The 71780-nt window shown below is 43.2% G+C and overlaps 3 protein-coding genes across 10 annotated transcripts; all 3 read right to left on the bottom strand.

Moving 5' to 3' along the window:
* Nucleotides 1-21329: 21329 nt before the first annotated feature.
* LOC105053696 (lysine-specific demethylase JMJ32) lies at nucleotides 21330-24472 on the bottom strand. 4 transcript variants are annotated; one of them, XR_833496.4, is made up of 4 exons: nucleotides 23296-24472; nucleotides 23134-23204; nucleotides 22787-23062; nucleotides 21330-22635 (listed from the first exon to the last, which is right to left on the bottom strand). XR_833496.4 is itself a non-coding variant. In XM_010934948.4 (3 exons), exons 1-3 carry the CDS (start codon nucleotides 24171-24173, stop codon nucleotides 22887-22889), a joined length of 1125 nt encoding a protein of 374 aa, XP_010933250.2. In that variant the 5' UTR covers nucleotides 24174-24472; the 3' UTR covers nucleotides 22637-22886. The 4 variants fall into 4 exon arrangements, 2 of the variants coding, with proteins under 2 accessions (XP_010933250.2, XP_010933251.2); XR_833498.4 differs by having other exon boundaries at nucleotides 21330-22632; XM_010934948.4 differs by lacking the exon at nucleotides 21330-22635 and having other exon boundaries at nucleotides 22637-23062.
* Nucleotides 24473-24607: 135 nt separating this feature from the next.
* Nucleotides 24608-50211, bottom strand: LOC105053697 (DNA polymerase alpha-associated DNA helicase A). 2 transcript variants are annotated; one of them, XM_010934950.3, is made up of 7 exons: nucleotides 49301-50210; nucleotides 48623-48931; nucleotides 47424-47707; nucleotides 45762-46793; nucleotides 44853-45021; nucleotides 27036-27193; nucleotides 24608-25037 (listed from the first exon to the last, which is right to left on the bottom strand). In XM_010934950.3, exons 1-7 carry the CDS (start codon nucleotides 50088-50090, stop codon nucleotides 24795-24797), a joined length of 2985 nt encoding a protein of 994 aa, XP_010933252.1. In that variant the 5' UTR covers nucleotides 50091-50210; the 3' UTR covers nucleotides 24608-24794. The 2 variants fall into 2 exon arrangements, with proteins under 2 accessions (XP_010933252.1, XP_073101363.1); XM_073245262.1 differs by lacking the exons at nucleotides 24608-25037; nucleotides 27036-27193 and adding an exon at nucleotides 28290-35773 and having other exon boundaries at nucleotides 49301-50211.
* Nucleotides 35780-44845, bottom strand: LOC140852351 (uncharacterized). Of its 4 annotated transcripts, none has more exons than XM_073245265.1 (4): nucleotides 41254-44845; nucleotides 40741-41198; nucleotides 40005-40670; nucleotides 35780-39836 (listed from the first exon to the last, which is right to left on the bottom strand). In XM_073245265.1, the coding sequence occupies exons 3-4, from the start codon at nucleotides 40632-40634 to the stop codon at nucleotides 39498-39500; spliced, it is 969 nt and encodes a 322-aa protein (XP_073101366.1). In that variant the 5' UTR covers nucleotides 40635-40670; nucleotides 40741-41198; nucleotides 41254-44845; the 3' UTR covers nucleotides 35780-39497. The 4 variants fall into 4 exon arrangements, with proteins under 4 accessions (XP_073101366.1, XP_073101367.1, XP_073101364.1 ...); XM_073245266.1 differs by having other exon boundaries at nucleotides 40005-40616; XM_073245263.1 differs by having other exon boundaries at nucleotides 40005-41198.
* Nucleotides 50212-71780: the final 21569 nt, after the last annotated feature.

Raw genomic sequence — 71780 nt, 5'->3', positions numbered from 1 at the left:
AGGATTTGCTAAGGGCACCTCAGCAGACGGAATCGCCTCAGTAGGAAGAGTTGATAGAAAATAGACCTGTAGCCGACATAATCAATGCTATCATGAGGAGGCATAGCAGATTAGAGCTCGGAGAGTCCATCAAAAGATAAAAGTCCAAGGAAGTTATCACCTTCTCTAAAGAAGATGCAAAGGGGGTTTAGTTCCATACAATGATGTAGTGGTTGTATCTTTAAACATTGACAATTATGATGTACGCCGCATTTTAGTGGACAATGGAAGTTTGGTAGATATCTTGTTTTATAATGCATTCTCCAAACTAGACATTTTCTCAGATCAGTTGAATAGACTAGATTCCCCTCTTAGAGGCTTCATCAAGGATGCTATACCAATTGAAGGGATCATTATCCTACCGTCACTGCTAGTCGGGAGCTGCGCCAGTCAACTATCCAAATCAATTTCTTGGTGGTTAAGGTGCCCTCGGCATACAATGCCATCCTTGGGTGATCGGGCTGAACACCTTCGGACATAGTATCAATCTAACATATGGTTTGAGGATGGAAATAATTCCCTTAGAGGATGGAAGTAATGAGCATATGGTTTGGATCGGATCAAATTTAAACAAAGTAACTAGAAATTCATTTTCCTTTTATAGAAAAATGTAAATATTTTTGTTTGGTCACCTATCGACATGTCAGAAATCAAACCTAAGTCATGATGCATTAGCTAAATGTGGACCCAACGTACCAACCCATCAAGCAAAAAAAAATGAAACTTCACCCAGAGCGACAGAAAGTGATCGCGAAGAAGTAGATAAATTAATCGGTACTGGCTTCATCAGGAAGGTAATTTATCCAGACTGGCTCACAAATATAATCTTCATAAAGAAGGCAAATGGTAAGTGGTGAATTGGCATAGACTTCACCGACCTAAATAAAGTTTGTCCAAAATATAACTATCTCCTACCTCGGATCGATCAGTTGGTGGATGCCACTTCTGGCCACGAGCTCCTCACCTTCATGGATACCATCTTCAGCTACAATCAGATCTGGATGGCATCTGAGGATGAGGAGAAAACTACTTTTGTTATTGATCGGGTCTTTTCTGTTACAAGATTATGCCTTCAGTTCAAAAAATGCAAGTGCCACTTACCAATGGCTAGTAAATAAAATCATCAAGAAACAGATTGGCTGGAATATGAAGTATACATGGATGACATACTGTGATTTTCATCACAGTATCATCGAAACTTTTTTCAATAGGTTGGAACGATTCTAACTCACCCCAATAAGGATTGTTGATCCAAAAATAATTTTGGTGAGTCCTCATAATCCATCAGTGACGCCAAGCAGTATGTAGTGGCAACCTAATAGAACAGAAGAATGAAACCTAGATGTAGTTACCGTATGATACAGTCTCTCTATCATGAGTCCTGAAAGATGGAGGTCATAAAGAACTTGTCAAACCCCATCATCAATCATATGCTAGATTGACTCGACCGAGTTCATTGTAAATCTCATAAAAACTCTTTTCGAATTCACACTTGTTCTGGCCAGAGATTTTCTGAACTTAGTCTTGTAAATCACATAGGACTACTTTTCTACCAAGATTGATAGATTTTATCTAGGTATATTCTACTCAAACAACGAACTTGAATTTATAATAATCAACATACACAGTAAGGATCGAATGGCTAGAGATCAAAAAAATATCAGTCAAACTAAATAACCTCACTATGAATAGCCAACACACTGCAAGTCAAAGGATCAGTCACACCATTACAGCATCAAAAAAATTATTGACGAGTGAGTAGACATTCAAGTAATTTTTTATATTGATCATGCTCAGTGTAAGTTATTCTCTAACAACCACCTGCATTCTCATCCCAGTATTCTCACACCACAGATTCGAGACTCATCTGTCTGAAAAAAAGATGATCCATGCATCGATCTTAAATAGATTGATCACTGTCTTCCGTGACGATCCTATGATTGGGAGTATTTAGAAATTAATTACTAATGATGTATGTCTCAAATTCTCAACACCTTGAGAATATAAAATAATTTTTATTAATTTTTAGGATAAATCATGGACATATACTACATGATTGGTAATAAAAAATTATCTGACAAGTATAAAAATATGTCTTAGAGAAAGATATGTGTCAGTCAAGATTGGCTTCTAGAGCATATATCTAACAAACTTTACTTGCACTAAAGTCAATCTACCATATACCTGAACCCCATCTTCTGAAGACAGGCTTCGATCTTTAGCTGGCTAAGTGGCTTGGGCCTACCACATCCTATGTGGAGTTTACTCTGTGCATCTCTATGTATTTCTACTTGAGATAATCGCATATATCTCTGCTCTATGTGCTTAGACTTCTGATGAGACCTTGGCTTCTTAGCGAGGACTATGGGCCATTATTTTTACAGTACAGTGTCATGGCATCCGATGGCATGACATCCAGTTTCGCAACTATCATAAGAATCAGAATACATCCTACACATCTACAGCATACTCAGCTTCTATTGATTGGTTGCTTGAAATCCTTCTAACATACCGAACTAACATAATTCAAAAATACATACTGATGTAGATGTTCTACCACAGCATCAATGTATCCTCCCACTCTTAGCTCTAACCCTTCTTCAAAGATCAAGAATAATCCCTTGAGCTTCTCAAGTACTTAAGAATATTTTCATAACAATTCAATGCTCCCAGCTTGGATTCGATAAATATCTGCTCGTGACTCTCACAGCAAGATATACCAAGTTTAGTACATAGTATGGCATGCACCTATATTCAAGAGGATAGTAAATCTTTCTCGAAGGTTTCTATGTTGAACCCTTTCAGTACCTCTTCTATGTACTTGTTGGTGCAGAATTTCGTCGGAGCCAGAGAAGCTGGAGTCGGGATGATCGCGGTCACCGTCGGGACCTGCAAGGGAAGTCTAAACCGAAGTTGGGGGTACTCCGAGAAGACCTCCGACGCTCAAGTCAGTACTCTGCTTCAACAGAAATGGAGTGCTCAAGAGAAGATTTTAGCAAAATTTTGAGATAGAGATTAGAGCTTAAAGAAAAATGTATCTGAGGGTCCTTATTTATAGACGGAGAGGACAATCGATTGACAGCGACGTCTGTAATCGCCTAGCAGTGGGCTGTTCAGAGCCGTCTGGAGTTTGTTACGGAGAGTAGTGGCGTCAGGGATCGTTCAGGGCCACGTGGAGTTGGTTACGGAGAGTGGAGTAGTGGTTGTTGTTGTGACTTGCCAAAGAGTAATGGAGCCGCGTGGAATCCGTTGCAGGGAGTGGAGCAGGGTAGCGGCCATTGTCGTGGCTTGCCAGAGAGTGGTGGAGCCACGTGAAATCCGTTGCAGGGAGTGGAACAGGGTAGCGGCCATTGTTGTGGCTTGCCAGAGAGTTCGGATCTGTCAGCTGAAGCTCGACTGGAATGTCTGATGGAGTGGAATGGCTCTCCATCTCGTCGAACCAGGAGAAGCTCGAATATTTTTGAGGTCGCTGACGAGTCTACTATGATCGGAGGCCTTGGGCGCTGAGGCCACAGGTGAGAACCATCTGCTGTAGAGACTCGGATGAAGACTTTTAGCTGGCAAAATCTGATAGGAGCCCAATTGCTCGAGAAGTCTGTCTGGGATTTGCTTGGCGTGGAAGCTCGTCTGAAGATTATCCACCGAAGAAATCCAGTTTCATAAGAAACTTGGCGGAAGGTCGGCCGGTGGTGGACTTTGGATGGCGTTGGGGAGGCTCGTCTGTAGGAGGAGTATGAGGGATTCAAAGGCGATCAGCCATTGTAAAAATCCAGCTGTCGGAGCTCGTTCGTTGCGAAAGCTCATCCAAAATTCATCCGCTGTGGAAGCTCGGACGGAGTTCGGTTCTTGTGGGAGGCCGCTTATTGTTGGAGCTCGATCGAAGATCGGTTGTTGCGGAAGCTCAGAGTAACGACCTGGTCGGTGGATCCTGCCCCATGGTAGAAGCTCGTCTGAGATCCGGCTACGAAGAGGCACGGCTGAAGGCTACCTGTAATGAAAGTTCGGAAGAAATCTATTTATAGTAGAGATCCGGGGTAGATCGTCCGCTGTAGAAATTCGGAGTAGACCGCTCGTAGCAGGAGCTCGGAGAAGATCGCTCGTAGTAGAAGATCGGTTGGAGTCCTGAAGGCGGTCGACCACCGTAGAAACTTGGATGGAATCTGATTACTGTAGAAATCTCGTTGTCGAAGAAGTTCGGATATTGATGAAGTCTGGGAGGAGTTCAGGGAATAGTTGAACGTTGTAGAAGGTCGGCTGATAATGAGGCCTAGAGAGCCTTTGGAGCGGTCCGGTAGATAGATGGAGAAGCTCATTGTCGGAGAAGCCCAGAAGCTCGGACGGTCGAGGGGGTTCAGAGAGACGCCACACAAGGTCGGAAGCCAGAAAAGCCCTGGAAGGGTCGATCTTTCACGAACTTCGGTCGGGGGTATTTTATACCCAACACCAGTCCCCCTACTCTCGAGTTCTGATTTTGAATGAAGGGAGTACAGAGAAATTCTCACGATAGAAATTCTCATGCTGGTACTAGAGCCTTTTCGAAAAAGATTTTTTCTTTTTAGAATTCTCGCTGGGGCGTGGCTCTAGGTACGGCACAATAATGATTTTGCCAGCTGTCAACCATTTTTAGTAGCCTGTCATAGTGAGTGGGACATACAGCAAGTGTGGGTCGGCCAGAGGAGATCCGCGATCATAACCGCTCCGGGCCCTGTTGCCTATTTAAACACATCCTCCTCCTTAGGGGTTTCACCCCGCCTGATAGAGTCCTCCGGTCCCCTCTTCTTCTCCGAGAGCAGCAGCCTTCTTTAGCATCCTTCTCAGCCTTAGGCATCCTCTGGATCTTCCATCATCCTTGCCGCCTTCCCGCACTCTCTAGGCCAACCTAGGTTAGTCCTGGAACTTCTCACTGTCTTTCTGTTCTTTCTTCTTCGTATTCCCTTCGTTTAGTTTCCTCGAGAGCTCGTTTGCTATCTTTCTCGATTTTTTTTTTCGAGATTTCTTATGGCTTCCGTTTGGTTTACAATGTCCTCCGATATCTCCTCCTCTAGCGGTTCTAGGAGTTCGTCAACCCCAGTTTCTCAGAGTGCTTGTAGCATAGATGAACCCATGGTTAGGGCCGAACCTCGTCCGGTCTTTGCGCCGGACACCATCCCCAGCTCCTTGACTCCGGATAACTCTCACTGATAAGGATTCAGTATGGAGTTCCTCCGGAGTACGAGCTGGAGCCTCCCGGCCAACTGATCGGGCTAGCGCCCCTCCTCCCGGCTACTTCTGCTTATACCAGGAGGCCTTCCGTGCCGGACTTTGGCTTCCACTTTCGCCTTTTATCGTCGCTCTCTTTCATTTTCTGAATATTTCTCTGGTCTCAGTAGCGCCGAACTCCTTTAGGTTTTTGATAGGATTTCTTTCTCTTTGTAGTTTAGCTGAAGTTCGGTCGACTCTTTCTTTGTTTAGGAACTTCTACACCTTCAAGCATCATCCCTTGGTAAAGGACTAGTAGTACTTCTCCCTCCAGTTCGGTAGAAAGGGGTTGCTAAAGGCACCCCTCTTCTATCCACAACTGGAAGGAAAGGTTCTTCTATGTCCGATGCCCGACCTTGGAGCTAGGATTACCCCCTTGGGACTCTCTGAGGGACTTCGTCCATCGGGCCCCCAGCCTGGAGAGGGACGACCTTGAGTCCCTCAACAAGCTCGAAGCCTATCAAGCTCCCCACCTTTCCAAACTTCTGAAGGAACAACTCTTGTTCAACGTCGGCCTGAGCCCTCTTAACCCTACCGGTACCATTATCTCTCTCCTTTTTTCCTCTCTCTTTTCTTCTCTTTTTTTTTTTGCTTCTCCTTCTCTTTTTTTTTTTTTTTTTTTTGAGCTGTGTTGATCTTCTTGCATTGCAGACATGGACCAGGCGTGGCTCGGAGGTTAGCCCAGGGCCTCAAGACCATAAGAGAAGAGGCACCTCGGCCCCGGGGCCGGCGAAGAAAGCCAAGACAGAAGGGACGAGCTCGGTCGTGTCTGCTCAGGTGGCCGTTACCGTCGACGTCCCTTCCGACACTGAGCCCGAAGCCCTCCGAGCCCTTTCGATGAGTCCCCCGACTGTGGATCCCGCTCCAGAGGTCGTCCCGAGGGGGCACCCGAGGGTGCGAGGAGGAGGAGAAAGAAGACTTTGGCCCGCAAGAGCCGCAGCCGCAAGGCTACCATCGAGGAGGAGGACGGATCAGAGGAGGATCTAGGAAAAAATCCCTTCCATAATAGGGATCTAATAAAGGAATTGGTCGACGGGTGCATCCTGCCCGAGGTCGTCCGCAGGATCGTCCACGCCGACCCTGAGCAGCGGGTCTGGGACTCTCTGGGGTCCTTCTTCGAGGTAGATCAATTTATTCCTTCTTCCTGTTTCTTTACTCCGCTTATCTTTCGGCTTTTATATTGACTCCCTGGTCGCTCTTGCAGGTGGGACACCAGCTCATCGCCAACATCGAGGCGATGAACGATGCCATAAAGGAGGCCGCCCAGGTGAAGGAAGGCCATCTGGCTGGGGCCACCTGCCTCGAGGAGAAGATCGTCGAGGTCCTAAGCCTCCAGGAGGTGCTAGCAAAGGAGGACAAACCTCGTCCGATCTGAGGACCGCCTTGGAGGAGGAGAGAAAGAAGGCTGAGGCCGAAATCTCCGAACTGAAGGCGTAGACTTCCGAGTTGAAGGCACAAGCTTCCGAGTTGAAGGGCAGGTTTTCGAGCTGAAAGCGCGGATTCCATCCCTGATCTCGGAAGCAAAGGCCCGAGCAGTGGAGGAGTTCAAGGCCTCCTCCGAGATGGAGGATCTAAAGGTCCAGTTCGGTCAGGACACCTTCATCAAGGGTTTCGAGCTCTGCCAAGAGAAGGTGGCTGGGAGGTTTCCCGAACTGGATCTCAACTTTCTGAACGAGGCATCGATGATGAAGTCGGACCATCTGAGGTCGCTGCCGATCCTCCTCCAGTCGGAACCTCATCGATCGCTGCAGCCACCGCTGTCGATCTTCCGAGGATGCTGAGCCCCTTCACTTCTGCCCCAGAGGTCCGGAACATCTAGCTTTGTATTTTTTCTTTGTGGTGACTCTTTTCTTTTTCTTCTCTTGTACTTGAAAATCATTTAATCAATGAAATTGGATTCTTTTTTACAGAGGCCCCCTTCTTCCTTTTTTTTTCTCTAAATTCTTTTCTTCTCTTTTGTCTTCTTGTACTAATTTGAGTTGTGATACCTTTGCCTCCCGACGACAGTGCCTGCCGAAGCTCTTCCCCTGCCACAGGAGATTCCTATGAAGTCGATGATCCGAGACCTCAAAAGAAAAGTTCGTCAGTTAACGAAGAAGTCGAGAAGCTGGAAGGCGAACTTCACCGCTGAGGAAGAGCCATTCGAAAGTCACTACAGAGGCTACCCACTTTCAAGACCTCCATACGAAGGGTCTCATGGAATATACCCGGAGGAAGGCCGACTTCGTGACGGAGCTTGAGAAACTCCGAAAACGTGCCAGCGATCGATCTTGGACTCAGGCTTCCAAGATCAGCTCCCTTGAAGTCGAACTGGAGGCCGCACGGGAGAAGATCGGTCAGTTGGAAGGGAGCTCGTCCTAGCTCACAGTCCAAGCCGACCGTGATCGAGACTGGTCGTAGAAGTTCTCTAACTTTCAAAAGCAGCTGCAGGATGCTGAGGCGAACTACAATGCCTATCGAGCTGGCTGGAGCGGACAAGTAGAGGACTATCGAAGGAAGCTCCGGACGGCGACCGACGAAGTTGCCCCCTTTGGAGGCAGTTATCTGAGAGAGTCCAGCCCGCCTTTGCACAAGGCTCCGATGAGCTCCGCTCCTTGAGGGGGACCATGGCAGAATTATCTGGGCCCTTGGGCGGAAGGAAGCCGAACTGCAATGGCTGAAGATTCAGCTGGTCCACGAGCAGCAGGCGGTCAAAGATGCCGAGGCGGAGTCCGAGATCCTGAGGAAGAGGCTTCGAGAGTCAGAGGGCGAGAGCTGGTGGTTCCACCAGATGTACCAGGATATACTGCTGAGAAAGATGGAGCTAGAGGAAGAAGTTGAAAACTTAAGGCAATCCCTAATAAGGACTGAAATCGAGAGCTCGAAGTCGGAAGAAGCTGGGCTTCCTTAGAGCTCCTTTCTTCTCTTTCTTTTTGTTTTTGGCCTTCAGGCTTTGTAATATGTACTTCACCAATAAAATAAAAATAAAATTGTCTATTATCTTATCTATTTTGGTATAGAGTTATCGTTTACCGAACTTCTTTTGTCTTTCATCCTGTTTGACGTCGACGTTGTTTGAAGATTCCTGGTCGTCGCTGTGCTGATTTGCCCTTTGGGATCGAGATTTTCGATGAGGGTCTTCTTCCTCATTGAGGTGAGGTCCCTTGTGCCTTTAATGTAGTTCATTTTTCACTTATCGCTGACGCAGTTCGTCGCTTTCTCTTTTCGTCTCTCTTTTCTTCTGTGTTCGAGTGAGGGTCTTTTCTCTGCTCTTGATGGGGTCGTGAGAGTGCAGAGGGATCGTTGAAGAGGCTTTCCTCTTTGTCCGATCTCGATGATCGAGCCTTGATTTGTGTCAGGATGAGGTTCCCCTCTCATTCCCGACGGTCAGATTCAGCTCATGTTAGGACGAGGTTCTCCTTCTGTTCCTAACAAGGCTGTGAGGGCATGCAAGGGTTGCTGCAAGGGCCTCTTCCCCCATCCGATCTTTAAGTAACCGGACCTTCGACTTTGCTCATGTTAGGATGAGGTTCTCCTCCTGTTCCTAACAAGGCCATGGGGGCATATAAGGGCCATTACGAGGGTCTCTCCCTCCATCCGGTCTTTAAGAAATCGGGCTTTCGACTTTGCTCATGTTAGGACGAGGTTCTCCTCCTGTTTCTAACAAGACTGTTGGGCACATAAGGACCGTTGCAAGAGCCTCTCCCTCCATCCGATCTTTAAGTAATCGGCCTTCGACTTTGCTCATGTTAGGATGAGGTTCTCCTCTGTTCCTAACAAGGCTGTGGAGGCACATAAGGGCCGTTGCGAGGGCCTCTCCCCCCATCCGGTCTTTAAGAAATCGGGCCTTCGACTTTGCTCATGTTAGGATGAGGTTCTCCTCCTGTTCCTAACAAGGCTGTGGGGGCACATAAGGACCGTTGCGAGGGCCTCTCCCCCATCCGGTCTTTAAGAAATCGGGCCTTCGACTTTGCTCATATTAGGACGAGGTTCTCCTCCTATTCCTAACACGCTTAATTTTATTTGTATAGGGAGAGTTATTTTCTGTTGTTATAAGCTTATGCCAAAAGAAAAAATACGCGAACATGGAAGAAATTTTTATTTAGGGCAAAGCTGTTGGTGATACATTCATAGACTTTTCGAATCCTATAGTCGTGGAAGGTCTGCTCCCCATCGGGGTCCTCCTAAGATGAAGTTGATAATTCCAATCGGAGGTCGATCTTCAAGTTGCTCCCCCCTCCTTGGCGGCTCTAGCTGCGGTAGGGCCCTAGGCCGATCTTTCCTACCTTCAGTTCAGCATCGAATGAATCTGTCGAGCCGACCTCACCTGATGAGCTCCTCGATTTCATCTCGGAGCTGAATGCATTCTTCCATGTCGTAGTCGTGGTCACGGTGATAGAGGCAAAATTTGTTCGGGTTGCGCTTTCCAGGGTGCAAGCGCATCCTTTCCGACCTTGGCAGCTGCTCCCTAACCTCCATCAGCACTTGAGTTTTCGACACGTTGAGAGGAGCATAACTGTGGAATCTTCTGGGGGGAGAGCTCCATCAAACTTTATGATCCGACTTCTCTGCTTACGAGCTCGAGGAGGAGTCCGAACACGCCTGTGTCCGAGAGGAGTTCGAGAACACGATCGAGCTTCACTTGGCCCTTTTTCAACTACGGGCTTGCTTGAGTCTCCCGCTTGCCGCTCCTTCGCGGTCTCCTCGTCCTTCATCTTGAAGACTTCTTCTGCTCGGGCATATCCTTCAGTCCGAGCCAACAAATCAGCAAAGTCCCTGGGATACTTCTTCTCCAGAGAAAATAAAAGATCATTCTTCTGAAGGCCGCCCTTCAGGGCGGCCATCGCGACCGATTGGTCCAAGTTCCGAACCTCCAACGTGGCGACGTTGAAACGATTGACGTAAGCCCGAATGGATTCTCCCTCCCTTTGCTTGATATTGATGAGGGACTCCGAGCCTCTCCGAGGATGCCGGCTGCTAACAAAATGAGCCGCAAACTGATGGCTCCTCTGGTCAAAGGAGAAGATGGTACCTGACTTCAACGTCGAGTACCAGTTCCTTGCTGCTCTCTTCAGAGTGGATGAGAAAGCTCGGCACAGGATGGTGTCTGGCGTGCCATGGAGTAGCATCATTGTCCGAAAGGTCTTTAGGTGGTCGATCGGATCCGAGGTCCCATCGTAGCTTTCGAATTGAGGGAGCTTGAAGTTTGGCAGGATCAGTTCCTGCATGATCATTTGAGAGAAGGAAGGATCAGTACAGATGTCCTCACCATAAGTAGGGGGAGCGTGGTGGAGCTCTTCGATCCATCGGTTCATCTCCTGGAGCCTTCGATCTAGGAGGTCCTCTCGACTGCGAGTCTCGAGGGTCTTCTGGTAGTGTAGAGGTAGGGATCCTCTGGGAGTAGAATCGTGATCGGACTGAGGGCTCTCCACCCTCGGATTCTCCTTTCCGGGGAAGACAGGACGACTGGCCCAAGTGGCCCGTCCTACCGTCGAGTCTTGGAACTCCGGCGATGCCCCTTCCAACCGCACTGACGCCTGCGGCTATTGCTGCTGCTGCTGCATGACCTGCACCACTTCGGTGAGGCCTCTGACCTGCTGAACCAGCAGGTCGAACTACTCCATACCGACTGCCATTTTCGGGGGAGGAGGAGCCTAAAAAATTGGAGGTGAGGTCGGAGCCTGAGATCTGGCCGCGGAGGTCGTGGATCGCCTGGTGGATGCCTTTCGGGGAGGCATCAAGTGAAGATCTAGCAGGGGAGGGAGAGAGGACGTCGGAGAAGATGACTGGAGGCAATCCCGTTGAGCACTCCTTCAAGAATAAGGGTACTGCGAAGATACAGCCATCCTTCCTCTAGCGTCAATTCTGTTGGTACAGAATTCCACCAGAGCCGAAGAAGCTAGAGTCGGGATGACCGCAGTTACCGTGGGACCTGCAAGAGAAGTCTAAACTGGAGTTGGGGTGCTCCGGCAAGACCCTCTGACGCTCAAGTCATACTCTGTTTCAAAGAAATAGAGTGCTCGAGAGAAGATTTTAGCAGAGTTTTGAGATAGATATTAGAGCTTAGAAAAAAACGTATCTGAAGATCCTTATTTATAGACAGAGAGGACAACCGATTGACAACGACGTCTGTAACCGCCTGGCAGTGGGCTGTTTAGAGCCATCTGGAGTTTGTTACGGAGAGTAATGGCATCAGGGGTCGTTCAGGGCTACGTGGAGTTGGTTACGGAGAGTAGAGTGGTGGCGTTGTTGTGACTTGCCAGAGAGTAGTGGAGCTGCATGGAATCCATTGTAGGGAGTGGAGCAGGGTAGCGGCTATTGTCGTGGCTTGCCAGAGAGTGGTGGAGCCGCATGGAATCCATTGCAGGGAGTGGAGCAGGGTAGCGGCCATTGTCGTGGCTTGTCAGAGAGTTCGGATTTGTCAGCTGAAGCTCGACTGGAATGTCTGATGGAACGGAATGGCTCTCCGTCTCGTCGAACCAGGAGAAGTTCAGATATTTTTGAGGTCGCTGATGAGTCTACTATGATCGGAGGCCTTGGGCATTAAGGCTACAGGTGAGAACCATCTGCTGTAGAGACTCGGATGAAGACTTTTAGCCGATGAAATTCGATAGGAGCCCAATTGCTCGGAAAGTCTGTCTGGAGATTATCCATCGAAGAAATCCAATTTCATGAGGAACTTGGCGGAAGGTCGGCCGGTGGCAGACTTCAGATGGCATTGGGGAGGCTCGTCTGTAGGAGTATGAGGGATTCAGAGGCAATCGATTGTTGTAAAAATCCAGTTGTCGGAGCTCATTCGTCGCGAAAGCTCGTCCAAAATCCATCCACTATGAAAGCTCGGACGGAGTCCGATTCTTGTGAGAGGCCGAAAGGAGGCCGCTTATTGTTGGAGCTCGATCGAAGATCGATTGTTGCGGAAGCTCGGAGTAACGACCTGGCCGGTGGATCCTGCCCCATGGTAGAAGTTCGTCTGGGATCCGGTTACGAAGAGGCTCGGCTGAAGGCTTCCTGTAATGAAAGTTCGAAAAAAATCTGTTTACAGTAGAGATATGGGGTAGATCGTCCGCTGTAGGGGTTCGGAGTAGACCACTCGTAGCAGGAGCTCGGAATAGATCGCTCGTAGTAGAAGATCGATTGGAGTCCTGAAGGTGGTCAACCACCGTAAAACTTGGATGGAATCTGATTACTGTAGAAATCTCGTTGTCAAAGAAACTTGGATATTGATGAAGTCCGGGAGGAGTTCGGAGAATAATTGAATGCTGTAGAAGGTGGTTGATAATGAGGCCTAGAGAGCCTTCGGAGCGTCCGGTAGATAGATGGAGAAGCTCATTGTTGGAGAAGTCGGAAGCTCGGACGGTCGAGGGGTTCAGAGAGACGCCACATAAGGTCGGAAGCCAGAAAAGCCCTGGAAGGGTCGGTCTTTCACGAACTTCGATCGGGGGTATTTTATACCCAACAGTACTTATCTGTGAAAATCCAAACATCCTTTTAGATCTTTCTCTAAAAATTTTTATTCTCAAAATATAGGATGTTTGCACTAGGTCTTTGATGAAAATTCTATATACAATCATATCTTAACCATTGTCAGTATGGGATACTCCCACTGACCTTCATGTAAACACATAATTTCTCATTTTTGATTAAATCAAATAATTTAATCACATCATCAAAATGATTATTCCAACTCTGGAATACTTGCATAAATCCATAAATGAATTCTTGCAGTGTGATCTCTATCACTAAAAGTGTAATCCAAAGGCCACTGTGCATAGATATCTTTCCAAGACATCCATTTAGGAGGGCTATATACACATCCATCTCTCGGGGTCGACATCCAATATTGTCTCATTGTAGATTTTGAGATTATTCTATGTTCCCAATCTCTCCTGAGAAACACATTTTCTGGATCCTCCGTAAGAATACCAAGTACCTTTCAGAAGGATGGGAGATCCTACTTGATCTACGAGGTCGAGGAGATACTACAAGAACTGGCTCATCATGAATAGTTCTACAGATCCTATGTCTCGTTGCTCTTCAGAGACTCTCTCTTTGAGCTTGTCCTCCCACTGTTTTCAAGAAAACAGCATGATTGCCCACAATCACATCATGAACCACTAGAAAGAAAAAGTGTATCCCAAACTATTTAGGATGCTTATAAAATGAGCTCTTATAGACCTATCTTCTAACTGTCCGTCATGACATATCTCATGCAGTGTGATGCAACCAGCTTTAGAGGAAACCTAATTTAAATTTCAGAAATTAAAGCGTATCCCTAAAGAAACAAAGGTTAAATCAGTGATGTTCATGATGGTCCGGACCATATCTCATATAGTACCACTCTTTCTTTCAAATACTCCATTAAGCTAAGGTGTACAAGGAGGATTCCAACATGAAATCATGTCATTTTCTTTGAGTAAATCAAAAAATTTTTATTTGGTATTATGTTCTCGATCTGATCGAAGTATTTTTAGAATTTTTCAGTTTACTTCTCTACTTCATATCTGATTTCTTTGAACCTTTCAAAGACTTCAGATTTGTATCTCATATACATGCTTATACCATGATTGATCATTGGTAAAGATAATGAAGTAGAGATAACCTCCCTTATCTGACTTATCAAATGGGCCGCACATATCAAATGTTACTAGGATAAGTATCTCAGCAGTTCTATCCCCTTGTCCCACAAAGGGCAGCTTGATCATTAATCCTCAAAGAGATGATTCATAGACTAGATATGACTCAATAGTCAATGAGATCAAAGGTTCATTTTTTCTCCAATTGATAAATCACTTCTTCTCCTATATGACCTAGCCTAAGGAACCACCTATATACTTCAGGTTTATTTGATCTCTGAATCTCTTAAATCTAATGACATTCATTGTTTGCTCAAATAAGTACACATATGCATCACTGTGCAAATATTAGAGACTGTCTCTAAGAACTGAATCCAAAATGGTAGTCATAGAGGTTAAGTGCTCACGGCCACAGTGCAACTCTTGCACCATTACCGACTCAAAAGAGTACCTCATCTTCCTTCAGCCATCTTCCTTCCCTTAGACTCTTTACAGAAGTGCGTAACATGCACTAGAGTCTACTACTCAACTGAGAGAAGAGTAAATCATAAGATCAATTTTGAGCAATTTCGACATACCTTCCAAAAGCGTGTCCATATTTCTTCAAACTTTTCGGGTATGTACCTCTAAATTTTTTAAGATCTCTTAGTTACCAATATATTGACCAATGAGGTTAAGATGCTATAATGTTTATTCATATAATAGTTTCACAAACTATCCATACAAATTAAAGATTATAGAATCAAATTCATTAGCAATTCTTTGTGCATGATCATATCGAGCTTCTCAAGCTCCTCAATATCCTTAATCATTATCAAACAATATCATAGATAAATTGTCTATTATGCATCTCATGCACTATGCGACTCTGATCACCACACAATTGTTGCAGATGAGTCAGCATGTCGTTGACAGTCTACATATCCTTATGCATACATTGGAGCTCATCAAGAATGAACTTTAGTTTATAGCACTTAACCTAATTGTCATTGTCCAGCCATTTGTCAAATATAGCTCATTGACTATGGTTTGGATAAGCCGGTGACATTGGGATAACCTAGTCAAGAACATGGTTTAATATTTCAAAAACTAAGAATAATTCTTAGGTTTTCGAGCTAGAATATGTAATTACTTTTGGCTAAGTGATTGATATCTAAGATTCGAGCTAAAGGGTTGGAAGCTGACATAATAAAATACAGAGAGTAAAGATTCTAATTAGATGATTGTATTTGTAAATATTTATTCTAAAAATTTTAAAAATAAATGAAGGCTCTCACTAATTTTTTGAGTCTCTCATACTCCTCGAGTGGAGAAATAAAAATCCTAACATGATAATTGGGCTTCTAGTGGGTGCTACGATCCTATTAATGTACGACACCTCATCTAACAGTTATTGATGACACGTACATCAATACATGGATAACTCTTTATCTAGATTCTTCTCTAACATGTTACAATGACTTGATCTCTAAGTCATATGGACTCACCTAACGATTATTGATCACACTCCTTAGTTAAGCTCGATCCACCATTTACTCGCGGGCGTAGAGCCATCATTTGATCCCTCACCCTTCATCTTTATCTTAGGGTATCTAATATCAATAAACTGATTGTACCTTTCTAATGCAACCAAATCACTATAACCAACCGAAAATGATTAACGTCGAAAAGGCATCCACATCTTTACAATGGTGGAAGTCTGGTAGACTTAATATTTACTGAGAAGATTTAGATTCAGATCTCTTCTAATAGTCATATACATTGATGTAGATGACTAATCTAGTTCAGATCAACCATCTCATGTCTGACCAACCTAGTCGGTATTGGTGAACATGAATGATCAAGCAATCTTATTCAATTCTTAATCGATCAAATTGATCAGGTAAGTGAGATCGATGGGAGGGCCGATTGATGCTTGCCTTAGACACCATCAAAATAGCTAGGTAAGTATGCTCTCAATTAAAAATCATCGATCGAGCTGCCAAACTTATCTTAGATACCAATTGATCTATTAGAATCCAATAGGTCAGCCAAGTTACTCGGGCTTGACTACTGAGTCAAATTCGATCTTAATTTAATCAATTCACATAACGTGTGAATCAATTTGACCAACTATAACTAAACTCAATTTTGAGCCCCTTTGACCTAATCCCAATCAATTTTTGATTAGGTTTGATCAACTGCTTAAAATTGAAAAAGGTTCTAGCCTGATCTAAGCAATAATCTTAGTTGTAGTTTAGTCTGTAGACCTAATTTATTCAATCCATACTCAAAGCTCATATTTTATGTATTGAAATTTAGATCTTAAATTTAAAATTTTAGATCTTATAATTTCGAATCTTAATTCTCAATTAGATGCATTATGTATATGGATTTTAGTTTAGATATCGAAATAATTTTTGATCTAAACTATTTGCATTGTATCTCATACAATTTTGCTGTCTACAGAATCGAGTCGACTCATCCTGATACGCAAGTCGACTCATCATAGTGAGATGGCTCAACACTGAGATAAATAAAAATCTATAGATCTAGTCTGCACAATTGAGTCGGCTCATCTGTAAACGAGCTGATCCGCCAGGGTCTTGAGTTAACTCCAACAAGAACAAGTCGACTCACCAAACACTTAACTCGATTTGAACAAAAATCGAGTCGACTCCACAGGCGTGCTAGCCGTAGTTTCAGGATTTCATGCAAATAGAACCTAAAATTTTAGATCTAAGATTTTATAGAAATTAAGTTTCAGATAATGTGTCAAAAACTATATATCATATATATTATTTTTGATCTAAAACACATATCTTTATACATGCATAAACAGATCTAAATCTAAAATATGTATCACATATATTTTTTGTTTGCTGTTTATCTTCATAAAAAACATCACAAACGGCACCCCTATGCATTATAAGAGAATATATCGAATGGATAAGAGAGGGACTTAATTCTTTTTTTCTCTTATGATCGAACGGCCATGGTGATTATCCCAATTCGAATACTAAGCCACTAAGAGATCTAATCTAACATATCACATATATAATCAATTAAAATTCACATCTAATTATCTTTCACAAGTCACACATATGAATAATAATTCAAATCTATGCATGCAATCATATATCATATATATAACGTATTTAGATCTTAAACTAATTTCAAATCTGAAACTAATTTTAGATCTAAATTACTCATGATTTATTTTAGATATGAAATAAGTTTAAAATTGAAATAATCTTATAATCACATTACAACATGCATATCAGATCTAAAATTAAAATAATTTGAAAATAATTTTTAAAAATCGATTTGCATCGTACTAGGACAACTTTATATCAGTTCGATGCAAACCTAAATTATTTTAATTTCAAATCTAATACTAATCATGACATATCAGATATATCATTTTTTAGATCTAAACTTTTGAATTTTTTTAATTCAAAAATAATTTTCAAAATCGATCTATCTAGGACTAGGATAACTTTTTAGTATAGGAGGTTAACCCTATATTAGGAAACCTTATCTTAGCTCCAGATTAAAATTAACTAATCCTAACTTTCAGATCTAAATCAGAAATCAGATCTGAGTGGTTTCGTGATCGTATCAGAACCTGTGGCTCTGATACTACTGTTAGAAAGTGAGGTGGTTTCGTACGTGTAATTTAAAATTTTTTCATAAAATATTTTATATGTAGTAGAAGTAAATTAAATTAAAACTCTTTTAATTTAAATCACATGCCAGATTATATTCGAAAACCACGCTTAGGATATTGACATGAACACATCACCAAAATCTAAACTCTGAAATTAAAATAAAAGATTAGTAAAATAATTTCAGAGATCTAATCTCCATACCTTCGGATTCTGCGGATGTCCAGGATTCGAGTCTAGCCGTGCAAACATCCGACCTTTGTTGGTATCCACACGGAGATATCTGATCAAAGCACTGAGACCATCGGTGTGCAAGCACCTTGTAGGTCTCTCTCCTCAGCTTTGCATCTTCCTCCATTGCTATTAAAAATAATTGAACAGGGCCTTGCACAAACCCTTTATGCTAAATCATAGGAATTCTTCTAGATCACCAAGAAAAATTAAGAATCCTTCTTGATTTTCTTTCTCTCTCTAAAGTCTCTCTCTCAGATCTCTATCTAGATGTAGAAGTGAGAACAAGAAGGAGGAAGAAGGCATTGAGGAGGAGGAAGTAATGGGTGGCAGGAAGTTACACTAACTTTCCTAGCACATACAACATATGCATAACCACCTCATGCAAAAACTCTTTCCTTTTATAATTTTGCTGCACAAAATACTTTCTTTCCCACCCAAAATCAGATAGAAATCAGGTTAGATTAGTTAGGCTTTTTCTCTTATCCAAATAAGAGTCCTAACTAATCAAAAAGCCAAATAACTACCTCTCCATACCCCTTCAGTATTCTTCAAGATGCTCGGGGCGGCGTCTGATGAATCGGTTCAAACGCCTATGGCAAATAAGTTCTTCAATCTTATTTCATAGCTGGATACAGTCTTCGTATTATAGCCATGGTCATGATGGTAGAGACAGAACTTGTTTGGGTTTCGGTGCAGCGGATTTTTCCTAATCCTTTAGGGTTGAGGGATCTGAGCATGCACCTCCATATGGACCTAGGTCCTGGGGGTATTAAGGGGAGTATAATTAGTAAATTTTTTAGGTGGAGATGGGCACCACTTTTCAATTGGGCTCCACCCTTGATGCCCTCTTGGGGGAGTTCAAGAATAGTTGTGCCTTGGGGGAGATTGATTTTATCGAAGATCTTTTTTTTGGGTCTCCTATGGTCAGAGCTTCTCAGACTCTTCCTTTTTTCTTCTTCGAAAGTTGTTCCTGACATAGATACATCTTCAAAAGCTTCCTCGGTCCGGGCATATTTTCCTGCTCTGGCCAACATCTTCATAAAATCATGGGGGTAGGACTTCTCCAAGGAGTATCAGAGACTTCTTCAAAAGTCTGCCTTTCAAAGAGGTCATCACGACCGACTAATCCAGATCGCATATTTCTAACACGACCGCATTAAAACAGCCAAGGTAGGCCCAGAGAGATTCTCCTTCTTTCTGCTTGATGTTAATCAAAGAGTCAGATCCCTTTCTCTACCTCCTATTGCTGACAAAATGGATCACAAAAAGACAGCCCATTTGGTAAAGGAGGAAATCGTTCATGGCTTCAGGCTGGAATATCAATATCGGGCCACACCTTTCAAGATTGAGGAGAAAGCCCTGCAAAGCATAGTATCGGTGGCCCCGTAAAGAAGCATTATCGCCTTGAAGCTTTCCAAATGATCCACAGGGTCAATCGATCCATCAAGCTTTCTAACTAAGCATCTTAAAATGATGAGGGAGTGGTTGACTCATGATTTCAATATTGAAAGGGGATCGATGTTGTATCCATTATCTCTCGCTAGGGCTTGATTTTGTAAGGCCTCGATCATCCAGTTCATCTCCTTAAACTTACGATCAATCTCTACATCTCTGGTGGTGTATACATCGGAATGAGGAGAGTATGCCCTGCCTGAGGTGGAGTCGTGCTCCGAGTGAGGACTCAGAGATGTCGAGCACTACGCTCGGGATCCCTTAAGCAACTCTGGTGAGCTTGTCTTTGTGAGGGAACCTAGGGTTGCCTAGGCAAAAATGTAGCAGGTGGTAGAAGGTTGTTTTGCTGCATTATTTGGACTGTTGTGGTTAGATCTCGAACTTGTTGGACTAGTAGGTTGAACTAGTCCACACCAACAACCACTCTAGAGGTGAGACAGCCGGCAGTGGATTCTCCGGTGATGGTGTCGAAGCTTGCTGGTTGGAAGAATTATCCATCGGTTGAGAAACTGTAATGTTTGACCGATGGAAAGATGCCCCTTTACGCAGTGTCATGATAGTCAAATAGCTTTCTCCTCCTTTCTCAGAGCGGATTTGATCATTCTTCTAGCGCCAATCTGTTGCAGAAGATTTTCGACCATATACGAATATGGCTGGAGATCACCAAAATAACATTCTTATAAAATAAGTTCCGACCGAAATTGGCTCTGATGAGGATCTTCCGACGATCAAGTCAGGAATGTGGTGCAATAGAGAAGAAGAAAAGAAAATCTCAAGATGGCACAAGCATAATGGGTAGACATGCATACCTGGGGATCTCCTCTTTATCTCTATTTATAGGAAATTGGTAATGCAATGGGCCGTACGGATCATGTCAGTTGGCAAGTGGATCTTTTAGCCAGTACACGGTTGGCAATGAAGGTGATGTGACATAGGCTTGGTGGGCATATAGGTGGCAAGTGAAACGGCAGTAATGTATTCTGACTTGATATGTTTGGACAAGAATCATAATTAGTCCTTGAGCCTGCTTTATCATCCGATGCTCGATCCCTCCTTCGATGCTGAAGTTTGGAGCTCAGGAGGTCCTTACTGCTAGATGGAGAGTACTGGCCAGGTGAGGAGGGTTGGCCAGTTGGACTGAACCTGCTTGTGGGCAGGAATATAGGTATCGGAGGACTTTTAGGGGATCCTATTCGGAGGGTCAGTATGGCAGAGACTATCTTCAGAGTGATAGGTTATAATATTAAAGGATCCGGAGTTAGGTTAGTAGTAAGGATCGACTCAGAATCCCCAAAGATAACATCAAAACTGAATTTTTCCTGACCTCGAGCCTGATGCCTAGATGGCTCATTAATCACACATTCCTTGAGAATCCTCTCTGCTCTCTTTATTAATGAGGAGAACTAAAGTCAAGCAAGGAGGGGTAGAAAGTTATTCCGACTATCTCATCACGCAGAGTTATGCAGCATATGATTGATCAGGGGAGGCCAGGTGATGTGAGTTTATCCAGCACGTAGGTCACAAGTGAGATAATGACATGAAAGGATGTACCTTGATTTGAATCATGCAGATAAAAATCATAATTGGCATGTCTTGACTCGTATTTTAGATGGAGAGTCGTTGCCCAATATGCCGATGCTCAAGAGCTTACGAATATCTTCATCGCTGGATGTTGTTGGCCAAAGGGATCAATTGATTCGCCCAAATTAGCTTATCCATTGGTCGATTACGATAAAGGTCGGTGGCTATGAAGAAGGCTAGAAAGTTCTCCGAAGTGGACCATCTAAGGTCAGTTGGGGGTCGAACAAACGGGGCTCGATGTGACTTAAGGGTCGGTTTAGCCCACCACATAGAGCCCGAAAAAAAATCAGCTCCCCAAAATACAATAGGTTGTAATAGTGTATGATTTAAAGACTGATTAGACGTAAGGATTAACTTAAAATTTCTGAAGATAGTCGGACCATCTTCGGCTCAACATATTGCTCCCGCGCGCCATCTTGGGGAGATAACGTATGGATCGATAGGGTGTTGGAACCCATGGTCAAGTCGGAGGTTGGTGCCGTAATTTTGGCAGGGGTCCCTTCTTCAATGAGGGGAGGATTAAACTCAAAGATGAGAGGACAAGGGACCATTATGATCATATCTCATCACACGGGACTATGTGAGATGTTTTAAAGATCTCTGACAGTGGTCATAAATTCTCTCGATGCACAATTGTGGAATGAATGGTGATATGACTGATAGATGGAATGACGGGGCTGGACAATGGAGCCCAGCTGGACCACATAGGGAATCGTTTGATATTCCTCAGTCCGAGCTTCAGATGGAGATCGTTTGTTTGATGCTTAATCTTTCTTTGAAGTAGGCAACCAAGGATTCGTATCTCCTGGTGATGTGCTTGCTGCGGAGACCGAAACAGACAGGACGATGCCGAACTTCTAGAAGGATCGATTTCTCCAAGTAGTTGGCGAAGTCAAGCTCCAGCGATGGTGGAATACCAACCTCCAATAACCTTAGTATCATCTGTCTTTTCCTCTCATAGGCATTCCTTTGGAATGCTCAGTCGGTGAGCTTCCAGATCGGTCATCAATGAAGTTCAAACAGTGCTCAGGATACATTATATCGGATAGAATCCGAGATCCCCACTTCCATTAGCTCATAGTAAACGTATTACCCTCCAACATTACTTATCATCTCAAACATATCTCAGATCGATGCACCTCATGATCTCGTCTCGTTTGCCTCCTGTTGCAATTTTCCGGGGAAATTCGTTCCACCTCTTGGCTTTTTAAGGTTTCCCAGAACATGACCCATCAGGTCCTGCACGTACGAGCCACAAAAGCAAAACTTAACCACAGAGTATTATAGCTCCCTCCACTTCAAGCTGCAAGGCTTCGTTAAATGCAAATATAGAAATTCTGAAGGTAGTAATTCTCGTAATGTTGAGGTAATAGGTCCAGTGCCATCTGATGCACTGAAAAAGGGAGAGAAAAAAATCTGTCATAAAATATTCTGCTGCTTCTGAGAACGACCAGACTGAATGCAAAATCCAATCAACTCGTACTGCCCCCGCCCCCACAACATTTGGTTTGGTTCGCGCATCTCATTGCTTCCAGATATTTGAATTCAGATACCACATGATGATGCACTCTTCCCCCCAAAGAAAGCTCAGATTCAGGATCATCTATTCAAACATTTGCATGCTTGGAAACTACTTCAAACAACTAATTGAATAATTGCTGGAGGAAATGTTTGGTCTGTTTCTATGGTGCGCACTTTCTATGCTTGGGGCTGTTAATGCTGATGCCTGTACAGTCGATACTCTCTTTTCCTGCAAAGCAACTCTAGTTCTAGCCTCTGCAATAACAATCTCTGGGTGCTGATTTAAGCACCCACTGGTAAAATATATATAGGCTGAGATGTAAAAAGAGCCAGCTCTGATGAGGAAAACCCGTCAATGGCCCCAGTCACTGCTACAAGCATAAAAATTTCGACTTTGAATTAATCTTAAAACAAATATGGTGCTCCTATTTTGGTTACACAAGAAGACACCGCAAATTGAGACTCCCTAACATCTGAAATAATCCAACAACTTGAAGCAGAAGCAGGAAACAGAGGAAATACCAGAGCTTTTCTGCGAACAGAAATCACTACTAACGGAGGCTGAGTAAATTGTTCCCCAACAGGGCAGAATACATCAATCATTGGCAACAGCGAACCTGTCCTACCCTGAGTGCGACACCAAACTAGTCTCATAGATTTCAGGTTCAGCATCATCCGAATGGTCGGACGCATCACGATTACAGACCTCCGCTGAAGGCTTTCCAGCAGGAGGGGTGCAGTCGATGGATTGCAAGAAGTTGAAGTACGCGTATTTGATATCAAATTGCATGTCGTACCCTGCGACAGCCAACAGTTTCACTGGTAAGGAGCAGAGAGGATGTCAGCTTGGACCAACACTAAATACTTACAGTAGTTGACAGCAATGGTGCGCCCATTGCGGTCGGGTGTTTGCCTCACATGATGAAACCACATGCTAGGCCTGCATCACCATCGGCCAAACCAAGTTATGGGAGAGAGTAGGGGTGATGTTGATGAGGATGATGATGGGTGGAGTGGAGGTAATTACTTACAGGTAGAGGATCTCCCCAGCCTTGACGATGCATTCGAAAGGCTTGGGGCCGTCGAAGTAGAGGGGGAAGGCCTCCCTCTGCTCCGCCATTGACTCGGGCGTCTCCGGGTACGGATCCACGCTGCACCACGGCACCTGCCTCTCCGGCTCTTCCAATTCCAAGTGCAACTCCCCCGTGGCGTCTTTCCCATCGTCGAGCACGTAGCGGGCAGCCGGGTAATGGCGGATGTAGAGGCGGTGGACGTCTGTTGGGGGCAGCAGGAGGAAGTGCTTCTCCCCGGTGATTACGGCGTAGAGGTTCTCATAGTGGTCCTTGTGGAACGATGTCTCCGACCGACCGTTCCCGATCCAGAGGTTCACGGCTTCCGGGAGGCAGCCGAGCGCCTCGGTGGCCCATGGGACGTCCGGCACCACGTCCCCCGCCAGTGCCGAGTACTCCGCCCGGAAGCAGTCGTTCTGCTGCTGGGCGTATGCCACGGTCGGCGACGACGGCGAGCCGGTGGCGGCGATCAGCGCGAGGGCGTCGGAGAAATCCATCGAGCGGACGGCGGCGGAGGCGAAGCAGAGGCCGCGTGGGCGGCCGCAGGCGGAAGGGCGGGGGACGAGGGAGTCGGCGCGGCCGTGGGGGGTGAGGTGGACGGAGACGGCACAGCCGTGGAGGACGCGGCGGAGGTAGGCGTCGTCGGACCAGAGAGAGATGGCGGGCCAGCCGCGGGTGGCAGCTCGGGAGACGAGGCAGGGCTTGTTGGCGGAGACGTAGTCTCGGAGGAAGCGGAGAGGGGATGGGGGCGCGTCGAGGCAGTCCACCTGGCCGGAGGTGCCGAGGCTCAGCTCTCTTGCCTCCCCCCACAGGCCCCTCAGCCTCCTCTCCTCCTCCATTCCGCTTCGCCACGCTACCCACCTTTAGTCTCTCTTAGACGTAACCCGCCTCAAGCGCTTGTCCTCGATCAAATCCTTGCTAAAAAACAAAGAAAAGAACCCTACCAAACCCTACGTATATAATATATGAGAGATGCATGAAGTAGCAACGAGCCCATTTGGGGTCACAAAAGCGCGTTGCTGGTTGCGACCGCCATAATCGTGTGTTTTGGTCGTTTAGAGAACCTGTTTCACGAGAAAATCTACCGCACTTCACCTGTTGGGTATTGCTACCTCCTCGTCCCAAACTATAGAAAGACTTTGATGGACAAATTTCGTGGCAGAGGGTTAACCTTCACATTCAGAACTTGCTGATCGCACACTTTCACCCCAAATCTTGTACAAGAACGAGGAGAAAGGATGTGGAGAGAACAAAATAAGAACAAATTTAAATATATGTGTACCTAATTGAATCCTTCCATTAGAAATGGATGTCATGTACAAGAATGGGAAAGTTGAAATGATATCTACAGTGATTTTCTTCTGTATAAACATCCATTGAATTTGGACTTCTATGAAAATAATGAGAAAAAAAAAAAATTGCAGACTTTGTTGGACATCAATGATGATTAGGTAAGGCAATTACTTGATGGAGGGCAATATGGGAGTCATGCCCAGTCCGGATCCCCCAAAAGAACCTGGCTTCGCGTGCTGCACCCTCCCAAAACGTCGGATGTGACGAAGGAGCCTGGCCAAGAAGGTGTTGTGGCATATGGTTGAGCTATCACATACGAGTGCAACATGCCTGCGTGCTCTCGTTATGGCGACGTTCATTCGCCTGCTGTCACCCAGAAATCCAACTGCTCCTAGCATATTAGATCGGACCTGTGGAAAGCCAGAACGGTGGAAGAACTCGATGGCACATTCAATTAAAAAGATAGATTGCATGTAATCAAACCAGAATTCAGCACGTAAAATGCACAAGTGCTCTCGAGCAGAGTTTGATGCACTGCTCAGTAGTTTGCTTATGATATAGTGAATGATCAAAACAATTCATCCTAGAGATGTTTTTGAGCATTGGCATACAATGTTGGTGTGTTTTAAGTGCATCCTTTACTCTCAACTCATCCATGAACATAATCACTTTGGTAACATAGAAGCAGACTCACCTTTTACTCAGACACCAAACGTGATCAAACTTAAATGCTAATTGTATTAAGAGATTCAAATCAATCCATCAGTATATTTTGGAAATGCATGACATCTTCTTTGTTCCTTGATGTGAATCATCACCAACTAGTAAAGGCTTTTGGGTAGAGAAACAACTATTATGAAAGTAGGAATATGCCTAATTAGCAAACCAGGATAGCTCAAAGAGAAGTTGCTGCAGCGAAAATAGCTAATCGATAAAATACAGGTTAATGCACCAAGAGATACACAAAGCCACAATGAAAAATCAAATGCAGATTAGTCTCCAGTGCTAATGGAAGTGCATAAGCAGTTGTCGGACAAGTCAGATGATACACTAGTTGTTGACTTGTGCGTAAAACTGATAGAAACATACACAGATGATATTATCCAACAAGGAAATTATGATAGGCTGCAAAATCAGGTTTGAATCTCAAATATATGAATATGCAAGATGACCAAGGCCATCAACCAAGCAAATTTATATCAATAGTAGCAATGCAAGAACTCGAAATACAATCTCGACAGAGGCCAAAATCCAGTTAGTGGCAGCCAATATATTAACCGCTGCACACATCTAGCCTGTGCCTCATCTAATGATATGTTCTTTGATTCTCAAGCATAAGGCTCCTAGGAAGGGAGTCACATATTAAAAGTGAGTGTAGCATTGACTCCGAGAGCCCCTCCCTAACATGAATTGGTCGATGTTATATGTCAATCAGTTTGGAACTGATTCAAAGTACTATTAGTACAATGCTTATAATTTGGAACCCTCAACTTGATAATGATAATATAAAGCATAAAAAACACTAACAAAAATGTAAAACATCTGAGAAACCATTGATGTTATGGTAATATTTGTTACACTAGTTGCAGCAATTAAAATGATTAAGAAATAGTTCAAATGGTACAGACGATTACAACAGAGATCTCAGGAGTCAGTAAGGGGACATAGTCTATTGAAGGATTTAAGAAGAGTAGAGGAAAATCTAAGCTAACATGTAAGGTTTTTGAGAAGGACATGGCAGAGCCTGCGATAACTTCAAAGGTAGTTATAAACAGGAATAGTTTGCATATGGAGTTTTATAAAGCTAAATCAAAATATTTGGAAAAATGCTTGATGGTCATGGTTATTGATGTCGTTGTGTGCTACTAGTTATTAACAACACCACCTACTTTCTTACATTCAAAGAAAAAAAAGGAGAAAAACGTAAACACAAGATTGATTGTTGGCATTTAATGCCACCTCATAATGATCCCTCAAAAGGCTACAAGGTTTAACTAGTATAATATCAGAAAAAATTTTATTATCATGTAACATTGAGGCTAAAATGCTCGTGGGAACTCAAAGTGGCAGTTTCAAGTGCCTTGAACTTCTGTGGAGACTAGATGAAGTCAAAGACATCTACTAAATTAACATGCTGTCCTTGAAGATAGGGATTCCTTGTCTTAATCACACAAAGGAATTCCCGTAGCTTCGAATTGTTAGTTGACTGTAAAAATTCCAACGTAAATTGTGCCAGGCAGCTATAAGGACACTTAAACTTTCTATCTTAATTTTTGCAGGTCTGCTCAAGTATAGACAAATATATGCAACATAGCTTCCGTATTAACTATTATGAATAATTCTTTATGCCAGACATATCTATGAAAATCTCTTTCTAAAAGTGACACTACTGAAAAGCAATGGCGTACCATTGATATAATTACAGCATCGGCCTCCCTCCCCTGAAAGCTGTCTATAGTTGCAACCTCAACACCAGAAGCTTCTGGAAATTCATCAAGCCTATCCCTCAAAAGCTGCACCTGAGCAATATAAGGTGATTGAACAGCAATGGCAGTTGGAGAGACTCCTGCATAAAAGCATGAAAGTTAAGAGAGCAAGTTAAGCAGATAAAAAACCCATTATATAGGAAAGAACTAATAAGAACCCACATATCAAGATAGAGGAAGAAGGCATGTCAAAATCCAGGTACATAACATACGAACTGGTATAGGTTATAAAAATATTCAAACTGTAAGAAAAGAAAAAAGTCAAAATATTGTGGATACAAAAAATAATTGTTGGAGAATCTACAACTGAATTTGCAACGTAATTGTAAACTGGAAAATTTGTACAAGTAACAAGGTCCTAGGATGCAACAATAACAATTAAGGTGCTGGAAACCCGCACTACTCCAAGTCAACTTTATATGGCCAGTTATGTAGTTAGGATTTGTGCTACAACATCAATCACAAATATTGCACTTATCAACAATCAACTGGATGATTTAAATGATTCTCTTAGTTGATCTGCATTGGCAGAGTACATCAGCAATAATCTGGAGAATAAATATGGTGCACTTGTAAAAAGAAAAAGGTTCATCTCCATTGCAGAGTTTGAAGTGAAAACGCCACTACATGATTGAATGGATTAATTAATTCTTACAACTGAAGTACCAGCATCATGGTTACCAGTACCAATACTTTGACTACTCATCAGACACTACTAATTCAAGCCTTGAGCTTGTTCAGGGAGGTGAGTATTTATGCCAGTTTAATTATTGGTGTAAAGAAAATCATGAATTCTAACTGATTTCTGCTGAATCTGTTGCTCCCGAAAGCAATGCACATTGCCTTTTGTATGTATGATTGTCAATGCATCTTGATACGAGTAGGAAATCCCACCGCTAAGCCGAAGATGTGAGCAATCTTCGATAACTGCCGACCCAAATTCAACCGACCCTCACCTCTGCCGACACTTCAATCAACCATGATCAATACATTTGGAAGGGTTGACTTCGAGCTCCTACATAGTTTTTCAAATCTCTCGACAATTGGAAACAGCTGATGATGAGGCAGACAAGGCAATAGGCCTGGTCCAACCTTGATGCTGGCCAACCCAAGCTAATATTTTGGAAAAATATTGTATTTGATGTTGTTATCCGATTTACACCAGTTGAAAAAATCTCAGGATCCACGTGACAATCTGCTGTGAGCAGATAACGAAGAAAATAACAAACCTATCTCTCCAGATAAAGCAAGAGACAACAAGTGTATTTCTCTTAATAAGGCAAGGCTAACCGTCTGATTCTCCTTCCTTCTCATGGCCCTTTAACCTCTACCTATAAGTAAAGACCCGCAGAGGACCCCCAAGGTATGCAATCTCTCTCTCTCGTTCATCCATTTCCATCTATTCCGAGGTGCTGACTTAAACATCGAAGGATCCTCGTCGGAGCCAACTCTAGTCAAAGACTTTCTTGCTGATTCGGCCATCGTCGTCCTGCCATCGCCACCTACTCCAATAGCACCGACCTCCGAGTCAAAAATTCACAATACCAGATTGGTACTAGAGGAAAGGTCCATGCCTACTTTCGGAAAGAAGCACGAGATCAACAACCATACCACCATGCAGAACCTCTTCAAGACATGCCAACGCCATGGCAACCTGGCTGGTCGAAAACCATGCTCCGATGCAAACTAGAGGCCCCGCCGCAACCATCCCAACCGACTGTGAGAGTGAACCCGGACCACTTCAACATATTGGTCGAGCAAGTATAGATGCTGACCGCAATGGTCCGCACCATGCAACAACCAAACCCCGCACAAGAGGCACCCTAAGAAAAACCACCTCAACCTCCCCCGCATAGTCCGGAGCAAGGAAGACAGACGTGACTGAGTCGACCCAGAAGTCCCAAACGAAGGAGGCACTCTCCTACCCCTCATTTCGGAAAGGACTCTACTCTGAACCGATCTCAATCACGCCACAGAGGCTTATATGGCCCGTAACACCGATGTTGATCGCAAGCTTCAAGAGATGAACCAACGAATCGAGGTGTTACGTCATTAGGCCTCATATCGAAATGATGGATTTGGTTTCTACTTCGACCCACTCTTCAACAGTAGGATCATGCAGGAGCCGCTATCCATCCACTTCAAAATGCTGTAGTTAGAACTCTGCGACTAGTCAACTGATCTGATGGATCACTTGGAGAGCTTCAAGGCTCTTATACTCCTTCATGAAGCAAACAACAGGATTTTATGCCGAGCCTTCCCTTCTATACTCAAAAGGATGGCCCAAGACTGGTATTTGGGCTTGAAGCCGAACTCCATCCATTCATTTGATCGGTCGAGTCAATCATTTGTAGCCCACTTCATCAGTAGCAAAGCGACATCAGGGATCCAATTTTCTGATAAATATCAAGCAAAGGGAAGGAGAGTCCCTCCGAACCTATATAAGCCACTTCAACGTGGCCACCCTAGAAGTAGTAACCTAAACCAGTCAGTCGCAATGATTGTCCTGAAGGGCGGACTTCAGAAGAACTCTCTCATCTTCTCACTAGATAAGAGGTATCCAAAGGACTTCACTGAACTGTGAACTATTGGTTCAGGCTGAAAAATATGCCCGAGCCAAGAAAACCTTCAAGATGCATGGAACCTTGGGCGATGCCATAATCGAAAAAAAGAAAGAAAACCAAAAGCTCTCGCCAAACTGAGGGGATCCACAAAGGAGTTGACAGTGGTCCAGGACTACACCTCGATGCCGGCGATCCAAAACTCCTCGAAGCCGACAACCCAGAAGCCTTAGAGGACAACGGTGCCTGTCGTTGCAAAGGTGGTTCACAAACTATACCCTCCTGAATGCATCTAGGACTTAGGTGCTAATGGAGATCAAGAAGCAGCTTCCCAAGGCAAGGAGGATGCAATCCTAACTAGGTCAGCGTGATCAAAATAAGTACTGTCTTTACAATCGCAACCAAGGTCACAACACCGAGGAATGCATCCAGCTCCAAGACGAGATCGAGGAGTTCATCCGATGGGGTCAACTGGACCCTTTTATTCGACACAGGAGGGAGCAACACAAGGATCCACCAAAGCCACCTTGGCTGCCAGAACCACCTCGATAGAAAGAGAGCAGAAAACCGACCGGCAGTTGGGATGACCAACACCATTATTGGAGGGCACAACGGCGGATCGGGGCATGGAGAGTCAGCCAAGAGGCAAAGATCTAAAGATATCATCACCTTCTCCGAGAAATATGCGCAAGGGATCCAGTTTCTGCATAATGATGTAGTAATTGTATCTTTAAATATTGCTAATTATAATGTACGCCGCATCTTGATGGATAATGAAAGTTCGACTGATGTTTTATTTTATGATGCATTCTCTAAGATAGACATTTTCTTCGATCAGTTGGGTAGGCTAGATTTTTCATTTGTAGGTTTATCGAAGACGCCATACCCATCGAAGGGGTCATCACCCTGCCTGTCACTGTTGAACAGGCACCCCGACAATCCATTATCTAAAATGACTTTCTGGTAATTAGAGCACCCTCAGCATACAACGCCATCCTTGGGCGCTCGAGATGGAACGCTCTTTAGGCCGTAGTCTTGATGTATCATTTGCTAGTGAAGTTTCGGACAGCACGAAGTCGAAGAAGTCCGAAGAGATCAAGCACTAGTGCAGCAATGCTATACGATCGCCCTCTAGGGAGCGAAACTACCCAACGCTCTTCCTATCGAAGGATTAGACAACCATGATGAACTGACTGAAGAATGCAGGGAGCCAATGGAGGACCTTATCATAGTTCCCTTGGAGGATTGAAACAAGGAGCACACGATTCGGATTGGGTCGATCTAGATGAGGTAATCGAAATCACCTCACTTTCTTTTTGCAGGAAAACGCCAATGTCTTTGCTTGATCGCTTGCTAATAGACCGGGCATTGGACCTAAGATCATGATGCATTGGCTGAATATGGACCCAATCTACCGACCCATCAAGTAGAAAAAATGAAGCTTCACCCCAGAATGGCAGAAGATAATTGCCGAAGAAATAGACAAGTTACTTGACGCAGGTTTTATCAAAGAAGTGACCAACCCAAATTGGCTCGCGAACGTGATCCTCGTAAAGAAGGTGAATAGGAAGTGGCAGATCTGTATAGACTTCACCGACTTGAATAAGATTGGCCCAAAAGATAGCTATCCTTTATCTCAGATTAACTAACTGGTGGACGCTACATCGAGCCACATGCTCCTCACCTTCATGGCTGCCTTCTCCGGCAACAATAAAATCCGGATGACGTCTAAAGATGAGAAGAAGATTGCTTTTGTTACTGATCGGGATCTCTTTTGTTATAAGATTATGTCCTTCAGCTTAAAGAATACAGATGCCACCTATCAACGGCTGGTCAACAAAATCTTCAAAGAGCAAATTGGGCGAAACATGGAGGTGTATGTGAATGACATGCTGGTTAAAAGCCGAGCCTCGGAGAACTATACCATCGACCTCAGAGAAACCTTCGCCACTCTCCGTAAGTATCAAATGAAGCTAAACCCGATAAAGTGTGCTTTTAGGGTCACCTCAGGAAAGTTCTTCGGATTCATAGTCTCAAGCCGAGGCATCGAAGCTAAACCTGAGAAGATCAAAACTGTGCAAGAAATGAATCCTCCTAAGTCTATAAAGGAGGTCCAACACCTCACGGACAGGATGGCCGCCCTGAACCGATTCGTCTCCAAATCGACTGAGCGCTGTCTCCCCTTCTTCAAGGTTCTAAGCACCTAAAGAACTTCGAGTGAGCCAAAAAAAGCCAGCAAACATTCGAAAAGCTAAAGAGTTATCTCGGCTCCGCACCACTCCTTAGCAAGCCGGAGCCAGATGAGTTGTATCTTTACTCAGCAGTCTCATAAACAGTGATAAACTTGATACTCGTCCGTGAAGAAGGCAAGGTTCAAAATCCAATCTATTATATTAGCAAAACCATTCGTGACATAAAAACCAGGTACACAAGGCTCGAGAAGTAGATTTTCGTCCTCGTTGTCTTGGTCCGAAAGCTATGACCCTACTTTCAAGCCCACACCATAGTCCTATCGATCAGCTTTTGAAGCCTATCCTGCATTGACCAGACATGTCGAGTTGGACAGCAAAATGAGCGATCAAACTCATAAAGTTCGATGTGAAGTTTGGACCCCGACCCTCCAAGACAAAGATATTAGCCGACTTCATCTTGGAGTGCACCATTCCTGAGAAAAGCCCCAAGGAAGCCAGGCCATCGAAAGAAGATCCGCCCAAAGAAGAGCCCGAGGAAATATGGGTCATGCACATGGATGGGTCGTCAAGCTCCATTGGATTGAGAGCGGGGCAGCTCCTTACCGGACCAGAAGGAATCATCATGGAGTATGCTTTATGCTTCGAGTTTCCAACCACTAATAACGAAGTGGAATACGAAGCCTCACCGTCGGGCTTAGAATAGCAAAGGAGCTGGCAATGCGAAACTTGAAGGTCTACAATGACTCTCAACTGGTGGTCGATCAAGTCCGAAGAGACTATGAAGCCCGAGAGAAAAACATAAAAAGGCATCGGCTAAAGGTAAAAGATCTGATATCTATTATTCACTAGCTTTAATAATCAGCAGGTGCTGAGGTCAGAAAAAATCCGAGCCGACCTACTATCCAAACTTGCGACCTCAGCACTAGGAGACCTACCCAAAGAATCTTTTTTCAAAGTTGTGGAAAAGCCCAACACCGAGGAACCCGCCTCGATGATGTAAGTTGATAACGAAACAAGCTGGATAGACCCACTAGTCCATTACCTCAAAGATGGGACGCTACCAATGGATCCAAAGGAGGCTCAAAAACTAAGGAACCAAACAATGGATCCAAAGAAGGCTCGAAAACTAAGGAACCAAACATCCCACTATATCCTCTATGAAGGCAAGCTTTACAAGAGATCGTTCTCTCTACCGCTCCTCAAGTGCCTACGCCCTTCGAAGCTGATTATGCTCCACAAGAGGTGAACAAGTGGATATGCAAAAACCATCTGGGGGGCAGGTTGCTAATCTACAAGATATTTTGGCAAAGATACTACTAGCCTACCATGCAGTAGGGTGCAGCCAACTTGGTCAAGCGATGCGATCAATGCCAGTGGAACACAAATATTCAGTGCCGACCTGCTGCCCCACTGACTCCCATCAATGCATCTTGACCCTTCATGCAGTGGGGAATGAATATCCTCGGGTTGTTTCCTTAAGCATCGGGCCAAAGAAAGTTTCTGCTCGTCGTTATTGATTACTTCAAATGGATGAAAGCCGAATCACTAGCCCACATCACTAAAGCCAACATGAAGGACTTCATTTGAAAATCCATCATATGCCAATTCGGCCTTCCTCAGATTTTGATCACAGACCATGGCCGCCCATTTATCGATGCCCGATTTGCCAAGTTCTACCAAGACTTGGGCATCTTGCACCATCTTACCTCGATAAGCCATCCCCAAGCCAATGGGGAGGCTGAGGTAACTAACCAGACTCTTTTGTAGGATTTAAAATCTAGGTTAGATAGCACCAAGGGACATGGGCCGATGAGCTTCATCATATACTCTGGGCCCATCGAACCATAGAGAATATCCATCAAAGAAATTTCATTCTGCCTCACCTTCGGGATAGAAGCAGTCATTCCAATCAAAGTCGGGATTCCATCATTGCGGGTCGAGAACTACGACAAACAAAACTATTTTGAGTGACTCCGAGCTACTTGGATTTGCTTGAGGAAGTTCAGGAAAAAGCCTGAGTAAGAATGGCAGCTTACTAACATAAGGTCACACAATACTACAACTCCCAAGTTCGAGGCAAAATGTTTCAAATCAGCGATTTAGTGCCGTGCCGAGCCGAGGTATCTCAACTGAGCAAGCAAGGAAAGCTCTCTCCCAACTGAGAAGGCCCTTACCAAGTGGACGAGATCATCAGACCCAAAACCTACTGCTTGAAGTAGCTGGACAGAGCACCACTACAGCACCCCTAGAACTAAGACAACTATAGGTGTACCACCAATAGTGTAACAAACACTTCCAATAAAAAAGCAGTTTCTTTCTAATCCATGCATTTCGCAGATAATTGTAGACCTCGTTCCTCTTGCGACGATATCCGGACCGAAGACCTCGACGGCCAAGAAGCAAGGGCTAACCTAAAGGATCCTCGGAGGCCCTTCGTTCTCAAAATAAGCTGAACTAATGAAAATCTTGGTCATACGAGAAACAAGGACTGACCACGAAGAACCCTCGAAGTCCACCAATCCAAGTCATCCGGACTGAAGACCTCAACGGTCAAGAAGCGAGGGCTAACCTAAAGGACCCTCGGAGGCTTTTTATTCCTAAAACGAGCTGAGCCGATGAAAATCTTGATCATACGAAAAGCGAGGACTGACCATGAAAGACCCTCGGAGCCTACAAATCCAAATCAATCGGACCGAAGACCTCGACAGCCAAGAAGTGAGGACTAATCTAAAAAAATCCTCGAAGGCCTCTCATTCCTAAAACGAGCTGAGCCGATGAAAATCTTGGTTGTATTAGAAGCGAGGATCGACCATGAAAAATCCTCGAAGCCCACAAATCCAAATCATCCAGGCCAAAGATCTTGGCAGCTAAGTGAGGGCTAACCTAAAATAGACATGGCCAACAAGCCGGGCCGGGCCTGGCCCGACTCGGGCACGAGAAGGCCCAGAAATAAACGAGCTGGACCAAGCTCGGCCCGTTTATTCATAGGTCGGGCTACCCTTCTAGGCCCGGCCCAAGGCCCAAATTTATACAGGCCGGGCCTAGCCCGATCCGAGCCCGCTAGGCCCATGCAGGCCTAGGCCGTGCTAAGCCCATCAAGCCTATTTTCATTTTTTATTTAATATTAAATTTTAAAAAAATAAGATTTTTAACTTTTAAGGTTAATGTTTAATTTTTTAGCCTTTGGTTTTGAAAAAAAAGTTTATTATTGAAATATACATATAGAAAAGATTATGAAAAAATACCACAAAATTTTTATTAATAATTGAATTGCTTGTTGTTCAAATTACAGAGAACGCAAAAATTCAAAAAAGAATAATTAAAAAAAATACATCATAATTTTTATTCATATTGAAAAATAAAACTTGATATGTTTACAAATTACAATTGTTGAAATCCTATCTTGATAATTGAGGTTGTGGATTTGTTGGTGGTGGTTGTGTTCGTATCGTCTTCGGAACTTGTTAGATGTCTGCCAATGTCTTAGAGTCGACTCTCTGCATCTAGCCAATCCTTGAAGCATATACACATCTTTACAGATTTTTTGTTCATTCTGCTTCTCTTCTCATTCAAGACTTATGCATCGACGCTGAATACAGACTTTGAAGCGACAATAGACATTGGCATGGCCAGGATGTCTCGTGCCATAATAGCAAGTACCGAAAAGATATTTTGCTACGATTTTCACCATTACAGCACATCAAAATTATCCAGCTGATTGGGATTGAGGGCAGCGATGATGTCATTAGTGAGGTAGAAGTTTAATTCCGACGATAGAGATGATGAAGACGAACTACCATCCGATTACTGTTGCCGTTGGACTATCCACTGCAATACGTTGTACTTCCCGCTGCTACTTGTACTTGCTTGTCTAGATGTGGTTACACCAGTTCTACTACCTCCAAATCTGGTATCATACAAACTATACATGACATACAAATAACATTCAACTATTTCTTTATCACTAGTTGAATCGATCAGCATATACTCATGATATTCATTAAGTAAATAAAAAACACCATTCAATTTAATTTTAGGATCAAAAATAGAAGCAATAGAGTGTATCATACTTAACCTAGGCCAATATTCTCTCTACTTAGCCTCCATTGCATGAACTAAAAGGGCCAAAGTTTCATCATTTCTATATAAAGAAAATTTTTCAACAATCTGAATAATATATGTCAAAAATTCACAGGAAGTGAAATAATATATACCAGAGAAAAAATTTGTTGCATTAAAAAATATTTTTAAAAAATCTTGTAAAATTTTGGCAACACACCAATCCTCAGAAGTTAGAGATTCCTCAAAAGACAATCAAGAATTTACAAAAGCATTTATCAACTCAGAATATTCAAATGCGCTACTTAACATAAGATATGTGGAATTTCACCTATGCACAACATCAAGTTTAAATTTTTTGTATGCCTTACCGTGGGAGTTATACAGTTGCTTGAAATTTTGTTTTCTTGAAGGAGAATGCTTAATAAATCGGATAGCATTCCTACTTTGAGTGATCAAGCAATTTAAAATACTTAATCCATCTTGCACACACAAGTTAAATATATGGCATACACATTTAATATGTAAACACTCACCATCCAAAATTAGATTTAATGATTGTTTCAGTAAAGTAGCAACAGTATTATTAGATGCATTATCAAAAGCAATAGATAATATCTTATTTTGAATATCATAATATGTTGTAGTTGACATTATAGCATTCGAAATTATAGGTGCAGTGTGTAGAAATTCAAGTAGTTTAAAACTCAAAATTCTTTTATTTATGTTCCATTCATTGTCTATAAAATGTACAGTGCAACAAATATAACTAGCACATTGGTAATTAGCAGTCCAAATATCACAGGTCATTGACACTCTACAATTTAAGGATTCTAATAATTTTTGAAGCTCAATTCTCATTTCAATATATTACTTCATTGCTTCTCTACGAATTGTTTTCCTACTAATTCATTTATATTGGGGTTGTGGACCCCGTTGGATATATTGCTCTAATTTTTTTGACTCAGCTCTTATAAATGGTTCTTCCTCATGAATTATCCATCTAGCAAGCTCTCTACGTTGCATTTTTTGACTATATTTCCAAGAACTAAGACTACCCCCAGCTAAATTCAATTGGGCTTGAATTTTTGCATCATGTGTCCTATGTTGTTTTATGTGGCATTTCAAGTAGCCAGTGCCACTAGATGATTTAGTGATCAGGACGGCTTTGCATTTCCTGCAAACTGCTGTAGGTTCACCCTGGGTATTTGTAGATTCATCAAAATCTCTCCATATCTCACTAGTTCTCTTCCTAGTTCTACGTACTTGAGCACTAGTGGTTTCTTCAAGAGTATTCATCTCCTCATTTGGGGGTCATACTAGGGTTGCTATCATAATAAGAATCCATTTATGCTAATAAAAAAAATAAAAATAAAAAGATTATGTTGAGAACAATATACTCTTCATCGAAGATAGAGGATGAGAGAGCTTGGTAGTCATGCTAGTAGCTCGATCCTTCAACTTCGAGAGAATTCAAACACACTTGAACAAAATTGATTGTAAGCAAGTAAATAGGAAAAACTTATAGAGAGAAGAAGATTGAGAGTTTGAAAGAATTGAGAGAATGGATTGGATTTGGTATGGTGGAAATGGTGAGAATAAACCTCTATTTATAGTTGTTAGAAACTTTCATGCTTCCCAAAATATCCTCACAAACTAGTCGTTTATGACCATTGATAGGGGGTATATTGGTCTTTTAGAAATTCTTTTTATCAAAAAGTTATGTAAATTACCAAATGACCTCCCTACTCTCAAATATAGCCATTATATGACTGTTGGAGAGGGTAAAAATGACATTTTCCTGAAATTTTATCATTTAAAATCCAAAAAAAAAAATTGTCCGTTATGTTACCGTTACGGGCCTGGATAGGTCTGTAACCGCTTTAATTATGCCGGGCCGGGCTTAGTCCTTATCGGGCTCGTGCCGGGCTCAGGCCTAGGCTCGCAAACCCCAAACCCAGCCCGGCTCGAAGGAATGGACCAGGCCAGGCCCGGCCCGTTACTGTTCATGTTGGCCACCTCTAACCTAAAGGACCCTCGAAGGCCCCTCGTTCCTAAAATGAGCTGAGTCAATGAAAATCTTGGTTATACAAAAAGCGACGGCTAACCATGAAGGACCCTCGGAGCCCACAAATCCAAGTCATCCGGACCGAAGATCTCGATGGCCAAAGGACGAGGGCTAACCTAAAGGATCCTCGGAGACCCCTCATTTCTAAAATGAGCTGAGCCGACAAAAATCGTGGCCATACGAGAAGCAAGGCCTAACCACAAAGGAGCCTCGGAGTCCACAAATCCAAGTCATCCGTGCTGAAGATCTCGATGGCCAAGAAATGAGGGCTAACCTAAAGGAGCCTCGAAGGCCCTTCGTTCCTAAAATGAGTTGCACCGATGAAGCTTGGAGCCTATAAATCTAAGTCATCCGGGCCGATCTCCGCAACCAAGAAGCAAGGACTAACCTAAAAAAACCTCAAAGGCCCTCATTCAAAAATGAGCTGAGCCGATGAAAACCTTGGTCGTGCGAAAAGGGAGGGCCAACCACAAACGACCCTCGGAGCCCTCACATACAATACTCGGATCGAAAACCTTGGATGATCAAAAGACGATGGCAAACCTAAAAGGACCTTCAGAGGAACGATGACAAGCATGACCTAAGGACATCCAATTACCTCACAAAAAATGCCTCAGACAAAGTAGAATAGGGGAAGACCTCAACGAGCCGAAAAGATCATGAAAAATTTCGCAAAAACCCAACGTAGGCCCAATTGAATCTAAAAAACTACTGTTGACTACGGATCAATGAGAACTTGAAGAGTTTTTGCCAACCTCGGGCGTTAGGGACAACAGGCATTTGAAACAAATTAATTCACTACCTACAACCAGATTAACATCGAAAGGATATTGGTAGGTAAGCATCAACACAACATTTCAATTTATGTTTCATTTAAATTCCAAAGGTTAGATCCATCGATTACAATACTCGGCCCATGAATAACGGACAGCAAAAGAAAAAAGGGGGCATACATCAATGCGACCAGCCACTAAGCTCCTAGAGTCGGACCATCTTCAACCTTAGAGGGATCTTTGGTGGCAGGATCCAATGCATCTTCGATCGCGGGTGCCTCGTCTTCGGCATCTTCGACCTCAGGTGCCTCGAGTTCACTCAATAAATGGACCTCAAGAAGGCCGGCATTGACTTCAGAGAAGAGTCGCTTGACCAAGGCCTTACATTTCCTGAAGCCAACCTCATATGCTGTCACAGAAGCTCTCATCGTCCCGAGCATGACCTCAATCTAATTGGCGGCGATTCTGGCTTCCGCTTGCTTAACCTTTTCTTCGGCAACATTGGTTGCCGCTTCGCTCACCGCCACCTTCTGTGTGAGCTCCATCACCGGCGACTTTTCCTTGTCAACCAAATGCTCTAAGGCAGCAATCCTTCCCTTGGCCATGTAGAGCTCATTCTAGAGCCGTACGACCTTCTTTGCAGCACTCCACCTTGCCTTTTCAGCTGCCTTAGTTGATCCCACCAAGTATTCTAAGGCAGCAATTCTATCTCAGGCCGTGTGGAGTTCATTTCAGAGCCGTGCGACTTTCTCCATGGCCCCCCACTTCACCTCTTCAACCGTCTTGGCCAACCTCGCACAAGCTTCAGCTAACCGAGCCCTCTCCAAAGCAAATCTTTTATCAACTTGTTTGATTTCCTCCCTTAGGCGCTTCACCTCTATAAAGGCCTCGGTACAAGCCCTTTCCCTTTCTAAGGCCCTTTGCTCTGCTTTAATGGCCCTCTTCTTAGTTTCACGAACCTCTCCCTTGGAAACCCCAACCTGAACACCAATGGACTGAGCCAAGCTCTTTGGTAACGACTCAACACAATCGTGAATAGCCAAGCATCTCCAAAATCGACAACGGCTCGACTACGTGGAAGATAAACGAAGGTGCAAGAGAATCAGAGGAAATAGGAGGGAGTTTCAAAGGTAAAAACTTTTTCATTAAGTAAAAAGTTAATCGTTACATGATCTGACAGACCAAAAAGAAAGCAAAAGATTATAAAAAATTTAAGCTTAAGTCGAGGCATCAACAACCTTATGCTGAGGATCGATCGAAGAGCCTGTGGGAGCATCGACGGCTGGCTGAGCAATCTCCATGGCAGCTGCTAGCATCGGTGAAGGTGTCTCCCTGATGACCATAGGCTCCACATACGATTGCACCTCAACGAACATGGGCTCTGGCTGTGGTTGCTCTTCAGTGGCTAGGGGCTCCGACAGGGGTTCATCTTCATCGGCTTCTTCTTCATCCAAAATAGATAGGTCTAACTCGGGGAAGCGGCCTGATATCTTCTGGTGGCAGGATTCTTGTCTAACGATGAAGGCTTCCTCACCGAACTTGACCTTCTCATCAGAAAATTTGTGATGAATGGAAGGCTTCCACCGCCAGATGGCCCACCTCAATGATTTGACCCTCCACCTTCTTCTCCACCTCGGCAACCTTCTCCTGCGCCGCTTGACGCCTCTTCCCTTTTGAGGCAAGTCAGCCTCGACCTTGACCCTCGATGCCACCGCCTCCTCCTGTAGTGCCTCAACCTTTTCTAGCGCTTCCTTAAGGCACTTCGCTTCGGCCTCAGCCTTCTTCATTGCCAATCGAGCCTTCGCCATGGTCGAGTCCACCTCTTCACATTTCTTATGTGCATTGGCAGCCTCCAACCAGGCAGACATTAACGAATTTGTAAAAACTATAATATAGTGGCCCAGCTATGTAAGCAAGAAAAAGCAGGTTAGTTGTGGCAAGTACACGCAAAGAATGAGCTAAGAAAAGACTTACTCAAATGAATGAAGTTATCGCATTTCTCTACTGGAGGTTCCGACTCTGACCCTCCAGCCTTTGAAAGTCGTTTACGAGAAGCATCCCTTGGAGCAAGTCATGAGCAACCCTCCAATTTTCCAGAGTGGAACCGGATGGCGGAGCCGAAGAGGTGCCCAATCCTTGATCGGCTAGAGCAGTGCAAGAACCAAGCTAACCAGTCCACCTTGAGAGGGTGATCAACAAGATCCCCTAACCTGGGAGGTAGAAATGGGAGTCGAAGGCTTGGGCCCCAGACCATGAGCATGGGTCGAGGAAGCCAACACTACCTTAGTCGGAGTGGATGAGACCCCATAGGCCATCTGAAGCCTGCCTAGCTTTGGCAATTCTTTGATTCTTCTGGGCTTCGACAATGGCCGAAGCCTTCCTCTTCCTTATGATGTTCTTTTCTAGCTATTCAAGTTCTTCAAACTTCATATCTGCACCGAGCCGAAGCAAGTTAGCTCAAAAAAAGAAAAGAAGAGAGACACTCACCTCGGGGGTCGGCTAGGCTAAAACTGATGTTAAAAAGAGTCTGCTCCGACAACAGCTACTTCAACGGCAAAATATTATACTCGCACAAAGTCTTGAAGCGCTGAATATCCTCTTTTCCCAACACTAAAATCCAAAGGACATACTCTCTAGGTCGGCCCCAACATGCAAATCCTCAATCTTCAATAGAAGAACAGGATACAAAAAGAAAGCACTCCTTCCAACCATGGGCAGAAAAAGAAGCCCCTTGATTAAAGGAGTAACCCCTTTTTGAAGGAAGATGCACCACCAGTCCTTGGCATAGGGATGCTTTTTGATAATAAAGAAAGACCTAAAAAGAGGAATAGTTGGCCGAACTTCGACCAGAAAATAAGCAGCAAGAAAGCCGCAGATGAAGTGCCATGAGTTCGGCACAACCGACCTCATCAAAGACGTGGTGAGAAATTTGAAGAGCTGAACCATAAAGAGATGAAGGGATAATCTAAGCCCAGCCGAAGTGACTTGTCATATACCCAAGCCGACCTAGAGGAGGATCATAGATCCAACCACTCACCCTCGGGAGTTCCAACCCGAACTCGAAAGGAATCCCAAACTGGATCCAGATCAGACTCAGGTCATCCGGATCCAATACATATCGAAAACATCCGAGCACGAAAGACTTTTCGGCCTTATGCCCTTCATCCGACTTTTCGGGGCTATACCCCGAGGAAGGAGAAGAACCGAACCAATCCCCTGTTGAGTTCTCCAGTTCACCCATCTAAAAAAACGAATGATGAATGAGGATGGGAAGATGACCAGAAAGGAAAAGAAGGGAGCAAAAGTAAGAACTGGCAAAAAGGAAGACGAGACCAAAAGCACAAAGGAAAAGTAGATTAGGAAAATCTTAGGGAACCAACCTATAGCTGGACACGAAATAGAGGCTGCCAAAGAGGATGGCCAAGAGACACTAAGGAAGTCTAGAAACCACCGCCAACACAAAGCTTGAAAGGGAAGATGAGAACTAAAGGGTAAAAACAAAGGAAGCAGACCTCTACTTATAGGCACCTCAAATGGTGCAGATCGGACGTCGATTCAGCCAAGGCCGTGGATGGTTGCCACTTGGCATCATCTCATTAGTCGAGCCAACCCCTCAAATGGTTCATTTATGGGCACATCTTAAACAGCATGCGCGATGCTTTGAATCTGACACACCCCTTAATGGTGACCACATGACGACTCCCGATCAACAGCGATGGTTCTCTAATATGATGCTTCATCCTGCCCAAGCATCACGTATGCGTCGTTCTGATAGAGGGACCAAGCGCATGACACGTGTCCTCGACTTGGCCGAAAAAGGAAGCATACTCCCTTCGTCCGACCTAGCCTTGGCTCAAACTTGGGAGTAGAGGGCATATGATACAGGTAGGAAATCTCACCTCCAAGCTAAAGAAGTGAGCAATATTCGATAACTGTCGACCCAAATCCTGCCGACCCAGATTCAGCCAACCCTCGCCTCTACCGATCCAAGGTACTTCAATCAACCGTGATTAATATATTTGGAAGGACTGACTTTGAGCTCCCGTGCAGTTTTTCAAATCTCTTGACAACTGAAAATAGCTGGCAATGAGGCAGATAAGGCAATAGGCCCTGTCCGACCTTGATGCTGGCCAACCCAAGCTGATATTTCAGAAAAATATTGTATTTGATGTTGTTATCCGATTTACGCCAGCTGAAGAAATCTCAGGATCTGCATTACAACCTGCTGTGAGTGGATAAGATAATAACAAACCTCTCTCTACATAAAGCAAGAGACAAGTGTATCTCTTCAGCCTCTATCTATAAGTAAAGGCCCGTCGGGGATCCTCAAGATATGCAATCTCTCTCTCATTCATTCCTTCCCATCTATTTCGAGATGCTGACTTAAGCATTGGAGGATCCCCGCCGAAGCTAACTCCAGTCAGAAACTTTTTTGCAAGTCCGACCGTCGTCATACTACCACCGCCGCCCACTCCAACCGTGCCGACCTCCAAATCAGAAATTTGCAGCAACACATCCAGCCTTCCATAAAGCAGATTTGCTAATTAAAGAAGAAGAGTACAACAGTATTCACAAAGGTGAATTCATATATAATGGATGCAGCTTTTTAGTTATTATATCAATTTAGTTCAAATAATACATAAAAAGATTTTGCTACGGTGCTTCCATATTATTTTTAATAGAAATTAAGTAGTAATCCTAGCCATCTATTGTTAAAGGGTATGCTAGGAAACAAAATGGTAACCGATGGTGGAAGAGGAATTCGGTGGCAGCAGCATAGCCTTCTCTTCCAACAAATCTCGGTTCTCCCCACCTTCCCCAAACTTTACTCTTTTCCCCTTCCAACCTCCAAAACCCTAACCCTAACTCGATTCTAGTTTCAAAACCTCATTCCCTATGGCATCCCACTCAAGCCCAGCCCCACCTCCTGCTTCTCCTCCAGCTTCTCCATCATCGACTCTTGTATCTACCACCGCACCAATGCCTCCACCTCCTCCTCCTTGGCCACCTCTGTCGCCTTATCAACCTCCTCCTCATCAGCCTCCCTCGCCACCCTCCACAACACCCTCTAGAAGACCCTAACCCTCTATGCCTTCTTCAAGATCTACATCGCCATGAACAAGTTCATTGCCTCTACCTCCTCTTCCCGACACTGCTCCATCCAAGGCAAGGACACAATCATCTTCCAGTGCCCCTGCCGTAGCGACCCCACCACCCTTCTTGCCCCTTCTTCACCATCTGTAGGAGCCACCACAAAGCCTCGTCTGCCTCCTCGGCGCCTCCCTTGCCAGCATCGACATCTACCTCCTCTACAAGCACTCCCCCAACACCCCCTCTCAAACTACCTCCCCAACCCCCACAACCCCAACTTCACCTTGCTCTCCTCCTAGACATTCTGCATTTAGCCACCAACCTTGCCCAGGGCCTTGACTACATCCACCACCATCCACAACTATATCAAGCCCTCCAATGTCCTTGTCATCAAGCTGCACTTTTGCGCTAAGATATGTCATTTCGGATCCACACCACAACCAATGCCGACGTCAAGAAGGAGGCAGCAGTGGATGCAAAGATCTCTTCCTCATCCCCACAATCGTCCAAACTGAAAAGATCGGACAGCAGTTAGATCAAGATAAAGGGGACAATGGACTACATAGCACCAGAGCCTGCTCGCCGGCAGGAACATCTCCAGCAGTCTAACATGTACCCTCTCAGCATGGTGCTCCTGGAGCTCCTCTTCGATGAGGATCTGATCAAGCACCAGTTTGACAGAAGACAGAGATTTGGTTTAACTACCAAAAAAAAAAGGTGATTCTGGTGACTGGTACTACTGGTTATACAGTCATCTTAGACCTTTCATTTTTGAATCTATGGTCAAGATTATGTACTTGGAGGCACAATTAGAAGCACCATAGCATACTCTACATAAAAGCAGCTCTTCTAAAATTTACACAAAGAATTTTAATTGTACAAAGAATAACAGACGAGATCAGAAAAAAAGGTGTATACATATACGTAAAGATTAAAGAAGAAATAGCCTAGAGGTAAGTCAGCTAGTTCTTATCATGAGAGGGAAGGATGTATACCAGAATATATTAGATGGAAGATGTGTTGAATGACAATGTCTGCTTCACCTTCATTATAGAAAGAGCCTGTACCAGCTGGATCCAAATGTTCCTCACAACCAACATATAAGCTCCCATATGGCATTCGCGTATCAAGTAAGAGCATTGGGCACTGAGTTATCCGTGTAGCCTGTTTGAAACACAGGCTTGATCAAAGGTGTAGTTTGTAACACAACCCTTTCTAAATCTTTCAAAAAACTTAGTATAAAAAGATGCAAGGACTGGGGTAGCATCTATCAGGATTTTTAATATTAGTAACTTCCTACTAGAAAAAAAGAGACCTATGAATTTCAGATGTAGACAGAAGCACAAACTGAGTGCAAAGTCATATTAAATATTAACGGACATAATCATATACTGGAGCTCAAATAAAGAACTAACAGAAAAAGTTGTTATATGTCTTGTCAATTATTAGGAAATGGAAATTAACTGCAAGTCGGTAATAGAATGTCACGTAGATTCTATTGTATTTAAGAACTCTCCAAGCTTTCATCACCTTCTGTGGCCAATAAAGGCACATCAATAGATGATTTAAAGAAGCCTTCACAGAAAAGAAGGGGGTTACATTATGAATAATAAATCCAAACATAAAGGCTTTATTGACTATTGGGTCAGAGATATCCATATTCACGTTTCTTAAATGAGTATTGAGAAACATTGCTTTTAATAACACTGGCACCTTTTTCTAAATTAAAACCAGGGATTTGATCCAGTCATTCTAGGCTATTTGATCGAAAGTTATGGAAATTATTCAATAAGAGGGTAAAAGACAGATGAAGAATCTAACATATTATCAGCATGCCATGTATATGCCACCAGTATTAGTGAAGACATAAAACAAAGGTATTACAAGAACTTAATAATACACACCTTCACAAATGGAGAATCAACAAGAAGATGTGAGGAGACAGTTGGTGAAGATTGCAGCAGTCCATCATACATCTCTTTGGATGCCCAACTGGCTATTGCATTGTGCATTCGATATTGAGTTGTTAATTTTGTGGCTAGCATGCCTTCGTGCAAAGCTGATGCTCTTTCCAGAAGAGATATGCCTAGTCCACCTTCCAAGGCCTTTCTAGATAAAATTACTGGAGCAAGCTGACATTGATCACCTGCCAATATACAGCGCTTTCCTTGCAAAATTGGAATCCAGCAGGATGGTTCAATTGCTTGCCCTGCTTCATCTATAACAACCAGATCAAAGCTGTCCAACCTTCGAATGACAGGATCAGCTGCTCCAGTATTAGTGGAGAGTACCACCTGGGCGCTTAAGAGCACTTCCTTTATGGTATCCCTCTCTTTCTTCTTTAAGGTCTTTCCAAGCTGTTTTAAGAGCTGACGTATACCCGCTGCCAGTGAATCATCCTTTAAACAAAGCCGAAGGTCCTTCCTTAGATCTGACTTCTTTCTCTCAAATTCTTTCTTGAAATTTGCAAGCCTATCATTGACAATTTCTCCTAATGATTTTGAAGCCACAGTTGCAGATATTCGAGCTGGATTTCCAACTCGTACAATGTCCAGTTCAATATCCGAGAGTCTTTCAACCATGTTATCCACAGCTGCATTTGTAGGAGCTGTCACAAAAACACGTTCACCTTGCTGAACAGCAAGGGCTATCAGTTCCTTAAGCAACCTTGTCTTGCCAGTACCAGGAGGTCCTTGGACTGCTAAAAGAGGCCTTTTCTTGTTCAATCCCAAGGCAATAGCTTTTAATTGGGAGTCATCAAACTTCCCTTTCTCTATTAACCCATCAAGTCTTACCTGACTCCATTCGACCAGATGATTCTGCTCAAGCAACATGATATCTTCCTTGTCTCCAAATAATGTAGCAACCACAGCAATCGATGGATTTTTTTTCTGTAAACCATTCTTCTGCAGCAGCATTAGTGCTTCACAATTGCGCTGCCATTTTGAAAAAACAAAGAAAGTGAATATCAGTATCTCAAATGTATATTGGTGTTTTCAATTACTATAAACAAACTAACATAATCCTTAAAGCTCTACCGAAGTAATTAGTCACCTCATGATGATAATAGCACAAAGCAGCAACTTTGAAAAAGGAATTCAGAACACATGCAAAGTCTGTTTCATCTTCCTTCATCTTTTATATGACATTGACTTAGATCATCCACAATCAGATTGTAACAAAGGGTAGAGAGATAAATGATCAAATATAGAAAAATAATAATTCATGGCAAATTGGAAAAATGATATTATAATTGGCTATGGAATAGTACTAAAAAAATAGACCAGCGTTTATTATAGTGAGGTCAACCAAAGAATATGCCTCTAGAGAGGTAAGAAGTCATGTGCTAGTAACTTCAGTAGTCTGCTATAATTGTTTCTTCACACTAGGGGATCTGTATCTTTCAATTGTATGTAGTAGTCCTTTGCGTTAGATCCAAATAACCAACAATGACTATCACATCTAGAGCAAAAGGTATATTCAACATTCTCCATGAGACAAACAGGTGGTGAAGAAATTTTCCCTCTTTTGAAACAGCATATTAAGTCTGTCAGGTGCTCTAATACCTCATAAGTAAGTGCATCAGCCAATCCTTGGATACGATCAATGCGCACGCTCTTCCCAAATAGCTTTGAAAAGGTGGGATCTCCATGGCGGGACTCCAGAGCCACAGTAATGCTACAGCCATCCTCACCTAAATTGTTGACAAAGCCTTGTGTGCATGAAGTTGCTCCTGCACCCCTGCTATTGCATATCCTCACACAAACCATGTCCCCTGGAGACAGAGTTGTTGGGGGCAGTCTATGGTTGCCTTCAACTCTAAATAAGACCAAATGCATTCCTCCCAATCCTGTGGACAGATATTTACAAGTTAATGCATAGAGAGCTGTGAAAGAACAAACAATCTGTCATGCAAGAATAGTTGATTGACTGCTATCTATCTAGAAAAATAGAACCAATGATATTGAGCATTATAAGCTGCATTTGTACGCTACCCAGACAAGAACCACCACTTAGGCTTTATCTGACACACCTGCACTCATTGGTGCTTTCTGCAGCAACATTATTTAACCTCTAGTTTATGTCAAGAGGAACAATCCCAAACTATTCTCAATTTCAGAGAACTATTCATACTGTGCCTAGCTAAATGCATGTGACTGGTCTGACTCCTGTCAAGCTTGATAATCAATACATAGATCAATGATATAGTTTGATAAGCAGGTGCTAAGGCATTTGAAATTAATGGAAGGGGTACACAATGAAAATAAACTGCTGATACAAAAGCAATGACCTTTTAAGTGAAACAAATCTACAGGATTATTTTTGAGAGCTAGGACTGAAGAAACCCAAGCCAAAAATTGGGTGAAGCCAAGACTCAAACCCATACGGTACAACACCCCCCACCCACCCCACACACACACAATGACTTTACCAACTTCACTAATTAGCACCCCCAAATATAAAGGATTATTAAAACACTGAAATGGGAAAAAAGAATTGTATAGATAAGCACAGTATACCAGATTTAAGAAGGAATCTTCAGTTAAATACATTTCAACAAAATGGCAAAATTGATATGGTCTGACAACACACTGGCAAACAAGTTAAGCAAGAATCATTAACTCTACATGAGTAAATTAGAGTGCAATGAAGACAGTTATCAACTGGCATGGCAACAATCAAAATGTCAGTTTGTTTCTACTAGATTTCTAGCACCCAAGAGATTTGTAATATTTGAAACTTAGCATAAAAAGATTATGCTCACCAGTAGAAGAGCTAATTGCATTCAAATTGCAGATTGTGTCACACTGCTCTTGCTGCTCCTGTCCGTGGCTTACAAGGTACTCAATTGGTCTCAGTGAGTTGGATTTTTCATCTGGTGTGGGAACAGCATTCAACTCCTCTTGGGTGAATTCAAGCTCTGCATCCCGCTCTATACGAAGGAGGTCCGACATGTTCTTCACATAGTATTTTATATTGTCCTGTATTGTTTTAGCTTTCTCCAGCCCTATTCCAAGACCACTGTGCACAGGCTTAGCCTGGGGTGATTTCCGCACTGCTGCTCGATGTTGTGCTGCAACATATATGAATAACTTTGTTAACAAAAGAGAACAGAGACAAGGGCAAATAGATATTGATGGAAGATTATCTTGGATTCAGTGGTAGTATCATTTTGCATAATTTATGTTTAGTTTTCTGTTTTGCTTGCATATGTTCATGAATCTTATCTGAATTCATTATTAATTGATTATTTCAGCTTCTGCAACTCTTCTACTACTGATCCAAGATTTGGTTTTCTTCTACATAAAATCATTGATAGGCACAAATTTATTTATTTTTAACAAGCCAAGGAACGAAAAATAGGAACCTCCCAATAAAATCATCGGTTATGAAATATCATCCAAGGAAACGCAGAGCAGGATTGGGAAGGCGAGACTGTGACCTGAATTAGCAAATTCTTTGAGGAGCTTCCAGGACTCGGTGGAGCGCCAGTCGACAAAGACGGCCTGGCGCTGAAGGCCTTGGAGGATGTCGCGGAGCTCGCGCTGGAAGTGATCAAAGAGAGTGGGGTAGTGGGTGCAGGCCTTGAAACAAAGGGACTCGAGGCCCTTGGGCATGGGGACGGCGTAGAGGTAGGGCTGCGCCTGGATGACAAAAGCGAGACTCCCGCTGCCGTTGGAGGCGGCGCCACCGCCCATGCCGAGGCGTTGCCGGAGCTCGGAGAACTCGCCCTGGATCTCGGCGGAGGCCAAGTCGGAGGCCATGGAGCGCATGCCCTGGCTGATCCAGCCGACAACGCACCTGCCCAGCTCCCGTCGCCCCAGTGGATCCCCGTTTTGGTAGATCGTCCCGACGCTGATGGACGCCTCCTCCGCGGAGGGCAAGCATTCTTCCCCCTCCCTCTCTCTCTCCTTCTGCTCCACCACAACTACCACTTCCCTCCTCTTCTTTCTATTGCTGCCGCTGAGCAAGCGGGTCTTCGATGATGACGACGAATGTGATGGCCGCGGACGAGGAGGAGAAGGAGATGCCTTTGGTGGCTCTGAACTGCTGCTGCGTACGGGGAGAGTGAAGGACGAGCGATTGGAAGAAGCGATGATCCGCCGCTTGGGGGGGCAGACCCGTGGAAGGAAGCCGATGCTGCTGATGCCGCGAACAGAACACGTCTTTGCTGCTGCTGCTGCTGCTGCTGCGGCAGATAATCCGCAGCAGCAGGAAGCAGCGGCTTCCATCTCCCAGGCCTCCTCTCTCTCTCAGTTTCTCTACCACTCCCTGGCTCTTATTTACCTCTCCCTCCCTTTGCACCGTTCCCCCGAGAGCGGGACTTCGAATCGCTTCATTTTCCTTTCTCTTGTTTATTTTTTTTTTATGGTTACAATTTCCCCCTCCGTTGAATTGTACTTGGAATGATTGTGGTGAGAGAAGAGGCTACGTACTGCCGCTCCGATAGCGAAGGAGTGGCGTCCCCCGACTCGGGCCCCAAATCTACAGTTTTGGCAGAGAGATTCGACGCACCAGCCGGAGTGCCTGGGGCCCTCGTTCTTGTTTTTCTTGGTCCCGTTCACTGGCCCCAGGGCACGCGCGAATCCTGGCCGCAAATGCCCCACGGACGCGTCCGAAATGCACGGCCCAATTGCCCCTGCTATTTTGGGTTGACGGCAACTCGATGTGCCATAACCTGACGCTTCCAGAATCATCGACAAAAATCTCCGCATCACTTTTCTGTACGTCAATTTTCACCGCTATACATCATTTTTTTTATTTAATTTTTTTTTATTAATTTATTATTAATTTTAAAATAATTTATAAAAAAATATTTTTTAAAATATATTTACAAAAATAATGTTCAAAAAAAAATCTAAATCGACTTTAAATTGAGTCTGTCAGAAAAAATCGACGGGTAGAAGGACGACTTTATGAGTCTGTCACAAATCCGCCCTACAAAAAGCCGACTCACAAAGCCTAGGACGACTTTATTCTCATCCGGTCCACCCCCTTCGTTGGATGGTGCTCTTCTCCTCCTCCGTTAGATCGGCATTCATCTCCAACCCCGCCGGCTAGTGAGACGCCCTACTATAGGACGATTCCCCTCCCGATCGATCTTCCTCCATTAGATTGGCACTCATCTCTAAGTGGGCAAACAGAGGGTTTCATTTTGATGTGCGCATATACATTGGATCGGCACTCATCTCCAAGTGGGCAAACGGAGGGTTTTGTTTTGATGTATCTTTTGTCTGTTCGCCTACACCGCTACTTGAAATAGCGGATGCCTGTGACCTAATAGCGGATGCCCGTGACCTAAAGTGGTTAGAGATGCTCGTGACCCGACCCAACATGCAGTTAGGTTACGGTGAATTCCTGCCTGCCTTCATGAAGGTGCTGCCTACAACGGAAAAACAAAAGATGAATAAAGAGGAGCTAGGATATTTGAACTTGGATCAAACCGGATTGAAACAAATTGACCACCTGGACACAAAAATTGATCAAAAAATTACCCAACACGGAAAAGAGGAGTGGGGCGCCTACATCCTTGATGTAGGCGCCTACATGAGGATACATCAGGGATGTAGGCACCTATATCCACTACATTGGTTCGATTTTAGGCACCTTCCTTCCATCACTTTTATATTCATCGGATCTGATCCAAGTCATCGAACTAGTTTGGAATATCGACTTTCTGTTCTTCGTCTCAAAATTTCTAGCTCCCTTCAAAATCTCTAGCTCTCCATCTCCACAACCATCATACCATCTCCACTCACACTTAAATCTCAAACCAAAAACCTCCTTCCTATCTTCTTTTCAAACCAAAAACCTCCTTCCCATTTCCTTCTCGGCCAACCTTCAATCTGATGGCTCCGAAGATGCATCTTCCCCAATGCTAAAGAGCAACCAAAAGTGAAGAAAGCAGGAGAAGAAGAGCAAGTGAAGCACCAACAGCTTCATCACCTCCTTCAAGATCACCTCCTCCAAGAATTCCGTAAGTGAACAAAATACTCTCAGGTCGTATTGTTGATATGAATTTTTTAGATTCAGAGAGATTTGAGATTGCAAACTTAATTAGAGGTATGGGATGGAAATTCATCTGCACAGTTGAAGCCCCAATATTTATGAAGTTAGTTAGAGAGTTTTATGAGAATATTTTATTTGAAAAAGAAACCATATCATCTTCGGTGAAAGAAAAGAAAATTCATTTTGATGATGAAGTACTAGAACAAATTTTAAAACCTCCAACTATAGGTGACCTGTGGGACAATAGAGGAGATAGAAGTGCAAGAATAAAAACTATTCTTGGGATAGACGATCACAGTCAATTCCGTAAAATTAATGGATGACACTTAAATATTGAAATGAGACTCCTCCATATCATTGTTTACTGGATTATACAATATAGAGCGGGAGGATTTGATACTATAATAGAAAGGGACTTAGCAATTATATATCATGTAGTCCAATGCATCCTACTCAACCTTTCAAAAATGATCATCAAGGCTATGCAAGAAGCGGTGGGTAAAGTCTAGACATCCTTACCTTACATGATTTTAACCCATATTTTTAAACATTATGGAGTAAGGATTCAAGGTGAACAATCAATAAAATTAGACAGAGGTAGCAAAATCAACGAAGGAGCCCTCCACAGAATGTATTGGTTTAAAATTGATGGTAAGTGGATTAGAAAGGATGGAAGTAGAGAACATGTAGAGGAGAATATTTCAACTGAGGAAGAAAGACCTAATATAGGAGTGAAGCAGGACCTTTCAGGTCTACGGAGCCTATGGAGCGTATGAAACTTGTTGAGTAAGTAAGGATGACTCCAGATATGGTCAGTGCAATAGCTCGAGAGGTTGCATCTATTCTTCAGTTCTCATCTTCAGGAGAGAGCACCGTACGTATGGATCCTAGCGGTATACATAGTTCTTCATTCGAATAAAAATTGGACAATCTTATTTCAGCGATGCAGGATATAAGACAGGACATTCGTAATTTGATCTGTCGTATCGAAAAATTAGAGAGATGTTCACCTCATACAGATATGCAACATCAGCTAGGTGAGGTTATCTGTACTCTTAGAGTGCTCCAGACTACGATACAGAGAAAATCAGACAGGATAGAAAGATAAAATATTCTCTCTACTGGATTGGCTACAGTTTTGCAGAATATTGTTCGGATCAGCCAACAGATGAATATTCTTATTTCGAATCTCCCAAGTGATCAATCCAGTCAGCCTCCTCCCAGTCTACCTCTTCAGCCATCCTCCTCTAGACCATCCTCATCTAGCCGTCGCTATCGTCCTACTGTCCAGTCTGATCCTAAGGATGAGACTGTATCGAGTTTTATGTGTTGTGTGTTATGATGATATAGTATTTTGATTTTATATATTGTATGTTATGATGATGTAGTACCTTATTTTCTTGAATGTAAAGTGATTTATATATCCTCTCTATTGAATTATTGCATGTATGAAAGAATGAATTAAAGAATGATATTGAATGGTTTATATTATATATGGAATATCTCAGTTGTACAATGTATGGCTCAAAATGACTCTAAACAATATGATTTACTCTGTTAGATTTGGTGCATCTAATATTACCTTGATGATTATTATGAAGTTCAGATATTTAATCCGTGCAAACTAATGGTTTACTCCATGTCAAATCCATGCCAAACTAATATTGCGTGCCAAATCAAGTCCGTACCAAAAGTAATGTTGATGTATTCTCAGTATTATATCAATTTGTAATATAATATATGATATTATTTTACTATTATACATTATAATAATATAATAGATATGATATTATAGTATTATATTATATCAATATTTTATATTAATATAGTATAATAATATTATATAATATAATTATGTATAATAATATAGTATAATATATTATATTATTATATATTATTATATTATTATAATATATTAAAAATATTAGACAATCTCAAACTCCAACCATATAATCTGTATGAAGATCAATAATTAATTTTTTATGCAAATAGCATAAATTGTAACATGTGCTTTTGGATAAAAAAATTTGTAACATCAATTTCAAAATAATGTAAGATTACAAAATTATTTTAGCAACAAAATGTATAAATATCACAACTATCGAGAGGTATATATATCAAGATACTGGAGCCTCCTCCGCATCCGTCTCTCGTAAATGTGTGTCATCTCTGGCCACTGATGTGATGGCTCAAGTGCAGTATCGATCAGTGGGGAGGGAGGTGGAGGCTCGCTGTAATGGAGATGCATCATCTATGGAGAGGTCAAAGTTCGAGAAGCTAGGATATGAGATATGCTGGACATATGAAGAGGTACTTGGATCATCCGTCGATGGCATAGTCTGAAGTCATCTATCCTCTGAGACAACTCACATAGTATCAACAAGGCCATCCATAATATCGGCAAGTGCTCGATCCTTGCATCCAACAGTGATCGAATGGAATCCGCTCTTTGCCATATGATATAGCGACGTGATCCTCTAAAACTATCAAAAAAATAAATATTATTCATAAGTATACTAATAACAACATAACAAAATCAGACAAAAGTAAATATACTTACGACAATATCCATCATGCCACCTGAAGCATGAAATCTCATCTCGGGATGCTCACTTATCAATAGCGAGATGAATCGCCTAGTGATGCTTCTGTACCACTACAGATATGGATCATAATAATCCATAATGGAAAGCATAGATAGACCAACCACAATCAAATCTTTTTGTCGCTCCCATGCGTCAATATACTCTCGATGCTTTTGAACCCAATCATGGCGATGTTGCCCTCGTCGATCCAAATAGTCGAGAACGTCTTGAGTGTCATATGATGGGGGCACGTCCTGATGCATGCCAAACTATCGCATCACATACTTTGGATAATAGATCTCCACGATGTCGAAGCAAATGAGAGGCGCGCGTGTCCTCCATACATGCTGATTTAATCGACATATCTCTGACAATGCGGCTAATTTCTTTAATGTGTAAGAGATCCACAATATCTGATCATCGCGCTGCTGATCTAGCTGATCCCTATAATATATAACTGTGTGCGGCACCGGATTGCTAGCACCAGTTAGTCGAATCCTTCACCTATCCAAAACAAAACCACTATGTTATTATATGAAAATATGCAGTCATTTATCATGTAAAATCAGTGCTATTGGTTACATACGTACATCCTAGTGGATCAACCTGATCATACTGTACGCCACCAAATGGACCCTCAAAACCAGCATCATCCATATCTAACGGAACATGTCATGCTACATCACCTCCCACTGCCGGCTGGTGGGCTCCTACTTTGGGAAGCACCTGATCTGGCAGTCCGACATGTAAATGCTCCCAAAACCAAAGCTGAAGCAACACCAATGTTCCTGCTATCTCATATGCATTTGGTCTACTGGCCTTACAGAGCTCACGATACAAGAAGGCTAACGTAGTGCTGCCTAAACTCCACTGCCCACATGCATCGAGATCACATAACAGGGGTAAGTATAATAACTGCACATGAGAACTAGACTTGTCAATGAATAGATGCCCACCGATAAGACAAAGAATAAATGCCCGTGAATACCTCCATACAGTCTCATAATCTGCATCATCGATAAGTGGTGAAATGTATCGCGAAGCCAGTGAAATCTTAATGAAGACCCCGACAATATCGCCTCTAGTGATCTAATCCCAAGCAACTCATTGCAAAGATCTGACCAAATAATCTACATAGTACTAGTGATAGCAGGCTCATGCACTCATAATCCAAGTAGAACAACAACGTCCTGCAACGTGATCGTCACCTCTCTGATGTAGAGGTAGAAAGTGTGAGTCTTCTGACACCATCGCTCTACTATGGCTGTAATAAGGGCCCAATCAAGCTGTATGTCACAAACTCTAAAAACTTCATAAAAATTAGCCACATGAAGATACTCTACAATCCTCTGATGTGGCCGTCAGGTGCACATCGCGGTGGAGCCTCTGTGTCTGCAGTGCGAGGACCCCATGTCTTCTTCAGAATATATACTGTCACTATGGTGTCAAGTCTAGAGATAGAGCACGATAGGGTCAATCGGCTCCAGATATACATCGAAGTCTGAACCAGCCATGTTTAAGGTGCAAAATGTAAAGACAAGTGTACGAAAAAGATAGTAAGAACATTAAATAGCCAATATTAACAACATGATCATTTCGTACATGTTTTCGAGCGTTTACATAATATGATTATATAATCAAAATAGTTTAAAAAGAACACAAGCATTAAAGATAGACCACATAAAAAGTAGAGATAAATCAGTGTCATTGGAGACATGTACACCGATTATGCCCTATCACTTTGCACAATCAGCATCGTACAATATTTTGACTCTCCATTACATCCATATCATTTCGAATCCTTCTTGACTGTTGATGCCCCTTTCCTTATCTTCTTGTGGATGGATGCGGTATCAATCTCGATGCAGTCCACTCAGGCCAATAATGTGAACTCTCTGGAGGATGGAAGGTAAATGCATATGACTGCTCATAATGTACAATAATATAACAGTCATCAATAAATTACTTTCAGTCTAAGTTCTCGCTGGCACAAACAGCAAACAAGTAGGAGCATGGATAATGCAGTAACTACCACTTCTTACATGTGCATGTGCATGCCCCTAAGTCGATTGTCTGTGTATAATTAGGTTCATTGGAGCTATAATGCCTTCATCTCAACTGAATCTCGTACAAACCCATTTGGTTATTATACTTAATCACACAATGCTCTTGGACTTTAGCTGTCGTACATTTAACTTTCATTTAATCTTATCTGTGAATATCTTGTCAGTCTCCCTTCTTCATGCTACAATTACACATCTGACACTGAACTACTTCGACAAGCATTTGAAGGAAAGACGAACAGGAACGATAATGGGCAATGAGCGAGCCCCCTTCAATACCTTATTGAAGCTTTCAGATAGATTGGTATTCATTATTTTATACCTACATCCACCTGTATCATGCACCAACGGCCATTTACTCAGATTATCAAGTGGATATGTTTTCAGATATTGGAAGTAATTGGGTCATGTTCTCTCAATATGTTGCATGCTTCGATCAAACTTTCAGGGTTGATTTTGCTTTGCAGTTTGATGGAAATAAGTTAAAAATGCAGCATCATAAAATCAATCATTTAAGTTAGCCTCAATATGTCGAAGACAGAATCTATGATATCCATATGGTGCTGTCCATCCAACAGATTGATCTGAAATAGCAGCTAATATTTTTTTATGCCGGTCTGAAATTATGCCAATCCCCATACGATCACGTGCCACATAATAGCGCAAACGCCATAAAAACTATGACCAACTACTATGATTTTCGTCTTCACAAATAACAAATATTAGAGGATAGATACTCTCATTACCATCCCTTCCCACAGCTATCATGAGAGTATCCTTATATCAACCATACAGATGTATTGCATCAATACTAATCAATGGACAATAGAATTGGAAGCCCTGAATGCATGGACCAAATATCCAAAAAACTCAATGGAACACCTCTGTGTTTACCTCTGTTGTAGAAAATTTTGTAAAATCTACTACGGTCCCCTCATTAGCACGATGAACTGTAGCTAGTCGAGGACCCAATGCATTATAGGACTCTATCCAATCTCTAAACAGCTTGCCCATAATAAGTTGTTTAGCTATCCATATCTTTCTATAAGATGCCTCGCACTGCCATACATTACGTACATAAGCCTGACGGGCTGATATGAAAATAGATATCTCTACTGTAACTGATCCTCTAATGACATCGGCAATCATGCGTGCATTAAGCTGTGGATGATCTCGCATTACATCTATATTTAAGAATGTATGTGGCCCTTTATATATCGTAATCTCCCATCACTGTATCTTGGTCTGAAAGAATGCACGGAGATGCCAACTACAAATATCAAACTATTTGCATACGACGCTCCATTTAACTCTATCTGACTCGATGACTTTGAAAAGATGGTGGGTGCGAATGGCATATTGTTTCACGTTGGACTTGTTCTTTCGATCTAAATATCATTCCTTTTTTAACTCTTTATTCCCACCAAATAATGGATGTTCTGACAAAGCTCCATAGGATGCGGCCTCATCGTCGTCGGATGCATCAACTAGCCCAAATTCAAGAATAAGGGGTGCCTCATGTGGTGGGACATCCTCTTTTGCACTAGATTCTTCACTATCACTACTATCAGACTCTGCATCATTATCCTCATCTTCATTATCAGTAGGATTAGGATCATAACTAACATTTTCTTCATTTTCAAATAAAGTTATCTCAGCCATTACAGTTCTCAATCCTCCTAGTTCGGTACGTGTTGTATGTGGCTGATTAAGTGATACAAGATCAGATTCATACTCTACGTGCTCCATGATAGCTGCCACATAACTAGGACTGGCACCCGTATCATCAAATATGGTGTTATATGAATATTGATATGCAAACTCTGTACTTACTATGTACTGAGGACCATTAGTCACGGATACTGCTGGTCCACCAATGGTACATATAAGGGTGCCTTCATACTGATATCCAGTTTCATCAACCATTGAAGCTACATCAAATAGAGAACCACCTATCCTCAATTATACAAGTGGGGTAGATACAGCTTGAGACACACTAATATGCTGTTCATCACCATCCGAAACTCCTATAGCTGTCGACTCAATAAAAATTTTAACAGCTCAAAAAATTCCTTCTGATGGGATGCTCAAGATGATGTTAGTGTTTTAATCATCTTCAATAGGTACAGTCAAATACTGTCCAATGGTATGCATCGAAAATCTACATAATAGAAAAACTCCACAATGATTGAAGTTCTATCTGGTGACAGCATAGCAGACCACACAAGTTCTAGATATGTTGTATTTCGATCCACCATTATCTGGATCCTTCCACCATCATAATATGTACTGTTAGCATTATGACTGATCCTTCCATCCCAATAGAAGATAACAGTGACAAGATTTGGATCTATTTTGTTAGAAATTTTGTTGAAAATTATTGTGAGAAGTAACTGCATGAACATATAAACAGATGTTCACTAGGAAAAAAGTACTTAATATTTGAAATGACTTTAATAAATGCATCCTATTGCTGTCTACTAAGTAAAGTTAGGTCCTATCCTATTTCAAAATTATATTAATTCTATAGGTAATTATGGTAATCAACCGATGCACAATAGGGTCAAAAAAATTTTGACAGCATGTCTCCTTAGTTCTCCTCACACGGCTGAAAATATGTGAGGAGAATGGAAGAAAAATACTATCCAAAATTTTTTTCAACATCTATTATGCATCAGTTGATTACCATAATTATCTATAAAATTAATTATAATTTTTAAACTATCCAGACTGGATAATCAATTGATCAATGTACATAATTCTCCCATCCATACAAAAAAATATAATTATATAGATATTTTAGAATATGTACATTAATCAAAAGACGGATCTATGATTTTATATAATGCAAAATTTTTAAAAAATATATAAACTTAATGGTTGGGCCATAAATTTTAGGCCCAACTATCCAACCATTGTAAAAATAAATTTATAATTTAAATAAAATAATAAATCATAAAAAATAAAAAAAATTATCCTTGAGGAATGTCAGCGGCAGTACAGAGAGGTACGTCGGGGAGGAGGAGATCGGGGTTCTCACACCGAGAGGAGGGAGGGCCATCGAAGAGGAGGAGGGGGACGGTCGCAGGGGATTGAGGTGGGGTGTTTGCACCGAGATCGAGAGGAGCGACGGGGTTCGTGCAGGGAGGAGGGGGGATCGAGAGGGAGAGATCGTGCGGGGAGGAAGGGGGCATCGAGCGGTGGGGATCACGTGAGGAGGAGGGGGGATCGAGAGGGAGAGATCTCGCATGGAGAGGAGGGGATCGAGAGGGAGAGATCTCGCATGGAGAGGAGGGGATCGAGAGGGAGAGATCATGCGGGGAGGAGGGGGACCAAGTGTCATGGGGAGGAGGGGGGATTGAGTGTCGTTGGAGGGGAAATCGAGTATCATCAGGAGGAGGGGGGACCGACTAGTTTGTCATGGGGAAGAGGGGGGCCGACTGTGATTTTTTTTTTTTTTTGGGTAAGTTCCTAAACGGTGACTTTTACAGTCGCCATTTGGAAGGATGATTGATATAGTCGCCCTTCCATAAGATGACTATGAAAGTCGCCCTTCCATCAGGTGACTATGAAAGTCGCACTCTCAAACACCGATATTATCGGCTGACTCACCACCCCACACCCTCCCACATGGCATGGAGGGGGATCCAGATGGCACCTAAAGTCACCCTACTATAGGGTGACTTTCTTGTGGGCAGTAGTTTAGTAAATACTTTTTAAGAAATATTATTTTGATAAATAATTTTAGAAATAACAATAAATAGGTAAAAAATCCCTGTTTAAGCCATCACGTTCTTTTCGGGCTGAGAGTTTCAATCCATCTACAAATACTATAACTAAAATTACAAATACCACAGTTCATATATAATCCGCTCAAATAAACCTACATTGCACTATCCCCTAATTTACATAGATTATGGGCCATGTTTGCTATGGTATCTATTGCTGTTGGTGATTAGTCAGGCATTGGAGTAAATGGATCTGAAGTAGCTGAATGCTGGTGTCGCACCAAATGGAAGTCTCATACCAGAGTTGTTTCTAGTGGAGACCCTCTAATACTCAAGTCAGTCATTAGAGAATAGTAAAAAAAAAAAGAGAGAGTGCAGTGTGAGAGCCTATTTGGAGGTCCTCTATTCTCCTTATTTGTAGGTGAGGCGGCTCACCATGTTTGAAAAAGATGCAGGAGTAGTTGAGAGAATTATGCTGCTTCTATCTTTTCTGGCTGAGGTGAGCTATCACCCCTTGGATCTGGAGCATATGTAGAATATGGACTAGATATAGTAACCATCCGATGCATAACAACCATGGAATCTTGGTCTGGTATCTCAGATCTGTAGATACCGAGGCAGGTAAGTCAACTCCTTATCGAGATAAAGTGAACATCGAACATCAAATCTAACCAAGATAAACTATTGTCCCATATCAAATGCCCCCTCACTCTTGAGTTTGAGCTAAAGGTAGCTTACACCAAAGGAGAAAAGTGCTGGTCGAAATGACTATTATCTTGTATCAGACCCATTTTGCTCATTCATTGTGTAGATATGTGGCATCGTCTGACTGAGTGAAATAAACCATCATCTATCTCGAGCTCTCAGTTCAGCCAACCCCCAGCTGACACGTGTTGTCATCTAATATGGTTGGCCGAATTGGCATTAGATCTGGGCCACTCCTCCCATCTATAAATAGTGGTCTGTCCTCATTTGTGTTTACTTTTTTTTCATTATATTGAGACTTTGGCAATTTTTGGCTAGAGTATGGTGACTTCAGAACTTCTTTGGTGATCTTTCTGACCATTCTTACTATCATCGTCCGATGATAGAGCTCTAGTATTTGTCAGTGCTCCGACATTGGCCTGACTTCGGCTTAACTTCCAATTCTCCTCGATTTTTTTTAAAAGTTCTTTTCTTTTAAGATTGTTCCTCAGATGAGTGGCACCATCGATTTGGCGGGAAGTTGGTCAACCAATCAAGACCCGCCTCAAAGTCAAGGGGCCACCTCTTCCTCGTGGTACGAAACTAAGGAATCGGATGACAAGGCCAGAGAAATCTTCAACTACAAATGCTTCTAATCAATTCTCAACCCAAAGAGCTTGGTGCTAACTCGCCTTCAGTTCCAAGTCTCACCCGAGTATTGGTTGCAAGCCCTAGGCCCAAGCGATAGGATCTATGATCCTTCGCAAGGTCAGCTCGGACTCTACAAAGAGTCCTTAAGAGCCAATTTGAGGCTTCCTTTTTATCCATTTTTTGTTCATCTTTTTCATTTTTTGGACATCACCTTGAGTTTGGTAGTATTGAACTCATGGTGATTTATTATGGGCTTCACCACCCTCTATGTTTTGGTCAATATCCGACCTTCCATCTTGCTTCATTCTCAAGAGGCACCCCATGAAATGAGATTGATTGTACATTTCACTGTAGAGAGGGTGTTGCCTAATCTGAGGCACTCCTTTCTCCATTCACGCATGGAAAGAGAGATTTTTTTTTTATTTTTTTTATCGATAAAGAGGATTAGGGCTTCACCTCATCAGGCCAACCTCAGAGATCGATGATCCGATCTCTATATCTGGGTGATGTCGAGTAATAGGACTTGAAGATCCTACTCGGGCATGTTTTCTTTTATTAAATGAGCTATTGTCTGAGCAGACTATTCAACATCAGCCTCAACCAGATCAACCCACGAGGTAAGTATCATAGCCTCTCCACTTTGTCCTTATCTTTCTTTTTGAAATTCATTTTTCCCTTCTAAATTTTGTACTTCAACTTTTGCAAAGATGAGGATAGAGGAGTTGGAAAGGCTTCATCGAGTGGCATAAAAGAAGAGAAAAGCATTAGTTGCTATAGAGGATCCATCCAAGCACCCCATACCAAGGCTTCGATAGCTCGGGATGCCCTGAGCTCGATAAGAGACTCCTCTCGAAGATCTACTTTTGGAGATTTGTTAGCTAACCCCAACATGATTGTGGTCAGCCTAGTCTATGTCCTCTGCCTGGGGATAGTATTACCACCCTGATCTACTCCGACATCCACCCCCAAAGTCGAGGATTCCTCTCAACCACCTTTTGACACATCTAGCTTGGCATCTACCCTAGCCCCTATCAAGGCCGAGCAGGGGTTGCGCATAAATATAGTTCAGCCCTCGTCAAACTCCATGCTAGGGAGTTGGCAAGTAGTGCGAGATCTTGCATGGGGAATTACTTCCGACAAATGAGAAAAGTTGGAGTCAGGCTCCAACTTCCACTACACTAACACATACAACTCCATCCGAGTAAGTAACATGGAACTTTATATCTTTATTTTAACTTTTGTTGCTTTGCTCAGGTTAGCTAACATTCTTCTTCCTCTTTATTTTTTTAAAGTTTGTGCACCACCTCATCTATTTTATGAAGTCCACCAAGGCCGCAAGGTTGGAAATGGCCAAAGTCCAGTGAAGAGCAGATGCGGCCAAGGAGAGGATCCTCTAGACGAAGAGGGCCGAAAAAAAAATCCAAGTCATCCTAACTAAGGTTGGGATGGGGGTCAGGCATATGAAGGAGGCACTCAACTTGGCTGAGGAGAAGCTAGCGGTAGCCCAAGAGAAGACTCGAGTGAGGTGAGGGCAACTAAGGTTGAAGCCAATGGGACTAAGTTAGTCTTGAAGGCAGTACACTTCCAGACTTCGAAGGAGCTTGCCGACAAAAAGGCCGAGTTCATCATGGAGTCTTACAACTTTAGGCTCTATGAATGTCGAGCCAAGGTTGTGGAGCATTATCCTGGTCTCGACCTCTCCTTTCTAGTTGATGATGGCTCCCTGAGCTTCCTTCTAGACCCGACCTCCGAGAAGTACAGAATCTCCAGGGTCATCGAGGAGACTGCTGCCACTAAGAAAACTTTAGCTCGAGATAAGGAACCCACCCCTCTAGTCGAAGTTTAGACTTATTTTTTTTTCTTTTCTTTTTTTGTTCTTGTAATCATAGTTCAATTTTTTTTGAACTAATTTTGTAGTCAGCTTGATCGACCTTGTATATATTTGAAGTTTTAATAAAACAATTACGTTTCTTTTTTGAAACTTTTGGTGCTGAATTTCCTTGCTTTTCTTCTTCTTCTTCTTCGAGTGAATGAATGTCGAACTAGCTTTTTTGTTAGCTTAGCTGGCCCTTTAATAGGGTAACAGAAAAAATTGATGGTCAGCTTATCCATCTTTCCAACAAACACCAAATTGATCTATTAGTCAACTTGACTGATCTTGGTGGTGGCATCGAACTATTTTGGCGGTCGATTTGCATGACCCTACAAGGGAACACCAAACTATCTTGGCAATCATTTTGCCCAACCCTACAAGTGGACATCAAACTGACCTATTGAGATTTAGTTTCACAAAGTTTTTAACCTCGACTTTTTCACATTTTGGCATTCGTTGCTCACTCCTAATGCTTGGATGATATCTTTCATATCACAAGCCAAGGATCCTCTTATGAGATTATCTCTCACTTCTCGGTTAATCAAGGTGTTGAGCTCAACTCACTTTAGCATGAGAAGCCATGCTTTTGAGGGTCCTTTTATGGAGTTACCCATCACTTCTTGGTCAGTCGAGGTCTTGAGCTTGACTCATTTTGGTGTGAAGAACTATGCTTTCGAGGATCTTCTTATAGGATTACCCCTCACTTCTCAGTTGATCAAGGTGTTGAGCTCGATTCATTTTCGCGTGAGGAGCTATTTCTAAGGATCCTCTTATGGATTTAGCCCTCACTTCTTAATTAGCCGAGGTGCTGAGCTTGGCTCACTTTGGCATGAGGAGCTATACTTTCGAGGGTCCTCCTATGAGGTTACCTCTAGCTTCTCATTCAGTTGAGGTCTTGAGCTTGTCCATCTGATATATGGATTCTTTATGCAATTTTGACCCCCGAGACTTGAGTATAACAAAAGGCTTTTTCATTATCAAAGGAATAACATAGAATGAGCATTACATTATTGGAAATATATTTGTAAGTTTTTTAAATTCTAAATTCGATGTAATGGGTTCTCTATGGGGAAAATTCAGTGCAGGGATAAAATAGTAATTTTAAAATTTTTTTAAAATCACTATTTTACAGTAAAAATTATTAATTAATCTAATTAATTAATAAAAATTTATCCTACACTAGGATCTAAATATGATAAATAGCATGTATGCATTTAAATTTGAAATTCAAATTTGAACAGTAAACACTTTACTGTAATGTGTTCAGAACACAATACCTTTGTGCGGATAGTAGATCACCGTAATCTGATCACTATCGGGAGAGTCTGATCGTCGCGATGTAGCTACACAGTATGTCTGACCTCTGCAGATCATCCACACGAAGCTCCCGATCTGATCGACACCTCACGAGTGCTAGCTCGTTGTAGAGCCCTTTCGATGGTCGATGTTGATCGAACTCCTTCGATCGATGTCTGTCGATTCTTTGGACACTCTGGATCATTAGCAGACATGCTTGAGAGGATGTTGAAGATCTCTCTAAAATTTGATGGGATCACGACACTCGTAGCTTACCTTCTCACTTCCCGAACTCTAGGCTGAAATCCTGAAGAACTCACTGAAATCCTGCACACACTTTTTCTTTCTTTTCTTTCTTTTTCTCTCGGAAGGATATTGACCTTCACCTTGCACACAAGGATTCCTCACGCCAAGATTTTCTCTCCAAATTTTTTTTTTCGCACGCCCCACTCTTCTCCTCCTTTTAAAACAATGTCAAACGTCTTATCCATGTGAGAGGATAAAGATGAGTAATTGCACATTTGAATTCAAATCAAATTTTGAATTCAAATGGAAATCAATTTATTCCTATCCACTAAGGGCGTGAGAAGAGGAGGGTGTGGCTTAATTTGTGCATGAGTGATTTCATGAGAAACATTTTTTCGTGTAATAAATGGGATGCTAAAAGAGGATAAGGTCAAGGTGCTAAGATTGGTTGCTCATTCAAATTCAAACTTTATTTTGAATTTGAATGGCCAACCAATCATCCTTATCCACTCATTTGGCACATTAAAGTAGGACGTGAGGAGGGCTTTGCATGAGAAAAAATTCATGAGAACTTCTTTCTCGTGAATTCAAATGGGCGCAGTGGAAGTGAGGTGGCGCAGGGAGAATGGGTTAAGGTGGCTTCATTATGTAAACCAACCTAATTGAACCAAATAAGTTAGGCTCAATTAGACTAATTTAAATCCAACTAAATTATGCTTAATTAGGCTTAATAAAATTTTAATCAAATCAAGAATTGATTAAGCCCAACCCCTGATCAAATCAGGGACCAAACTATCTCGACAATTAGGTCAACTCTTAACCTAATCGGGTCAAACCCAACTGAATCCAATTCAATTGGACTTGATCCAAAAATAATTACTCAATCAAATTGAGTTAATTAGTGATCAAATCACTAATTAAATCTCTCATAAATATTGAGTCCAAATTCGATGGGTAATCGGACATCAGAATTCATCGATATGTAACCCTGATCGAAGAGTCCCAAACCAGTGGGACTCTTGACCCCGGTACCCAAAATGTGTGGGACTCATGATCAGAGAATCCTGATTCTCGATCACAGAGTCCCAGACATGTAGAACTCATAGTCCATGAGCATTAGGACTCTTTATCAACCATCAGATCAGATAGAAACTTCTAATGTGTGTGACCCCGCAGGTTCGAACCTAAGTCGGTAGCACAGGAACCAATTTCTGTACTAATCGAAGTGACCATCTAGCGATGGTACCCGATGACCAGATAGGTCGAATGATCACAATCGCAACACTCAGAACCTACGTGAATATGGTTACTGTATAATTCATCTTTTTGACCTCTGTGTTTAGGACGACTCAGGGTTAAACTGTCCACCCTGATTAGATCATCCGAATCGTGCCCAACTCAAACAGTCCTGTGACTCCTCACAAAGACTACCCTAGTCAAGGTTTTGCTAAATTAAAACATGACTGTACACAGCTCCTAAACTGGAGTGGTCAATCCCATCTTGACATACGCACCGACAAGTCAAGTACTTGACTACACCCAGCAGCCTTCCGTCACTGAATTAGAAATTCAGGTAGTCCAGTGCCTAAGTGTAATAAGTTGCTTGTAAATCACCGTGGCGGTCTCAGGTCAGAGGGACATTTATATCCTATTCCATCGGAGCAAATCTTGACAGCAGAAATAGCTCCGAAGTTGGTCACGTTCAGTGCAGATGTATCCTTACATCTCACCTGTATGCCATACCAGTGTCTCCACACTCATTGGTTAAGAGGACAACCAACCTATATGGCACACAACGACCTATGCTTGATAAACGTTGTCGTCCTTGGTAACAACGTATCATTTGATCGCGAACAGATTTAAGGACTAAACGATAAATCCTCCTTTGTCGAGTCTAAATAGTCCTAAGGACTTCACCACAACATAGAAGTTCATTAGAAGATAAAATATTTTGTGATGAAAAATATCAAAATAATTTTTATTAATTTATAATTCATGTACATATACAAAAATAAGCACAACCATCAACAGGTTGACGATTGGCTTTGGGACACTATTCCCAACAATCTCCCACTTGGCCTAAAGCCAATCGGTGCCATATCTAATACCCATCTTCGACTTGTAGTCGTCAAACTTGTTCACCGCAATGGCTTTAGTGAATGGGTCAGCCAAGTTCTCCTTTCCGTCGATCTTCAGAAGGTTGACGTCACCTCGATCCATAATTTCTCGGATGAGATGGTAGCGGTGCAGAATATGCTTCGTCCGTTGGTGTGCCTTGGGTTTCTTTGCCTGAGCAATGGCTCCAGAGCTGTCACAGTAGAGCAGAACTGGACCAACAAGGGAGGGTGCTACTCCGAGCTCGGTGATAAATTTTCTCAGCCACACTACTTCTTTGGCAGCATCTGATGCAGCGACATACTCCGCCTCGCAAACTGAAGCAGCCACTGTGTGTTGCTTGGAACTCTTCCAGCAGATAGCCTCACCATTAAGGGTAAAAATAAATCCCGACATACTTTTGCTGTCATCGTGATCAGATTAGAAACTAGAGTCTGTAAACCTTATAAGTCTCAAGTCCGATTCACCATAAACAAGCCACTGGTCCTTAGTATTTTCTAAATACTTCAGGATGGTTTTAACAACCTTCCAGTGATTCTCCCCTGGATCAGATTGGTATCTACTCACTACCCCTAGTGAGTATGCCACATCTGGTCGTGTACATATCATAGCGTACATGATAGATCCCACTACCGAAGCATATGGAATCTTACCCATACGCTCTCTCTCTTGAGGTGTTGTCGGACAATCCCTCTTCGAGAGAGAAATTCTATGGCCTATCGGTAGATAGCCTTTCTTGAAATTCTCCATGCTGAACCTCTTCAGCATAGTATCTATGTACGTAGACTGGGATAAATCAAGCAACTTTTTAGATCTATCCCTATAGATCCTCATCCCTAGGATGTAGGAAGCTTCTCCCAAATCCTTCATGGAGAACTGTGATGATAGCCAAATCTTTATTTCCTGTAATGCAGGGATATCATTCTCGATTAAGAGAATATCATCCACATACAATACAAGAAATATCACTACTAGACCATTAGCCCACTTATAAATGCAGGGCTCTTCTCCGTTCTTAACAAAGCCATACATCTTGATCATCCTATCAAAACGTATATTCCAACTTTGGGATGCCTGCTTAAGTCCATAAATGGACCTCTGTAGTCTGCACACCTTAGACTCATCAGTGGATGTGAATCCTTCAGATTGTATCATATACACCTCTTCATTCAGCTCTCCATTTAGGAAAGCTGTCTTCATATCCATCTGCCAGATTTCATATTCCAGATGGGCAGCTATCGCAAGCATAATCCGAATGGATTTGAGCATTGCCACAGGAGAAAATATCTCGTCATAGTCTATACCATAACGTTGACGATATCCCTTGACAACCAGACAGGCTTTATAGGTTTCCACCTTTCCATCTACGCCCCTCTTCCTCTTGAAGACCCACTTACACCCTATGGATTTTACTCCTTCGGGTGAGTCAACCAATGTCCACACATCGTTGACCTTCATGGACTCCATTTCGAATTTCATGGCCTCTAGCCATTTCTCAGAGTCGGATCTCTGCATTGCATCCATGTAGATGATCGAATCCTCATCATTTTCATCAAGTTTGATAGGATCGTCATCCCAGATCAAGAAACCATAGTATCTGTCCGGTTGATGTGGTACTCTACCAGATCGCCTTAAGGGTGCTTGAACAATGGGCTCCGAATTTGATCTAATCAAATCCGGTTCAGGTTCAGCAATGTGTGTCGATTTTTTCACCTGTCGAACTTCATCAAGTTCGACCTTAGAGGCAACAGTCCCTTCATCAAGGAACTCTTTTTCTAAAAAGATTGCCTTAAGTCTGACAAACACCTTTTGCTCATCAGCCAGGTAGAAATAATATCCTTTGGTCTCTTTTGGGTATCCTATAAAATTACACTTGTCAGACCTAGATTCTACCTTGTCCGTAATTAAACGTTTAACATAAGCCGGACACCCCCAAATCCTAAGGTGCGAAAGTACTGGCTTACGTCCTAACCATATCTCATATGGCATTTTGGTTACAAACTTACTCGGAACTCTATTTAGAAGGTAACAAGTTGATTCGAGCACATATCCCCAGAGGGAGATCGACAGACCAGCAAACCCCATCATGAATCGAACCATGTCCAACAAGGTCTGATTCTTCCTTTCAGATACACCATTATGTTGTGGTGTTCTAGGAGGAGTCCATTGAGAGAGAATCTCATTCTCCCCAAGATATGTCAGAAACTCATTGGAAAGGTGTTGGTGCAAAAATCCGCCTGCGTCAGAGAAGCTGGAGTCGAGGGAGTTGCAGTCGCCGTCGGGACCTGCAAAAGAAGTCTATACCGGAGGTGGGGTTGCTCCGGCAAGACCCTCCGATGCTCAAGTCAGTTCTCTGCCTCAACAAGAATGGAGTGCTCGAACAAAAATTTTAACAGAGTTTTGGGATCGAAAAATAGAGCTTAGAGAATAATGTATCTGGGGTCCCCTTTTATAGGTGGAGGGAGCAACAGACTGATAGCGATGTTTGTAACCATCCGGCAGTGGGCTGCCCACGGTCAGGAAGAGTTTGTTGCGAAGAGTAGTGGAGTGGAATCGTGGCTATCACCGGGACATACCATGTGGAGTCTATCGTGGGGAGTGGAGCGGCGTCCGTTGTCGCGACTTGCCAGAGGATGGAGAAATCGTGCGATATTCATCGCAGGAAGTGGAGCAGGATCGTGGCCATTATTGCGGTCTGTTAGGGAGTGATGGAGCCGCACGAAATCCATCACAGGAAGTGGAGCAGGATCGTGGTTGTTGCTGTGGCCTGCTAGAGGGCCCAGGCCTGTCGGTCGAAGTCCGGCTGGAGTGTCTGGCAGAGAGGGGTGGCTAGTTGCCCATCTGAGAGGAGCTCGGAGTCCGCTCTCGTGGGACGAAGTCTTCCTTCAGTTGAAGTCGGGGATGAGGTCTGGCTTCTCGCGAGAGTCCAGATGGGATCTTCCCGCAGCTAGGGTCGGAGACGAGATCTGGCTCCCGTAGGAGCCCGGCGAAGTCTACCTACAATCAAAGTCAAGGGCGAAGTCCGGCTCCCTAAGGAGTCCGGACGAAGTTTACCAGCAGTCGAGGTCGAGGATGGAGCCTGACTCCCGTAGGAGTCCGGGTGAAGCCTTCCAGCAGTCGAGATCGGGGATGAAGTCCGGACGGAGTCTTCCTTCGACCAGAGTCCGAGACGAGATCCGGCTCCCGTAGGAGTCCAGGCTGAGTCTTCCTGCAATTGGAGTTGTGGGTGAAGTCTGGCTCCCGTAGGAGTTCGGACGAAGTTTACCTGTAAGTGAAGTCGTGGGCGGAGCCCGGCTCCTGTAGGAGTCCGGGCGAAGTCCGCCTACAGCTGGAGTCGGGAATGAGGTCCGGCTCCCGTAGGAGTCTGGGCGAAGTCTTCTCATAGCTGGAGTCGGAGACGAGATCTGGCTCATGTAGGAGCCCGGGCGAAGTCCACCTGCAATCAAAGTCAGGGGCGAAGTCCAGCTCCCTTAGGAGTCCGGACGAAGTTTACCAGCAGTCGGGGTCGAGGATGGAGCCCGACTCCCGTAGGAGTCCGGGCGAAGCCTTCCAGCAGTCGAGATCGGGGATGAAGTCTGGACGGAGTCTTCCTTCAGTCGGAGTCGGAGACGAGATCCGACTCCCGTAGGAGTCCGGGCTGAGTCTTCCTGCAATTGGAGTTGTGGGTGAAGTCCGGCTCCCGTAGGAGTCCGGACGAAGTTTACCTGTAAGTGAAGTCGTGGGCGGAGCCCGGCTCCCGTAGGAGTCCGGACGAAGTCCGCCTACAGCCAGAGTCGGGAACGAGGTCCGACTCCCGTAGGAGTTTGGATGAAATCTGGTAGTTGTAGGAATCTACCGTTGGAGAAGTTCAGTCGTTGACGAAGTCCGGGGTAGTTCGGATTGGAGTTGAACCTGGCTGTAAGAAGTCTGGAAGGGATTCGGAGAACAGTTGATAGTCGTAGAAGGTTGGTTGGTGGCGGAGCTCAGTGAGCACTTGGGGCGGCTTAATAGATGACTGGGGGAACTCATGTTGAAGGAGCTCGGGTGGTGCAGTGGGAGTTCGTCCGTCGGGGGAATTCAGTCAGCACTGTGGAAATCCGACTGTTGGAGAAGTCCGGAGAGACACCTTCTGCGGTCAAAAGTCGGAGGAGTCCTGCAGGGTCAATTCTATCAAGAACTTCGGCTGAGGGTATTTTATACCCAACACCAGTCCTCCTACTTCCGAGTTCGAATTTCGAATGAAGGAAGTACAGAGAGATTGTCACAGCCGAAGTTGCTCCCTTGATGTCCGCACGCAATCATCCTCAGATATTTTGGCATTCAATGCGCATGCGTTAGAGTCTTTTCAAATCGAGATGATCCGAAGAGGCTCTTTTGGAACCTGCAGTGGAACGGTGCTCAAGGCATGGCGCAATAAAGGCTCTGTCAGCCGTTTGCCACTTTTTAACCATCCACTGTGGTGAGTGGGACATGCGGCAAAAAGAGACCGGTTAGAGGGGATTCGCAATCATCATTATGTCGGATCTCGGAGCCTATTTAAACCCACACTCCTCCTCCAAGAGTCTCGCTCTATCCGACAGTCTCGTTCTGGCCCCTTCTTCTCCCTGAGAACTCTGATTTTTTTCAGTGCCCTTTCCAGCCTTAGGCGTTCCTCGAGCCGTCCCCATTTTCGCACCTTCGCACCTCTCCAATC

The sequence above is a fragment of the Elaeis guineensis genome, chromosome 11, assembly GCF_000442705.2.
Source record: "Elaeis guineensis isolate ETL-2024a chromosome 11, EG11, whole genome shotgun sequence".
In the NCBI taxonomy this organism is placed as follows: domain Eukaryota; kingdom Viridiplantae; phylum Streptophyta; class Magnoliopsida; order Arecales; family Arecaceae; genus Elaeis; species Elaeis guineensis.
The sequence above is the reverse complement of the archived record's forward strand: the minus strand, read 5'-3'. Positions and strand labels throughout refer to the sequence as shown.

Excerpts from the sequence above, each read along its gene's own strand:
- LOC105053696 (XM_010934948.4), bottom strand. The coding sequence starts at position 24,173 with ATGGAGGAGGAGAGGAGGCTGAGGGGCCTGTGGGGGGAGGCAAGAGAG. Across the intron at positions 23,205-23,295 it reads GCTGGGGAGATCCTCTACCT|GCCTAGCATGTGGTTTCATC; the intron begins GTAAGTAATTAC and ends ATGGTGATGCAG. Across the intron at positions 23,063-23,133 it reads CACCATTGCTGTCAACTACT|GGTACGACATGCAATTTGAT; the intron begins GTAAGTATTTAG and ends TGGCTGTCGCAG.
- LOC140852351 (XM_073245263.1), bottom strand. The coding sequence starts at position 40,634 with ATGTCTGCCTGGTTGGAGGCTGCCAATGCACATAAGAAATGTGAAGAG. Across the intron at positions 39,837-40,004 it reads CGATCGATCCTCAGCATAAG|TCGAGCCGTTGTCGATTTTG; the intron begins GTTGTTGATGCC and ends TCTTCCACGTAG.
- LOC105053697 (XM_010934950.3), bottom strand. The coding sequence starts at position 50,090 with ATGGAAGCCGCTGCTTCCTGCTGCTGCGGATTATCTGCCGCAGCAGCA. Across the intron at positions 48,932-49,300 it reads CAAAGAATTTGCTAATTCAG|CACAACATCGAGCAGCAGTG; the intron begins GTCACAGTCTCG and ends TATATGTTGCAG. Across the intron at positions 25,038-27,035 it reads ATGCTGTAATTATATCAATG|GTCCGATCTAATATGCTAGG; the intron begins GTACGCCATTGC and ends GGCTTTCCACAG.